This window comes from Cyprinodon tularosa, unplaced genomic scaffold, assembly GCF_016077235.1.
Source record: "Cyprinodon tularosa strain WSP-4 unplaced genomic scaffold, ASM1607723v1 ctg676, whole genome shotgun sequence".
NCBI classification, from domain to species: domain Eukaryota; kingdom Metazoa; phylum Chordata; class Actinopteri; order Cyprinodontiformes; family Cyprinodontidae; genus Cyprinodon; species Cyprinodon tularosa.
Window position 1 is genome coordinate 71,899 of NW_024039425.1, and position 72,089 is coordinate 143,987.

The 72,089-nt window shown below is 37.2% G+C and overlaps 1 protein-coding gene across 4 annotated transcripts; it reads right to left on the reverse strand.

Annotated features, from left to right (window-relative positions):
* Positions 1-5,935: 5,935 nt before the first annotated feature.
* LOC119771504 lies at positions 5,936-49,443 on the reverse strand. 4 transcript variants are annotated; one of them, XM_038267536.1, is made up of 16 exons: positions 49,190-49,443; positions 26,180-26,230; positions 21,905-22,005; positions 21,180-21,300; positions 21,017-21,066; positions 18,616-18,736; positions 18,256-18,414; positions 17,527-17,644; positions 17,153-17,217; positions 15,663-15,788; positions 15,471-15,565; positions 15,244-15,399; positions 14,969-15,159; positions 11,305-11,434; positions 7,458-7,651; positions 5,936-6,372 (listed from the first exon to the last, which is right to left on the reverse strand). In XM_038267536.1, the coding sequence occupies exons 3-16, from the start codon at positions 21,968-21,970 to the stop codon at positions 6,168-6,170; spliced, it is 1,797 nt and encodes a 598-aa protein (XP_038123464.1). In that variant the 5' UTR covers positions 21,971-22,005; positions 26,180-26,230; positions 49,190-49,443; the 3' UTR covers positions 5,936-6,167. The 4 variants fall into 4 exon arrangements, with proteins under 4 accessions (XP_038123464.1, XP_038123462.1, XP_038123463.1 ...); XM_038267534.1 differs by lacking the exon at positions 49,190-49,443 and adding an exon at positions 26,912-27,842; XM_038267535.1 differs by lacking the exon at positions 49,190-49,443 and adding an exon at positions 26,912-27,841 and having other exon boundaries at positions 17,153-17,214.
* Between the last annotated feature and the right edge of the window lie 22,646 nt (positions 49,444-72,089).

Here is a 72,089-nt window from a genome sequence, read left to right on the forward strand (position 1 = left end):
GGGCTGAAGAGTAAGAAGCTGTGGCGCATAAGACAAAAAAAGAGAAAAATCCAGCCACAGTGGATTCCGTTTTGAGCTTATCAGTGTGCACTGGATGTGGCCTTACTGAACCCGCTAAGCCAAACCAGATGCAGATTTCTCTGTGCCACTGTGTGTCAGGTACAGAGCTAGGTCAACTTGAGGTATTTTGCCGGTATGAGAAGATGCCGGTCAAACTCGCTGCAGATGTTTCCAATGAGCAAACAGAAGAGTCCTTGGTCCTCTGTGGCTCATCCTCCTTTACTTACAGTAGTGGTTCCCAAATCGTTCAGCTTCTGAACCACAAAATAACTGTGGAAGGGATTCATGCTGCTGACTATCTATTGAGGATACAAGTATTTTCACAAAACAGAGCTATACTGCTAACAGTATAAGCAGCCAGTATAAGGTGTATGTGAGTGCAGTTTTGGTTTACATATATATATATATAAATATATATATATATATATATATATATATATATATATATATATATATATATATATATATATATATATATATATATATATATATATATATATATATATATATATATATATATATATTTTTTTTTTTTTTTTTTTTTTTTTTTTCCAGCATTTAATATTGTATACTTTGTATAAACTAAGATGTTTTTTATATGCTTAATTTTTAGATCTGGTTTTAGTAAAAAGAGATCATTGTTGACACAGCACCTCCCCTTCAAATTACCATGTAAATTGTTGCCACTTTCTAAGTATGTACTAATGCAAATGTATGGACACAAAGGTTAATAAAATGTAATGACGACTGAAGTCTACTTTGCTCTTTGTTCCTCTCAAACACTTGTTAGCTTTTAACTCTGGGTGCAAAGAGAAATACTGACACATTTCTAAATAATGTTTTATTAGTGGGTTACAGGCCAGTCATTTCTTTCCTAGATTAGCTCCTAGATTAGATTGGCTCTCTTGGAGTGTTCCTTTAGTGCAGAGCTCTTTAAACCTGGTCCTCAGGACCCATTGTCTTGCATGTTCCAGACAGTCTCTTGTCCTACACACCTGAGTCAAATATATGTATTCCCTCCTTATAGCAGTCTTTAAGGGCCGAGCCCTGTTACAGGTATCACATAGTGATCTAAGTCAGGTGATAGGGACTAACTTAAAATATGCAGGGGATTGGGTCCTTAGAACCAAAGTTGAAGAACCCCTGCTTTAGTCCAGACATGCATGCCCAAAGTTGGTCCTCGAGGGCCACTGTCCTGCAGGTTTTAGACGTTTACCACCTCAGTACAGCTGATTTCTATTGATAACGCTGATTGTCTTTGGCTGAACTGCAATGGTCAGAATCAGCTGAGCTGAAGTAGGAAACTCTCTAAAAACTTGCAGGACGACTTTGGGCAGTCCTGGTCCAGATTAACTGTTTCTGAGGCCTAACGCTATCTGCTATTTCAATCTGAAAAACTCACATGAAGAGAAAAGACAGTTAGAAGAACTTTATTGATACAATTACTTTGTCTCTGGCGCTCAGTCCTCGGCAGGAAACATAGCGCTGAATTTTGATAGATATGCATGAACAGGAGTAAAGAATAAGGCTGTTTCCCCCCCAGGCCTGAAACTGGTGGTGGGTTGGAGATAGATTGGGTTAGTCAGTCTATAGACTGCTGGTTAGCGAGACGGTATGCTGAGCTTTATGGGGAGATCCAGTGGACTGCGTGAGCTGATAGTGAGCTTCACTGAGGGACCTGGAAGATGGAAGTCCAGCTTAGATAACACAGGATGAGAGTACCTGTCCAGGATGAGCAAACATGAAGTGAGAGTGGAGAGGAAAAACTCCCTGTTTGGAAGAAACCTATGGCAGAACCAGGCTCAACATGGCGGTCTTCTGCCAGAGCGGTTGAAATGAGATGCGGAATGCAGTAAGAGTCCAGAAATAATGACACTCTGATGAAGTTTTAGCTACGATGGTGGAGGAGGGGCTGGAGCTGGATTGAAACGGGGTAATCTCTGCGCACTAGGAGCAGACAAGACGAGGATCGGAGGCATTTTAAGATGAACTTTGGATGCCGATTGGCTTTCATGGAGGTGTGATTCAAAGCTGATTGGCTGTGTCATAGGTGGATATAGGAGAGCAATCAGTTTCTTCAGTTGAACTTCAGCCTTGGCTCCATTCTAAAAGCAGCTTAAACCAAATTGGGCTTATACTGTGTTAAAACAACTACAACCCCTAAAGCTATGGTTTACATAGAAACAAGTTCCCTAAGCTTTATGACATTGTCTAGCTTGAGTTGGGTTCATGTTTATGCAGAAGTTTCTACTCTGAGTAAAGCCAACTAACAGAAACAAATCCAAGACAGTAACATACAATTAAAAGAAAAATAATCATAATTTGATGTTTTACATGTAAACCGGTACCAAAATCCTGATGAAGATTCTCAGTCATCCAGGTCATAGTCGTTCCAAAAAAGTTGAAAAACAATCCTGTAATACAGGCTAACAAAGAAACAAAACGACCCCCATTCTGTCATGGTCTTGTTTCTGTTGTGTTTCACATTGCTCCTTGTTTTCTAGATTTATTGGTTTAATTCCTATTTTGTTGTAGTTTCTAGATTTATTTTCTCAGGTTTTTCTGTTGTTTTCCTTTGTTGCCCTCTTGTGTGTGTTCCTTTCCCCTTGGCTCCCTCGTTGTCTCCTCTCACACCTGCTCCTTGTCAGCTCGTTAACCCTGCCTTTGTCTCAGTCAGCATTTATACCCTCCCTCTGCTGTCACTCCTTGTTGGTTCCTTGTCTTTGCTGTGCTCCCATGCTGTTGTCCACCTACCTCGTCTCTCCCAGGCTCCTCGTGTTTGGTTTCCCCAGATGTCTCCATAGTTCTTGTTTGCTTTTCATTATTAGTTGGATTTTTGCATTCCTTTCTTTGTTTACTGTTTGCCTCATTAAACTACAAGAAATCTCCTCAGCCTCTCTGCCTCTGCATTTGGGTCCTCAAACCACAACCAAACCTTGACACATTCATCAGGTTTAATTTGCATGTTTCTAAGTCAAAACAATGATTTGCTTTGGTCCATTCTATAAAGACTTGAACTCAACGCTATTTCTGATATTTTTAATTGAAAAAGCTGCCTGGATGGAAAGAAAAACATATTCAAATTTGGAAACAAAGACCAGTGGATTGTTTTTTTTTACTTTTTTGGAACCTGTACCAAAACTTTGCATCAAGACTTGATAACTGTGGAATAAACCTTGATATATTTTATTGTAGAATTTATGTCCTTTAAAGGTTTTGTAAAACCTTTATGGGTTTGACAGCAAGTAAAATTTTAGATCATCAGATCTGCAACCCCTCCACCTGATTTTTATAAATTTGACAGCACCTCTAATAAACTGGATTTTAAAAATTCTGACCCCAAACCCCCACCCCAACCATTGTAAAGCAGTCCTTGCTCAGTTTTACCACCAATTTCTTCACGGTTTCAGACTGAAACACATTGTAGACCTCTGATATTGTTTTGTTGAGTAGACTGTTTTGTTGAGTATTATCCTGTTTTATTTATGCGTGAAGTGGTTTCTCTATGCATCCGTATGTGTTCAGTATGTGTTTCACACAATAAAATTATATTGCTGCAGTTCAGACCTTCATTTCCCACATTAACAGTTATTGTCCTCTCAGTTAATAACCACTTAATATCACAATGGTTTAGAGTAAATAAAAAATATGTGAGTGTAATATTAATAAAGAGAATATAATTATGAAGTTTAAAATACAATGGTAGAAGTCTACTTTTGACTTGGCCTCTACTGTCCAAGCTTTAGCTTTAGTCCCTTCGACCAAATAATCTAAATCTACAAAAAAAGAAGATGCGAGGGGAATTATCTAATGCTGATAAGCAATTAAATGCTTTTTTCTGACCCTCATATTTAAAGATACTGTGCTATTTCTTTACGGACTTGAATGAAATGTTGTGTTTCATTGTCTTTTTTTAATCTCTCACCAGATGGATTTCTTGTGCCTGTTGGATTGACAGCATGCAAAGGTTTTATAGCTGGAATATCAAAGTGAGTGAGCGTTTGTTCAGAGGGCTGCGTTGGTCACAGGGAGTCCCTTCATCTCTTTCTACTCTCGCCAGAATGAGTGTTTATAGGATTTTCATCTCATTTTCTCCAGTGTTAATTTGTTTCCATGAAGGCAGCCATGACACATTCTCTCCTTCTCCTCAGCCTTCTTGTGGCTTTGTTTTACAGATCTGTGAATTTCTTTCTATGTCTTTTGAAATGAGTAGAAGACCAGACTAACTGCTGCTTTCACACAGCTATTTGGACTCTGAGGATGATCATCAGTAATTTCTCTCCATTGTTTCCCTTCCCACAGCATCTTGTATCCAACCCCTGCTATTGCGCACAACTTTAATATACTTCTCACCGTATTGTTAGATTTTTTGAGTTATAGTATTATGGTTTATTTGAACGAGAGGATAGAAGCAGTGTGGAGGAACTCAATTTCTCATGCCTCTAAAGAAGTCTCACGTTTCCAGTTTTGCCAGCGTTGTACTCCTCCCTCCCTGTGGCTCTCTTTGGCAAGCAGAAAATGCCACCTCTGTCATCATCAGGATTATATAGAGCTCATTTGGCTTTGATTAGAAAACCATTAAAACACAAACGTGTTGGTGACTGACCTGTGACCTTTCTCATCATGGGACAGGCAAAACCGGTCCCTCACTTTTCCTCTCAGGCTCTTTGGACCCCTCGGGGTCTGGGTCAGGGTTTGGTAGTGTTTGTGCTGTCTTTCTGTCAGACATGCATGATCCACTGCCACTTAGCAAGAGCAGGAAGAAAGGGGGCTGATAAATAGGCTACTTCCGGGCCCAAGGGTTTATTCATGCAATGCAGTGGATTACGTTACGGCTTGCAAACAAAGACCCTACCTCCTTTTATTTAAGAAACATTTGTTGGGGTTAGTATTCAAGGGAACTTTAAGTGTCAATTTCCAGAATGAAAGTTTGCAAAAAGCCTTTTGGGTGTCCTGACCATGTCAGACTATCACTGTACTTTGCTTGGAAATAATTACCCAGAATGCAAAAAGAGAATTTTTTTGAGTCAATATTTACTTTTAGTTTCCACCCACTGATGAGGATCATATTAAGGAACAAATTATACTTTTATTACTATTAATTAACAGGTATTTCTTTCTGGTTTACATACATTTAAAAGCAAAATGCTACATTCTAAGACATACAAGTTAAACAAGTTATTCTTTTACTTTCTTAGTCAAAACCAAACCTAGTGTTTGACATGAATTGTCCTGCTCTTACAGTGATAAAAAAAAAAGGTATAATACTAGTGTTGCACCATCATCAGCATCAAGAGTGTTGCCATTTTCTGGCCCCCGATACCAATACCCAATACCTGGCTGTGCAATACCTGGCCGATACCGATACCATACTGATACCATCTGTTTAAATCGATGTGTGTGTGTGTATATATGAAGAACTGCATACTACTTGGATGTAAAATTTACCGTCATGGCTTTGTCAATCTCCTGCATACCTTTATGAATCAGGAGAAAGACTAATACATAGTGAATCCAGTTTAACTTTTTATTGCCTACCTGGAATGGGTGACAATAGTTGAATAAACGTTTGGCTCTCAAACTGGTATCTGTGCCCTATTTGTTGGTACTTTATGCTGCAAGTTGTTGGGGGGTTAGTCCCTACCAGATTTGCATATTTACCTGTTTGACTGATATTCTGCAGCTATAGTTGGTGTCTTCTCCAAGATTCTCATGTAATTCCCAACAAACCTGCTGTAACAGGAGTACCCGGAGCATGAATATACTAACAACATTTTTTGCCATTATGATGGAGGATTCCTTTAAATATGGAGTGGTTGTTCTTGCCACACAATATTAAGCAGATTAAGATGCTGGCTGATTAATACAACTACTGTAGTTGCACAGGATTTTATTTTTCAGCATCAAAGTAAATACATGCCACACTTACCAAATTTTTCGTTCATCTTTCTTCCATTTGACAATTAAATCCAATTAATTATAATCAATACACAGAGGTTTGTGATTCTAAGGTTACAAAATTTGGAATAACTCAACGGACATCACTACATTTGCAATTCCCCACTGTATGTCCCATGTATTGCCTCCTTCTTCTTTTTTATTTGAAGTTAGATGGCCACCACCTTTCTTTGTGGGGGAGTTCCTGTGAATTCTCCATCTGGACTGACCACAGCATTTTTGAAGCAAGTAGAGACCAGAGCAGGTGGAGGTTGGCGCAGAATGACAATCTGAATACAAGGTCCTACATGTAGCAGATCATTTAGCTCTTCAAGGGTAGCGTTGACCACAGACACCCCATTCACCTCCATCAGTCTGAGGGAAAAAAATTGATATAAGTTAAAGCTCTAACCTACATCTACAAGCTAAACTTTGATTTTCTTCTATTCAACTGTATTAATTTTTTCAAAAAATCCATTCTCTTCATTTTGTAGAATTTCTCTTGGTTGTGCTGCTTCCATTACATTTATGTGGTTGCTATATTTGTGTATCAAGGAGAGGATGGCTGGGGACCATGTATTATGAGATTTTGGGGAACAACCTCCTTCAGTTAGAGCATTGAAGGTGGCTCAAGGCTGGGTCTTCCAACATGACAATGACCCAAAGCACACAGCCAGGATAACCAAGGAGTGGCTCTGTAAAAAGCATATCAAGATTCTGGCGTGGCCTTGCTAGTCTCCAGACCTAAACTCAATAGAGGATCTTTGGGCGGAGCTCAAACTCGTGTTTCTCAGGAGGGACCGCCCAGAAATCCTGAACGATCTAGAGAAGATCTGTGTGAAGGAGTAGGCCAAAATCACTCCTGCAGTGTGTGCAAACCTGGTAAAAAAATGTTTGACCTCTGTAATTGCAAACAAAGGCAACTGTACCAACTATTGACATTGATTTTTCTCACATGTTCAAATACTAAATGCAGCTGTATAATGCAAATAAATAGTTAAAAAAAATCATACATTGTGATCTCTAGAATTTTTCTCTCACAGTAGACATGCACCTACGATGACACTTTCAGACCCCCCTGATTTCTAAGAGTGAGAAGTGAGAACTTGCAAAATACTTTTTTCCCTATATATATATATATATATATATATATATATATATATATATATATATATATATATATATATATTTTTTTTTTTTTTTCATAATCATAATTTTGATCTTTTGATTTTCACTCTTTCACATCCAAGTTTAAAATTACTATGCTGCATGTTTTGGGGCTATTACTTAATGGGTCTCCATGGCTACTTAGTGTAAAACAAAACACAGATGAAAGAAATGGGTGAGATGAGTAAAACGTGCTTTCACTTGCCAAAATGAATCTATAAAGACACTTTACTCAATAATCTTGGATTATTAGCTCAATACAGTTTTGTTATTTTTGATTGTTACTTCATTACCTGTCCTCCACACAGAGGTGAGAGTTGTCTGCCTTGACCACCACCAGGCCACTGCCATCTCTATGGCAACACTTAAAGCCATAATGTCCGTCAGGAAGCTGCTTCTCCTGCACCACCATTAGCATGGCTGGAGACTGAGGGGTCACAAGCTGACCCAAACTGCTAAAGTCTGAAGTCTTTTTTTGAGCTTTCTCCTGAAAGGACATGAAGCAAAAAATGCTATATCTGCAGATTTGCACAAATGCATGCAATAGAAACATACAATCATGTCCACACCTATATTTTAAGAACATACAGATCTGATTAGTAGATTCTTACCGCCTGTTTCAATACTTTGTAGTGTCACCTGCTAATTATCCTGCAAGTATTTTAGATTATGTCTCAACCAGTTCTGCACATAGTTTTTGGTTATCCTTTTATAACTTAAGCTCAGTTCAACTGGATGCAACTAAATTGCTCTATATTTAGTGTTGTTGTCCTGACAGAAAGTAAACCTTTTAATCAGTTATAATTGTTTTGTAGCTGGGTGTACCTCTCATAAATACTTTATATTTAACTTTATCCAGTTTTCCCTTTAACCCTTACACTTCTTTGTTCCTGCTGGAGAAAAGCATCCTGGCAGCATGATGCTGCCACTACCATATTTTGTGTTGATGCAGGTGTTCTCATTATCTGTCTAAGAAAGTTTCTAGATGCACCTAAAAGTGCTGCATGATTTATTATAAGCTTTTTTTTTTTACTTCCTGGAGAAAAATCTTTGCACACACACAAACAAAAAATGTCACTGAGCTTGGGGAATTCCATCACAAAGCTGATAACTATTAATGTCAGTTTAGCTCTCAGAACAAATCTCTATTTATGTGGTGACAGAGGCACTCTGACTCTTATTGTTGTATAAACTGTCAGTTAGACCTGTTACATACTACTGAGTTATGAAAATAATCCAGCTATCACCTCCTTAAGTTAAACACACCACTACAGTACAAGAAAGTTCCCAAGAGATAAATACTGTGCCTGCGTCAAAGTCAGTCGACCACCAAGATATAATGATTAGCTCTAAAAGAGATCATGCCACAAGTAGCTTGCAGGAATCAGAAATAACTTGTGAGTCTGACCACTGAATTCCAACGGGCCCTTTATCCAGCCTCTTGGCATACTCCTCTCTTCCCCCACATGGCGTGTGAATGCCTTGCAGCAATAGCTGCCGCCTTGCAAGGGTCAGGGGTCAAAGCTAAAGCTTCTGTCTCTGTAGACAAGTGGGCCAGACAGGATATATCAACGGAAACGCAGCCAAAGCCCCTCGACAAAACTCTAATATGCATCTTTTTTCATCCAGCTTGTTCAGTTTTGGTCATACTCCAAGAACCTGAGGACTTTTCTTTTCATATTCTTCTTGTTTGTGCAGGTTTTAATAAAATCCCTGCCTACCTGAGGCAAAACAATGGCACATTTCCACAAATCCAATCCAAAGGCAGTAAAAACATCAGGAATTATTCTGCAAAGATAATGAAAGGGAGAAAGATAACCTAGCAGGGGTGCAGTTAATTTAAAACTTAAGATGCCCTAAATCCCTCCATCTAGAAAAAGGACTTACTAAAGGATAAACCCATAATTTTTCAGATTTCCTCTCTACTACTGTCCATCAAAAGTTTTTAAACCATCAAAGCTAAACGGCTTATTTAAAGTCATTTCCCATTTGATGTTCTCACCCTTCACCCCTGAGTCTCTCTGTTTTTCTCTGAGCCCCCACTGCCCACCCCCCCTTCCCCTCTCAGCTGCTTTATTGATGCTCTCCAGTTGCAGGCGATCCTGGTGATTAGACTACAGATGATGAAATATTTCCTTATTGTTTGAAATTCAGGGCAGCCTACAAGGACTAAACACTGGGCGGTCTGTTCCTTATTTGAACAGCAGCTCTATCTAGTTCCCAGACTGCTCCTTGGCTCTGACCTGTGTGTTAACTCTGATTAGGTCATATGATAAACATTAGTGCTGCTGCTTTTCCCACAAACTCAGCACCTAAAAAAGTGTGGCCCGGGGGCGGCAATGTGACACGGGGCACCTTTCAAAGCCAAAGCCGCGTGTGTCCTTTCATGGCATCTCGTTAGGGCTTCACCGACGAGATAAAAGAGCCACGTTAAAAAAGAAGGGGAGCTCCACTGGGGGATAGATGCAGATAGTTTTACACATACTGGCCCATTTCTCAATTTCACTCTCCCAGTAGCCTTTGTCACATGCATTCCATTGTTGGTATGGTCACAGGCTCTCAAATGTCAGTGCTAAACATCCTTTTCTCAGTAAACACTGCATGTTCATCTAAATGATTGCTCTGTCTGCTTGTTCTTATAAAAGGAAAGGCTTTATGCTTTTGCTCAGATATATCATCCATCCATTCTTGCAACTCACAGTTGTTAGTTTTATAGAAAAATTGAAAAGAAAGTAGAGAAAAATTTAAGTAAAACAATTAAGCACAAGGTACCTTGGACACCAAAAGTCTCTAAGGAGTAACAGCTTAGTGCACAACACTAAACTCAGACTTTAGTGCATTCATTACACAATAAGATAAGAATTGTGATAGAAAGTGTCCATTTATTGATGATTGAGTAAGGACTGAAATGGAGTAGGCCAGAAGAGACAGCGTCTAAACACAGTATCTTGGAGTCTCACCACACCGGTTCCCGGTTGTATGTTTTATCTGCACATTATACATTTTTACTGCTCCATTTCTGACAGGCATTCTTACTCTGATGCCAACCTACAATATTTGTCATGAAATCTGTTATCATGCAGATTGTGCAGGACATTTGTCTCAATATACACAAGTCTAGGTTTTAAAATGAGCTTAGAGCAACTTATATACATGCAAAATTTGCAAGGGGAGCTAAATATCTAGAGTTTTAATAGAATTTGTTTAGATGTTCTTTCCTCAGTTTAGCTCACACACTGAGAAACTTTGATGTTGCTACAGCTAATAATTTTTCCTGCTAAACTTCATGCTAACAAACAAAACCTATGGTTGCTCCAACAGTCTTTAGACCCACTTCTGTGGCTATACAGTATGTTGTAGAAAAAGAGTAATGTTTCACAATGCAGTTCAGAATATCAAGCATTTTAAATCAGTGGGAAAACAAGGGTTTCCTGGAAAGATGATCATTTACCTCTTTTACGTGTTAACTATATACAGCCCATGCAGAGTAAAAGACTTTTAGACTGCCATTTTGGTCCTGGTGCTGTCACATAATTCCAGTGTTTTCTGGTTTCTTGCTTTAAAATTTTATGATGTATGATCTTTGATACAATACTGAGCCTTTTTGTCAATTCAACAACAGTTTTGATTCATGGCCTCCCTTCTAAAATAGCCATGACCACCTTGTTTTACTCTGCTAACTTGCTTAAGATTTAAACATCCAAGTATACAAAGAAACCTTCACATTGCCTCGCAAATTGATTTATGCACCAGATCAGGAATGTCTGAGAAGAAATAAGGCTAGTTATGCAAGTTTCTCTAAAACAGTTAAGAATAGCTCAAAAGCAATTTTTTGCAAAAGCACCAAATTTGACTGTTCTTGTGCTGAAATGGTCTTATTATTCCATTCCAGACATGCCTCTCCCAGTATCTGCACTTGTTTTGGTGCACATACAGTATCAGTTTCTCAGTGTTTATTTTTGGAAATGAAAACATTCTCCGTCTCAGACGATAGAACTTTCCCACATATTGGTGCCACTGTCATTCGTATGCTGTTGATTAAACTCAACTGACTGAGCCCAAGGCCCTTTCTAAATGTGTGAATTAAACTCTACAATGATACAAGCATTCGATAAAAGGCACTAATTGTACCTTCAGTACCTTCATGCAGCTTCCTTGCCAGGCATTCAGGAGATTAGCAGCTTGACGATTAAGATGTACAATTATAATTTCCTCCTTAAACACTTGGCAGTTTAACTTCATCTTTTCCAGCAAACGAACCTCCAGTTGTCTAAATGGAAGGAGAGCACATTTAATTGACTGTGACAGACGTATATTCATATGGTCACATAAAATTTGCTAAATTATCAGATACAGATAAACATTTTCTACTATGGTTAGAGTCTATTTTAATTTAACATGAGTTAAAGAAGTATAACACACTTTCAATCACAATAATAATAAAAAAAAAGATGCACACATCACTGGGCCCACCAAGGGAATACTCTTAACTTTTATACAATCAAAACAATGTTGGTGTTCTGATAATCCAAGCAGCTGGTGCACGGAGGAGATAGAGATAACAAGACAAGTACATACAAAAGTTTTAGAAAAAAATATAATGGCTAAAAAGATATAACAGATATAAACTTTCTCCTGGAAAAAAATAATATAAAAGGTGTGGGAAATATATGGCAATCTATTAAACAGCTCTAAATTAATAAAAGCTTAATTTACATTTGTGCCATTATGTAAATGAAAATAAGTAGCAGAAATACCTGAACATGAAGACTTGCTTTGGCTAAGATGAGAGTAGATTTAGTATGTGAATAAATCTAAGGGGTTTAGTAATCCTTTTAAATTTCTTCATTGTTTTTTTACTTAAGAAAATAATAAAATCCATGGACAACCTGAAAAGGATTACAGACAATAAAACTTAAGACATGCTTTGAGAAATAGTGGAAATCATTGTGAGGAGAACTATAAAAACTCTACACAAACACACAGTTTTGTATTGTATTTTATGGGAAAACTGAAAAATCTGCACATTGATAACTGACCAGTTTATATAATTCAGTATTGCAAAATTGATGAAAGGCTCATCCTAACAGGAGATTTAAGGGAATGCTCATGCAAGTTTTATTCAAGAAGAACCGTGTTCAACAATATTTTTCATACTGTGATTTAAAAACTGGCAGGGAGTAAAATAAATAAATCTGGAAAGACATGTGTCATGATCTTGTTACTGATGACTGGCTTTATTGCTCATTTCATTCACATGTCCAATTCTGCCTGGTTTTCTCATCACTGCTCATTTGATCTAAGTGCTCCTGCTTCTGTTGCTTGCTCCCAGTTGTCAGTGCCAGATTATTCTTGAGCCTTAGGGAAGAGTTATTCTAGCATTAATTATTATGTTCTGATTTGACTTATCCTAACCTGTTTCTCTCTTCGGACGTTTGAGCCTACCTGCACCTGTTCTGATCTGTTTGCCTGACCTGTCCTTCATCTGTTCGGATCTGTCAGTTCTATGTCCTTAAAGGCTTGGCCTTTTGGAGCTCTCTGTGCAGCAACCACTGTGTCTGGTCAGCTGACCGGCTGACATCCATCTCGTTCTTTGGGCTCTAAAACAGGTTAGTGACTCACAAGTTCAGATTGTCCTTTTTGTGGTCACTAACCTGTGTTTCCCCATTATAGAGTTACCTTCCTTAAGACACCCTAGCTGCTGAGGATACGCAGACTGTGTGGTTTTTAAATAAATGCTTTTGAAGTTATTCCAATGCTTGTCTTGCCTGAATACTGGGTTACTCTTCTGAGTCGTAACAAGATGTAGGTCCAGTAATCCCCTTAAAAAAAAATATTAAAAGATCCCCAACAGAGAAAAACAGAGGCTAACTAGATAAAAGGAATGTGCTTTATTTTTATTTATAAGCTGTTACTCTTTATCTTCCATGGGAAATGTGGTAATATTTTGATATTTATCTGCTAGCAAATTCTAAAAAGCCTATTGATACAGTACTTAAATGTAAACACACATGTTGTGTCACACTTGTGTGGACTTTCCATAGACTTCCATTCATTTATCACTCATTTCTATGCCCTGACCCTAACCCTGACCCTAACCATTACCAACATATGCCGAAACCCAAACCTAACCTAAACTCAATTCATACCTCAGTCCTTAACCTCATCCCCATCCCTCGAAGAGAACATTTCCTCATGGGAAACAGTCATTGTTCCCCGCAACTACCTATACATTCCCAATATGTAGCCTATTCCTGGGAAATTGTCTCCAATATTTAACAGACACATGGCCACACACACTGCTGTTAAAGAAATCTATGCTATCACTAATAAATGTCAAAACAGCTTTATGGATCTAGCTACTTCCTTTTTCGAATTTTCAAACAAATATCAGCACAAAACAAAATCTCACTAAATAAAAAAAATAAAAAAACTCAAAAAAACTTTAATTCAATTTAATGAAAGAATTTATCAAAATGGAAATAATACAAATTCAAAGTATCTCTATAGGACAAATTAATGGTCTATTATTATTATATAAAAGGTTCTTATGTGACACCTTGTGTCATAATCTCTCATCAAGTTTAAAAGTGTTAAAGTGTTATAGTTAATCTTTGAACAACTGTTTGATATCAGCCACAATGGAGGGTTTTCGAATATTAACTGATTATTTTAACCCTTTCATGCCTGGACTATCCTTTCTACATTAAATCATGTTTTACCTCATGATCCAAGTGAGGTAGAGATTATATAAACTGACAGGCAACCCCTGTCGTTTAGGATATCTGCTGGAGAACAGAATTCCTGGTTATTCCCGGCCAGGCCTAAATCAGCCACGCAGCCTCAGATCGTCACGCTGTCACCAGATTATATAAATTGCCGTTCTCAATTTTACACCAGATGTAACAAGGCACAAACCTAAAAAGTTGATTTTATACATCAGATGGGATCTGTTTAATTGTTTTGAGCAACACAGGTTTGCCAGTTATATAGTCTGGGTGTGCCTTGGTAAATTGAATAAAAATATCTAGTCAATCGTTGTTTCATAATTCTAGAAGAAGAGTGATTATACTTTTTACAGGGACTGAATAGTTTGGTTACATTTTTTTCTCTGAATGAATGAATTCATCATTTGAAAATAGCTTTTTATATCTTGCTCTGCAGCAGGCAGCACTGCTGCCTTGCAGCAAAAAGGTTGTGGGTTCGATTCCCGGCCCTGGGTCTTTCTGCATTGAGTTTGCATGTTCTCCTTGAGCATGTGTGGGCTCTCTCTGGGTACTCTGGCTTCCTCCCAAAAACATGACTGTTAGGTTAATTGGCTTCTCTAGATTCTCCTTAGGTGTGAGTGTGTGCGTGAATGGTTGTATATGCTGTTTGTCTCTGTGTTGCCCTGGCAACCTGTCCAGTGTGTAACCCGCCTCTCGCCCGTAGACAGCTGGAGATAGGCACCAGCACCCCTCGCGACCCCAATGGGGACAAGCATGTCAGATAATGGATGGATGGATTTTAGCATGATATAAAGACAGAAAGAAAATAAATCTAATAAAAGGGAAGGTTCTTTTTGTACTCTCTTCAATATTGTAAAAGAAAATGATTTCATTATTTCTGTTTTTTTTTTGTTAATGACATGATTATCTCTCATATCAATTAAAAAATTAGTTTTGATGTTTCAAATAATCAAGTAAAATGCTTTATTTCTTGACTGTAAAAATGTAAAGCACACAGAGGTGTCTCTTAAAGAGGAGAGTTTCTTGTATGATTGTATTCTGAGGTCAGAGCACCTTTACAAAGATATTTCACCTACCTGCTTTTATGAGCGGCTGAGTTGTTGTCCCTGAGGATCTGCAGCCTCTGCCTTTTCTCCTCCAACTGGCTGTTAACCATCTCAAGCCTCTGTTTCAGCTCAGCAGAACCCAGCTTGTCCAGGTTAGCATTTGGATCCATGTTCTTTATCTCTGCGCAAAATGCTACCAGGTCGTGGTGAAGCTCCTGGACCTTCAGGAGTGAAATGTGCCACTTAACTATAGTCCTTACTATTAATGAAAAGCTGTATTTGCATTTTAAAATGGAGATTCAGACCTGCAGGATGACATTCTGCAGAGAGTCCACTTGTTGGTTTAGCTCCTGGATTCTCTCTTCTTTTCCTGGCTGGTTCACCTGGGTGTTTTTGTTGATGTTGCCTTTTTCACTATCAATTTCTGGACTTGGTTGTGATATAGAAATCAATTGCTTGTCCTGTAATTTAAGAGGGAGTTCAATGTTTTGCATGCTGTAAAAAGTGTAAATGCAATGTCAAATTTCAGGACCTTTTTACACAGATGCAGCTCCAGCTGTGTGTTCTCTAAAGGTGTTTTCAGTAAGACTCCTATTTGCTGGTCCAGGGAGAGCTCATCAATGGAATCTGTAATGAAAACACTCAATTATATCAAGACTCTTGTTCCGTTATTAAACTGTATGCCTTTTAAAAATACATGGAATGTGCCTGGTTAGTTTTGCACCTTGCTTTTCTTTTAGTGTGAATAGGGTCTTATCACCATCCGGTCCAAGCATTTTCATACACGAGTCCATGATTTTTCCCACTGTTGTTTCCTTTGGAGTTCTGAGATGAACAATACGCTCTGATGCTGCAAGATATACATGACTCTTGAGTTATTTAAGATATTTAAAATTAAACAATAATTCATCAAGAAAGCTCAAAACTGCTGAGCAGACATTAGAATTATGTTGCTTCTAGGGCCTTGCAAAAGGATTCATACCCATCGTGCCTTTTTTTACATTACAACCCCACATTTAATGTCAATTACTTTAAAATTACGAGATTGACTACAATATTTGAAAAGTACAGTTTTCAATTTCATCCAGCCACAATGAAGTAAAGAACCAATTTTACAGTGGCGAGCCTTCTAGATACAGTATGTCTCCACTAACCTTCCAGATGCAGAAACTCTTTTTTTTTCTTGTTTTACAAAATTGCTAAGCTTTAGGCAGGTGGGATGGAATGTCTGTAAACATCCTCTTTTTAAAATATACTTGCTACATATCAGTTTGATTTGGATCTGGAGTTGTGACTAGGCTATTCCTTCTTCTCCGGCTGAATGTTTGGATTTTTTTGTCTGAGGGGTCAAATTTATCTTCCTATTAATTCTGGACCCCCCCAATGCATGTGATATATGTGATGAAGGGCTTGTACTGAAACTGAAATGTCAATTGCAACGCAAATTTTAGTTGACAATAAAGATTAATTGAGTGATTGATTGAGTCATTTATATCTCCCCCCACAGCATCAAGCATCAGGAAGTTCATATTTTGAACTAGGCCATCATTTCAGCTGACAAGACGGCCTGTCTGCATGGTTGTATTCGCATACATGGCAATGAATGGACAAAATGCAAATGAGACGACATATGGTTTCCATAAAAAAAAAAAAAAATGTTTTTCTTCCTGCTTTTTCAAAAATGCCACAATTGGTTAGAAAATTTTAATTGAATTAAATTTTTATTTAAGACATAGATTGTAATACACACAAAAAAATGTCTTTCAACAGATTCCCCCACCTAAGCTAGTGATCTATGCTTTCTCTGTCCTTGCTGTTTTTTAGTTATTTTTTAGTTATTTCATGCTCTTTTTAGGTGATGGGTTGAACAGTAATCTAAGAGATATTCACAGTTTTGAAAGGTTCTAAAAAACTTTATCCCTGACCTTGCAGGTGCCGCTTGGAGTTCATGATGTTGTTTGTTTACTAGATTTCTTTAACAGAAATTATACTGAAACCATATTACTTTCAGATGGAGTTTAATTACTGATGGTTGGGGGCAGTTAGTAGCTTCTTTTTTCTATTAAATACAATTTCAATAAATCATAAAAGTTGGCAATATGGAAAACTGTGTACAAGTGAAAGGTGTGAAAATACTTATGTGTCTCTTTGTCATTTATGTTCCTGTTAATAAGATATTCAGTATTTAGGTCTAGAACAACTTTGTTGACTTACCATTAATTGTGATCTCTATCATCTGTGAACTCCTTGATGTCGTAAGGTTTTGACTGTTGTTTCTGCTGTCAAACAAGACCACGAGATTAAAATCAACACTTTGTTTTGTAATATTGTGGTGTGGTTTTGGGAAGTATTTCAGTTAACAGTACCAGCAGGTATTAAATAATATATCTAAAAAAACAGTGTTAAATAATATTAGCTGGTTTCTTTTTCATTTTGTTTGGTTGTTTTCTTTGTAGAAAATAACATAAAAAGTTTTAGTTTGTATTTAAATAACCTATGTCTTCAAAAAAATATAAAAAGAGAGGCAACAGAGATGCTGTACCTTTGTTTGGTTTTGTGAAAATGTTCATTGAGTGTATTAACTTTACCTGAGCTTAAAAGAGCGTTGATTCATACTCAAACAGCTTACATGGGGAGAGGATGTGGACCTGCTCATGGATCCCAAAGCTGCAGTGAATGTCTCTACATTACTTGGTCCTAAAGACTCTGGGTAAAAAAGAAACATCAGGCAACACTGATTTATAGTCTAGATTTTTTCTATGTTAAAGGTTTGATATCCCAGTCAAGGCATTTTTAAATGACCGAGTTCATTACCAAACTGAACTCCCAGTTGTTGGAGTTCTGCCTGTAATTTTGTTAGCCACAACCGTAATGTTAGCCAAAGGGTTGGAACCAATGCATATTTTACAACCAAATTGCATAGTTTGTAAAATTAATAAAAGGCCATGAACATAGTTATTATGACCAAAGACAATACTTTTTTCTAACAATCCTAAATGGTGTTCACAATTAAAGAGTGACTCTCTTGGATGCAGTGTCATGTGAACTGCTCTGTGCAATCTTCAAAAGGAACTTAAAACAACTGCCATCAACGTTTAAGATGTTTAAAGGAAAACTAAGTTTATAAGGCAGCAAAATAATTTTGAATTTGTTCAAAATTAATTGGAAACATGAGCCTTGCATTACATTGAATCTTACGACTCTTTTTGAAGGAAAAAATGTGTTTTTAAAAGGAAACATATGGCACTGATTGTAATTGGTATTTGAAAAAAAAAATTTGATTGGGATATCAACAGTTAATGAGGTGATATATATACCAAGCAAAGAGTCAATTGTCTGAGTGATGGTGCTGGGGGGGTGGAGCTCCTTATAAATAGCTGACAGTAATCGCTCCTTGTCCTCCAGTGAGCTGATATGGAGGATGTCCAGAGTGCTGACATCAACTGAAGCTATGTCCGATCCACACAGTTTAGCCTCTAAGAGAGAAGAAAGTAAGCATTGTAAACAAACATACATGAAGAAGTTCTTGATGTTTTCCAACCAACTATCTTTTTGCTATATGACAAAGAAAACAGTCCTAACAATGACAGATTTGTATAAAAGGAAATCATGTTATGATTCATTACAAAGCATTATTTTTGCAATGCACAGTTTATGAGAGTCAAAATATGTGTTACCTCTGATGAAAGGGAGACATTTTTCCAGTCCAATACTGGTAAACCACTGGCAGACCTCCTCTGTGCTCAGCTCACTCAAGGATTTGGCCTTTTGCTTGTATAAATCCTGGAGAGAGAAATCCTGCATACAGGAAATATCTTTTAAGAATCACTGCACTGCAAAACACCATCTACATAATCATCCCTCTAAGCAAATAGGTTATCTATACCATCATCTGTAAATAATAAGAATTACTATGACAGTACATTAGTCACTAATCTAAAATGTTATCCATTTATCCATGGCCTTATGTTTATATATGGTTTGCTGAACTACAGGGATAAGATGTTTTGTAAAGCTGGAACAATTCTAATGCAAATACACATTTTTAACCAGAATAAACATGTAAGTTCTCTAATATAATAGAATTACATGACTTTCACAATTTTACTAATTTCTTACTCTATAGGAGTTAATGGGGTGTTTCCCCTGACAAAGAAAAATGCAGGATATGATTCTTTCACTTTTGCTACTTGACTGAAGCAACACTTCAAGATAAAGCAGGAAAATTCCAGAGCTGTCATTGACTGCGACACCGCCTTATTGGAAATGTGTATGACTGTGCTGTATAAGCAAGCTAAGACATGTTATACCTAGTTAAAATATTTGCCATGCAATAAAAACACAAACAGCCTTGAGTACTAAAGCAACCTTGTTGAGAAGTGTTTTCTTGGTTTCGTAGGATCATCATCTCTCCCTCTGATGAGGGATTATTACAGTTCTACTAATACGAATTAGTATTTTAATGATTTATGTGAATATTTCCTTTACCAGGGTTGAAAGATTTAATACAAGACAGGAATGTGAATTTTGGAGGGATTTTTTTCTAATCCTCTTTGGGACAAATATATTTAATAAATTGCTACCAGCATTTGAATAAAATTCCTTAAGTTACATAAAACCAAATATAATTTAGTTGATATTCATCAATATACTTTGTTAAAATTGACTGGATGTTCGATCGAATGCTTCGAAAATAAGTTGATTTCCTGAAATAGATCCCCATTATGCATAGCCCATCTATTTACTATTGGATTAAGGTTGGGGTAACTTAGAAATGTAGCAGTAACTTGTTTTATTCATTCCAGCACCGTTCTTTACGCGTATCAGATCTGTGTCCTGTTTCTAAGGGTTCTACCTTCTGTTTGGGTTTATTCTTAGTTTCTTTGATTTTGTAGTTGTTTTCTGTCAGTGTTTAGTTCTTGAGTTACCCTCTGTTGCCCCCTTGTGATTGCTTCCTTGGCTTCCCTCTAGTTGGTTCCACTCACACCTGCTCCCAATCTGCTGATTAGCCTGTTTTGGTTCAGTCTCTCTATATATAAACCATCTCTGCAGTCACTCAGTGCTTATTTGTTTCTGTTTAGTAACCTCCCCATCTCTGGTTCCCCATGTGAGTTTTCCCTGACATATCCTATTTTTTGGTTCTCAGTATTTTGTATTTTGGATATCTGCCTCAAGTGTTCTGATAAAATCTACAAGACTAACCCTAGCCTCCTGATCTCTGCATTTGGGTCTTCAAAAACCTCCTATCAACCGAGACACTGTTGAGGCTTCCAGTTTTTAAAAAAAGAACCTGACACAAACTATTAACCTCAAAAGAAAGGGACTTTGTTGCCCTGTACAAAAACAATAAATGAGCCATCCAGCCTGGAATTCATCCTGTATGGGAAGGTGCAGAGACATCAGAATGAATATCCACAGTTAATTGGTTTAAAATGAACACAAACTGTTGCAACATGAAGGAAGCAGGACACTTTTAGGCTTGTCTGAAATGCGTAGCTTTCCCAGTCAACAAAATTCCTACAAAATTCAAAGGGTCTATTTGTGGATGTAGTAGTTTATATTCTACTGTTTTCAAACAGATGAACATCTGAAATTTTTTGAATGCAAAACATCTGTCTTCGTTAGAAGTTTTAGAGACAAAGGTTTTGTAGTCAAAACATGTCAGGTGTGTTTTAGACAAACAGTTGTGTCTCAAACCAGAAGATCAATAAAGACCACAACATAACCACGTTCCATGGTCAAATGCTACATATTCGACTGTTTAATCACAGAGACATGATAAATGTTTAGAGGAGTAGAGGTGAAGTCTTTAAACTGAAGTATAATGGAATTGTTGGAAATTACAGGGATAGCAGCATCATGCGACTCGGGCCCTTAGAAAGATTAAGTAATTTTGTTTTAATAAAAGAAAAATGTTACTTAGAAACTTAATATGCAAAGGCTTGATGCTAAAATACTAAGACTTCATTGTCGTTGTTAATAACTGGAGCGTTTGGGAGAGTGAAATTGACCATACGGGGCAAGCAACATCTATTGTTAGTGTGATTATGCTAGCCGTTAGGTCCAACTTTGGATTACCTTTTCAGCGAAGTTTCCATTCTGATCCAACGAGTGAGGCTCATGAGAAGCTGGACAGAACACATACAGCAGCAACAATGTTAGTGAGGCAGATTTGAATCACCTATTTCTATAGAAAGAGAGTTATATATGTTATTTATGCATGGTTTGAATGTAGACTCACCAATGGTTATACGCCTTTTTTGAGGCGATCCATTTCTTTGATCTGTAGTTTGCGTTGATGTATGGAAAGCAAAGGTCTGAGATGTTGTTTCACCAAGACTGCAGGAGCGCATTAATGGTCGCTGTAATAAAAGTTCCTGATTACATTCTGATAAAAAAAAAAAGATTTACTCAAATACACACAACAAAAATAAAAATGCAAAACTTTTGGTTTTTCTCCCTTTTTTAATGAGATTAACTTAAAGATGTAAAACTTTTTCCGCATACAAAATAAAACTTTCCATCAAATATTGTTCACAAACCAGTCTAAATCTGTAAAAGTGAATAATTCTCCTATGCTGAGATAATCCATCCCACCTCACAAGTGTGCCACATCAAGATGCTGGTTAGACAACATGTTTAGTGCACAGTTGTGCTTAGACTGCCCACATTAAAGGGCCACTCTGAAAGGTGCAGGAATTGTGCTATTGTGTATGTGGAAAAAGTTTTAGGGCTTGGAGTTCACCTCATAAAAAACCATAGGAACCATAGGAGACCTTATATTTATATTGGCTTGTAGTTGAGGGATAATTTTATATCAAACTTTTCCCCTAAAGCACAATTGAACATTTCAAATGACTGATCTTTAGATGTACTAAAGCTTTAACATACTATGATTCACCTGCAGAGTGAGTATCTGAAAGGCAACATGAAGAATGAGGAGAGGAGCTTTGATTGAAGTCATACCTTACGGAAGGTAAACGCATCCATGAGGGCTGTGGCAGGGAGCTGGTCAAGTTCTGTCTTCAGCATGTTGGAAGAGATTTGATCTTTGGCGCTCAAGTCATCTAAACAGAGGTACATAATCGACATTTTTAATGAAACAGATGTTTTACATATAGTTGTTATAATTTTAGGACAGTTGAATGCTATACCCTGTTACATTGCGCCACATATGTGTTCATGCCTACTGAAATAATTTGCATTCTGTCATGTCAATAACTGTAATTGAAGGGGAATTTAATGGGATGTTATTTTATAAAGCTAAGAAAGAAAAAAAATCAAGATTAGAATATTATCATGAAGAGAAAAGAATTAAAATAAATATTTACAAACAATAAAATGAAGAGTCAGAATCTGATATCTGCCTTGATGAAAAGCTTTTAGACGTTAGCAAGCTTAAAATATGGTAATTAGCATTGGACAATTACCCCTCAGCAGGTTTTATTTTTGATGGTGCATGCTTCTTGGTAAAGTAAGTGTACCTTACTGCATTGTTTAAAAACTGTATGTAATTTCTTCAGACTTTAAAATTTAGAGCTGTAGCTCATGTTTTTGGTCTTTTGTAGCACCAAATTCACAACATGTCATCTTCAGAAACAATTCAGTGAAACTGTTTGGATTAACATGTTTATCTTTGAATAATCAAAAGGTTTTTTTTATCAATTATGTCAAAATGCACTATTTATCACTTGCCTGATATGGTAATAGGTCTTTGGCCTGGTAAAATTGGCAGCTCTGGGTCAACTTTTTAATGAACAGGTACTGGGCATCCTCTCTAATGTAATGTTCAGATCATATTTTCTTTTAATTTTTTCCATTCTTTGCTTCAGGATATCAATATTAGCTACCTGCAATGAATAACAACAGGTAACCAATCGCTTTAGTATTTGGTGTTGCTTTTGTTATGCGTAATAACATAAAACCAAAACATCCATGGCTTACATTACAGCACACTGTATTTTTCTGTGGTGGCATAAATTTTTATCTAGCCCTCCCTGCTTTTGTACCCGTATATAAAATCTCACCAGCAGAATAGCTGTTTTCGATGGCCTTAGAGGTTTGTTAGAGAACACCATTGAAAAAAAATATCATTGAAGGCAGCAGATAGGTCCCAAAGTCACACTCTATATTATACGGATTACAGCCTTTCAGCAGTGAAACATGCTGGTACCGTCATGCTCTGAGAATTATTTCCCTCTAGCAAGGAAGGAGAAGTTGCAACTCATGGGGAGGAGTATGGAGCTAAATTAAGGGAAATACTGAAATAAGGATTAGTTGGGTTTATGTAAGTGCAGAACAACCTGAAACTGACAGAAAAACCCAGGGGTCAGCAACCTTTACCTTAACGCCTTTTGCCTTTGGATCCAGCTAAAGAACAAAAAAGCAGGATTGTTTTCTAAAACAAACAGCTAATTTTATAATATTTACCATAGTAAAAATTGTAAATAATTTTATAAGAAAGAAAAATTATTCTACTTTTTATTTGGTTTAAAAAACTAATTAAACAAAGCTGAGAATGAATAGTGTTTTTAATGGGGGGTTCAAATTTTATAGGAAATTAAGATATAAAGAAAACCATTTGCACTTGTTTAAACTAGCCCTTATTATTAGATTAAAGTATCAAAACTTTGCTTGATTCTTTATCATTTTTGGTCAAAGGTACTAAGAACCACTTGTAGTGTCGGAGCTGCAGGTTGCAGACTCACATCCAACAACAAAACCAAAAAAGCAGAAGTAAAAAGTAAAAACGCTGCTTAGTTTTCCTTCATCACTTTCCCAAATGATTAGCCTCCACTTTATATTGTTATATTGAGGCTAAAAATGCAAATGGAACTAATCTGTAGTCAGACTTTTTTTCTTTCTGGACCTGGATTATCCAATTTAGCCAAAAACAAAAGCTGCAAATCAATTAAAGAAGATACTACATTGAATGGATTCATTGGGGCCAAATATAGAAAAAAGAGATTACTTGTAAATGAAATATGACTGTCCTGTAAACCCATGGTTCAATATTCTTTACACTTCTGTGTGCTTTGTGTTATTCTATCCTATTAATCCCTGTAAAATCCTCCATGTTTGCGGATGTTTCAGAGAAAAATGTTAATCAGTTTAAAGGGTATAAATATATTTTTTTTACAAGGCACTGTAGATGAAGTTGCTGAGCAACCAACCAAACAGAAGCCTGTCTGTCTGGTGGATGACATGCTTCTCTCACAGCCCAAATTCTTTCCCACAGGCAGTGCTTTTTCTTACATTGCCCAAAATTCACTTGGTCATTTATTTTCTCCAATCATAACAAGCAAGACGAATGAGGCTGGAAACATGACATCAAGCTAAGCCCCGACTTTTCATGCCACACATGGCAGACGTACTGATGTGACTTCAGCAAACTAAACTTCAATAAATTTAAAGGTGGAAGGATTAGGATGAAAAAAGCAGTTGTCTTTTTGAATACGCTAGCCAAGAAAAACATCATCACACGTTGGTACATTTTAGCACTCTCATTTCAGCTTGCTGTTGCTATTAAGCTAGTTTGACATGTATAGGGGATGAGATGGAGGCAGAGTCAGATAAGATGGTGTAATTGGTTTATGTGTGTCAGCACTGGAATCTTGTCTGGGTCCTGGAGCGGCAGAGGAGCAGAAAAGGAGGGGCAGTTGACTAACAGTCTCTTCATCACCAGGCACAAAGAGTACATGGCCTGCAGCAAAGCAGAGTCAGAATCTAGTGCATGCCAAGCTACTGTCTTATCGAGGCCAGGCTAAAGGGAATGAGTGTTGGCTACATCTAAAGACACATGGGAGTACCTTCACATAGCTGACCTCAGACATTACACAGTGCCTTTGAAATACTGAGAAAATAATTTTGTCTTACCCTATGACCTCTGTTAGCTTTATAAAGTCCTAAATTATGCAAATGGCTTTATACCTGTCACAGAGATTAGAAGGGCATTATTTCAATTATTTATTTATCATATTGGATTAAAAAATATATTTTCAGCCATCCTTGGATCAGATTTTCTTCAGACTAAATGGAGAGCATCTATAAATGACAATTTTTCCAAGTCTTGGCACAGCTTCTCAGTTAGATTAAGGATAATCATAACAATAATAATAATAATAATAATAATAATAATAATAATAATAATAATAATAATAACTGAACTTTATTGGTCTCACACTGCAGAAAATTCAGGTCTGGGGGGGGCTGGGTTCAAAATAAAACATCACCCAAACTTTGATCGTCGATAAATTATATATATATATATATATATATATGTTGGGGACCGCTGCTCTAATGGGCATTCTTTAAGGATTGTCCTCCATTTAGCTCCTTTTAGGTTCTGATCAAGTTATTTTTCAGACTCCTATCAGGTTTGCTTCAATGATTTTCTGGCATTAAGCTTCATCAACCGTCTTCCTATCTTCTCTGACACGCTTCCCTGGCCCTGATGAAGCAAAGCAGCCCCAGAGCATGACATTATCATGTTCTACCACGGTGGTATTTTTACAATGACTTCCAATTTAATCGTAAATGCCTTATACAGTACATTGATGTGCATGTAAACCATGAGTTCATATAAACACTTTTCTGTGATTCTATATGATTTATTGTGATAAATATAATAAAAATAAAGGAAAAATTAGACCTCTTAAAGTGCAAATATTAGCAATATTTAATCATTCACAAGTCCGAGTTGCATGTACTTCCATAACAGCAGAAACAAGGGACATCGTATTGTTCATGTTGTTCATGACGCATTTTGACTCACAGACAGACACAAGATTAACAAAGTGAAGCTTTAGAGTCATGACATTTCAGCACGTTTGTGTGATGAATAGGGAAAAGCGATGCTTATCATAGGTTTGAAAAGAGAGTAAGCTCTTTGAGAGAAGATGGAGGGAGGGGAGCATGCTGAGTCACAGCAACCCAAAACCTGGGAACAGGCTGAATAACTACACTTGGGGAATAAGCATACAATAGCTAAAAGGAGACTCCAACAAAGGGGAACTTCTGCAACTCCCAAGTGAGGCGTTCTAGGTACTGTAGCCATGTCACATAATGACAGCAATTTTAGTTGAATGGGGAACAAAGATCAAAACAGAAAGGAAACACATGAGTCTGAACATCTGGAAGAAGAAACATATGGTGTGGATCTGGGTGACATTTACTTCTCAATCCGACTATTCCTGAATGGGAACAAAAATAAAGAAATATAAGAACCACTGAAATACTCACCCACGTTATGCTCAGTTGATGACAAAAAGCTTATTGCTGTTCTGTTACCCCCTGCGAAAAAGAAGACAAACAATGGAAAACAATTATTTTGATTTAAAAGAACTCAGCCATTTAAGGAAAACTAAATTATTTGTAAAGTAAAAACAAAAATTAGTAGGTTAAGTACTATACAGTGTAAGATTCCTGCCCTAGTTTTTTTTTCTGCTCATGTTTGTTTCAGAAAACTAACATTATCTATCCAAACTAGCTGTGAATGCTAATTTTGACCTTGACATTAGCTGTTTTAAACAGCTGCTTGACCATTCCCAAAAATCAATTAGCAAGAAAAAGAATACACAGTGGAGATGGATGTGATCTACATCAGGGGTGAAAAACCTTGATGCACAGGGTAAACATGTCCCTTTCCAACTTATTTTTAAGACAAAAAAGACAATTCCAAACTTCTTTAAATATTCTATTGGTGATAAGAAAAGATAAAGATAAGACAAGATAAGATAGGACCTAAGAAAATTAATTATATGAAAAGAACACAATTTAGCACAAAGTTAAGCTTTACAGCAGAAGAGAAAAGAAACATTATATATTATAAAGGATAGATAATAAAAATAAAGGATAAAAAAGGATAAATAATGTGCATTTGTTATTATTAAGAATAAAATCATGGATCACCTAATCAGCAAGCTATTATAATTACTCCAAAATCTCTCCTTTATATGAACATTTTAGACTCACATTTCTTTGATAACTTAGGAAGTGGAGGGACTTTAAAAGCATTTGATAAGAATCCGGGTCTTGATCTCTCTTTATCCAGATTTCTAGGAACAACAGACTCCTTTCTGTCTTCCAACTCATCACTGTTAAGGTTGCTCTCAGCATTTTCAGCCAGTGTAAATCCTTTCTCTGATTCTTCTGTTTCCTCGCTACAACTTGTATCCTGGTCTCCAGCAGGAGATCTTCTGTCACTGCCAGATGAATGAGACACACATTCATCTAAATTGCTGTCAAAGAACCGGCCGTTATCAACAATATTAGAGGGAGTTGGTGGGATCAGATTGATTATGGGTGTTGTCAGGAGGCCTCCAGAACCAGATGTTCCATCAGGATAATTTTTAGACACTGGCTGAAATTGTTCCCCTGCTTCATTGCCCTGTTTGTAGCCAATGGCTGCTGATGGTTCAGCCTGGGGCTTTAAAACAAGTGTGGACAGAGCTGTTGGTCCTTTCTTTTTCAGAGCTCTTGAACAGGCTGATGCAGAGCTGAACGAGTGGGCCATGCTGTTCCTCAGGGTCAGGGGGTCCTCATCCCTTAGGCTGAAGCTGCTGTTATCTATTCCCAGATCCTCCACTGTAATATGGACCACATTCTTCTCACCTGATCCCTGTTCATCCAGGTGTGAATGCAGGCGACCGTCATTAATCTTCATTTGCTTCTCCTTCTTACCACATAGACATGAGCAGAAGAACAGTCTGCATGAAAAGTGTTCACTATTTCTCCAGGTTTTCCTATGCGGACGTTGTTGCTCAGCTTTTCCAGTCGCCATAAGGTGAATTGACTCTTCATTCAGCAAGATAAAAACAATTTATCCACATCGAAAGAAGAGTAAAACCTCGGTCCACTCCTCTAGGATACTGAAACTGCACACAGAAAGCAGTCAGCAGCAACGTGTTGCTTAGGAAAACCATGGAGGAAAAAAAGCTCCAATTCATGCTCTTGAGGTCAGGTGAACACTTGAAATGAATGCTAGCCTCAACGAGTATCCTTTGATATGATAAACAGCATCATTGCAAGCACTTTGGTTTATGCAGACAGATAAGACAGCTGTATCATGATAAATGTATAGATTAACTCACAGCTAGAAAAACAAATCTCTCACACTTAAAGCAGTCATAAATCTGTTTGCACTGATATTCTATTGTTTATATTTATTTGAGAAATCCGTATTTCGCTTTTGTGAGGGTGGTTTGCAGGGGATCTTGTGAGAATAGGGGCAGCGGATGTGTAGCTCACACAACCCGTATGGCATCAGATGACATTTCCCTCATTCCACAGGAGTTGTCCTGTTTTCTGATACTTGATGAATCATTCAGCATCAGCTTAAAACTGGTTTACTGTACCACCCACACCGAAGGCTTTTATGAAAAGATAATATCCATGCTTTTTTTTTTGTTTGTTTCTCACGCCCATGACGTGACAGCAGAGTGATAGGAATAAATACTTCACCAGTATGCATGTCCTGCCTTGGAGGCTTTCTCTGGAGAGAAATTAAGCTGTTTGGCTTCTGAGATTTGGTATTTCTATCCTGTTTCCTGTTTCTTCACAAATAATGATTAATTTGTTATGCCAAACACCAGGTCAGAAGCAAAACTGTTTATCTTTCTACTGTAGGGTTTAAAAATGTACTTTGCTACAAAGAAAGCTATAAAACACTTTTAAAGAATTACCTCATGCTGCAATTAGAGCTGCAAATATTTTGGGTTTGTCTCAGCTTTGCACATCTAGGGACTGGAAACTTTTCCTTGCAAAATCGCTCAAACTCGTTTGGATTTGATGAACTGAACCCTGCCACAGATTTTCAATTGGATATATGCCTGTACTTTAAATTCAATTTGTCTTAAATATAAATTGTTTATTTGGTAAACCAACTCCTCCGGCTCCATGTTCAATCTGTAAAAGTTTATAGGCCAGGATTTCCTTATACTTAACGGTATCCATCTTCCTTTTCACCATGATCAGATTCCCTGTCCCTGTTCAAAAACAAATTATCCTCCCTGACATTAGGTTGCTGACCTAACCATATCTAATTTTTGAGATGGTGAGTTAAACTGTATGTGTAGCGTAAGTTAGTTAGTATCACTGTGTTTTCCATGCAAGCCAAAAATAGCAAATACTGTGTCCATTGTATGGCCTACTGTTTTATTTTAGCAATGTTTGTATATTTCACAGAGCCCAGATTTAAGGGTGACAAAAAGTGATACTGCTAAGATATTCTCCCTCCTGAGTTGTGCATCTCTGCAGCTCCTCCAAAGTTCCTATAAATGTCTTGGCTGCTTCTCTTATGATAGTTGACCTTGTCTTCTCTTTTAGTTTGTTAATATGTTAATAGGAATATACTGGCAGTGGTTTCAAAAGTACACACATTTGTTACTTAAGTAGAAGTTTAATAACAAAAGTTGAAGTATCAACTTGACTTCTTACTCAATTAAAAGTGAAAAAGTATTTGCTCCAAAAACTACTTAAAGTATAAAAGTATAAAGTTAGGGTGACCAAACGTCCGTATTTCCCGGGACATATCCGTATTTCACGTCCTGTCCCGGGCGTCCCGGGTTTTTTTTAGAAAGTGAGGAAATGTCCTGATTTCACTGCGCACGACGCTCCGTGTGACGTAATCCCTGAGCCGCGTCAGTGCGGGTAGCCCTGTTCTTAATCAGAGGCTCTGGTCGAAATCCTGGGCTGCATCCTCCAAGGACGCGGTCTACCTAGACTAGATCCTTCGAAGTCCTTGACAATAAGGAGGCCGGAAGAGTTTTGGCTGTAAATTCGAACAGGTCCTCCCTTCGGCGGGTTTTACCGCCGTATGCTCTGTTGCTTAGCAACCGTGAAAGTTGACACACAAAGCAGGAAAAGAATGAATACCGAGGTTTCCAAAACTGTTTGTTTATTTATTTATTTTTTTTAAAGTTAAAGTGAACAAAGACTACACTCACAAGAATCCAGAGAGGAATAAAGATTCCAACCACCGGGAGCAGGAACAAATAAAATCAAATGTAATGATAGAAAAATTTTAGTCATTTAAATAACCTGCTGCTGTCATTCTGCACATCTCTGATGTTGCTGCTATTTTCAAATATCCATTACTGTAAAAATGTCCATAGCTGCATATTGGTTATTTATTCTCCAGTTTTATATTGTTAAAACACTTAACAGAATTTTATTTTTTATATTTTAACTCTTCCCTATAATGTTATTTTTATACATTTTTCTAAGGTCCTCATTTGTGTGACCATTTTCAATAATCTTTCTGCTGCTGTAAATTTGGGGGATTTTCTATTCTATTCTATAAAAGGGGTAGAAATATATAAGTAAATCTAAACAATGTATGTATAAAAAAATATCTGCAAAATCTCTAATATTCAACTACAAAAAATACTTAGTTAAGCATATTGTGCAAAACAACAATAAAAAAATTAAACTCCTATCAGATTTATAGTTCCCACTCTGCAGATCTATTAGAATCTGTCCTTAAATTACAGCCAAACTCAACATTACCGCCAAATATCTGACTCAATAACCATTCAAACAACTATTTTCATTCATTTCAGACGGAACTATTCACAGACTTGTATTATATTAAACTGAACTTCCAATTTTCACCACTGTTCTGCGCCAAGTAACATTTCCTTTGATCACGGAGCAAATCCCGATGATGAGACATTTGTTCTTTCGATCAAGCCCGACCAATGATCTGCTTTGGATGGCGCACATGACGTGAAATTGATATTTATAAACATTAAACCGTAATGTTTTGTTTTTTTTAAATGTAAGGAATACAAAGTACAGATAATTGTGTGAAAATGCAATGAGTAGCAGTCAGAAGTAGGAAGAAAAATATGTAATGGAGTAAAATATAGATACCTAAAAAGTGTACTTAAGTACAGTAACGTAGTATTTGTACTTTGTCACTTGACACATTAGTTTGGTGGAGAGTGGTGGCCTACTGGTTAGGGCATAGAGCTTGGAATCCTAAGGTTCTGAGTTTGAGCCCCACTCCCGCAGTCTGGCATTCTGGGTTTCTGAACAAGACCATTAACCCCCGATTGCTCCCTAGGCGACCCATGATGGCAGCCCCCTGCTCCCCAAGGGGATGGGTTAAATGCATAGGTAAATTTCTCCAATGTGAGATCAATAAAGTTCAATTTCTTTCTTTCAATTTTTTTTTTTTTTTGTCATCACTGTAAAATCTGAGTTTTTTTGTGTTAAAACGTGTGTGCTGGTGTTGGGCTTTAGGTAAGTCCTACTAGAAAATTTGATGTAAAAGTGCTTTGCTTTTTTAATTTTCTTTTTTTGTTCTTTATTCAAATCAGAATGTTGCAAAACAGCCCACTCTAGACAGGGTGCCATTTTCGTTCTTCCCCTGTATTGACATAATTTGTGGAAGGGTCCTAGCATTCGTCTGCATTGTTTTTAACATCAAGCTGATCTTAACTTAACTTAACCAAAAGGGGTGATTCCAACGATCAGAGACTCAGCTGCAGACATTCCTTTGCATAGCTTTGTGAGACATAAAGGGGGGGTATAAAAAGAATGTGTGGGTTTAGAACATGCTATTTTTTTTTGTTAAAAAAATATTATACATGAAGTTGAAGACAATTCCAGAAGTATTCTTTAAGTAAAATGCAATGTTTTAACTCCTATAAGTTATGTTTAAGAATATTTTGTAACACTTGATTTTTAGGGGTATAATCGTAAAGGAGTCAAAATACGAGTAACCCATTTTTTTTTGTAGTTTTCAAAAAAAAAAAATTAATTTTATTATCCTTCAATTAATTACTCCTGCTCTACTTACTGTAATGTTGGTTTATACCTTGAAACTACATTGTGATCTTGGCATGGCAAAATGTGGATGGGTTCTAAAGGTGTTAATAATTTTGCAAGGGGTTGTGATCCTGACTAAATTATAAAAGGGTTGATTTAATATGTTTTGGCTTTGGATTTAAGGAAAAAATTATAATTCTTACTAGGGCTGGGTAAAAAAATCGATTTAATCGATTTTGAATCGATTCCTTTACATTTTTGCAAAATCAATGTCTAGGGAATAAGATCGATTAGTACATGACGTTCACAATCAAATGAGCAGGAAAGATGCTCTCAAGATTACTTCAAGCCAGACAGATGCAAATATAGCAAATAGGTTGACTGAAGACATTAACAAATGGGGGCTGACCAGATAATGAAGATAATGCAGCTTATGCATGTGTGAGTGAGTGAGGCTTCACTTTTTCACTTTTCACAAACAAGTTTGCACTTATGAGACTGTTTTGTTCACATCTCAAGTTTAAACTATCTGATTTACAAGTTTGCACTTTGTGTTTAATATGACAGGAAAAAATAAAATACATGAGTATTTTGAAACACAGTTGAACCACTTCCATTATTGCAAAAACAGATCGAATCGAAATGAATTGATTTAGAACTTTATTATTCAAAATCAAATTGAGTCAGGACTTTGACAAAAATACCCAGCCCTAATTCTAAAACATGAATGTTTTCCAGCTTAGGAAGTGCCAAAGCCTTTGTTGCTTGGCATTATTTACAGCACAGAGTACTGATTTTAGCTGGCAGCCAGCCAACTGTTGACAGTCTTAGCGAAAGACTACTAAAGTCAGGTGAAAAAACCTTTTATTACTCTGTCATGCAGAGACCCACATGATGGTATCTACTTCTCCAGATAATCTTAAGAGAACATCCTGACCTCAGGTTTAATGGGAGAGACTGAAATTATGTGGGTTCAGGGTGTTTCGGGTTTGAGTTAGCAGGCATTGATGCAGGTTGGAAGATGGATTGATCAAATAAAAGGCAGACAATACCACTTTAAAATCAAATTTCTGGTTGTTTATGTAATAATGTCCATAATAAGGTTCTTTGACTTGATCCAGTTCAGTGCTGCCTGGCCAACAAAGGGAGGCAGCAGAGAGCAGATACTCAAAACTGTCTGGACATAAAACAGACCCCACCACTTCTTAGAGGGACCTCCACTGGTATTTGCACGTCTGGATAAAGTTAAACCACACAAGAGCTTTTTATTTGTAGTCCTTGGAAACCTGGCTTTCATGATATCTTGATCTGGTGTTTGCAAGCATATCAGGTTTAATCATCTTCCATACTGTACATGCCATTTGTATATACATAGACAGTAGAGGAATGACAACATATATGCAGGATTAATGTTCTATCTTATTTACTGAGGTTGTGTTTGAATGACCTGCAGCCTTCCATGCAGATGTGTAAAAAATGAGGCTTATGATGCATGTTAGAGACACTGTAAGTGACAAAACAGACAAAGATGAATGCTTCACAGCTGCTTTAGCCTGAGGCAGTACTCACCATTCTTCACTCCAATGCCACATAATGTTGATCTGGAACTACTCAAGTTATTTTTCTTTCACTTATAGTGTCTTATAAAAAAGTATTCACACCCGCTCAACAAACATTATAACCACCAACTGTTGTTTTGTTATGGGGAGCTCTTGTAATTGAAGTAACAGATAAATAATAAATATTTATATTTTCTAAAGGTTTTTACACAGAAAATAACTGAACAGTGTGGCAACCATTTGTGTCCAGTCCCCTTTACTATTTTCCTTTGTAAAACCCAGGTATTTTTCCAAGTTATCTTAGTAGTAAACAGTGTCAGAGGTTTGTTTGGAAACAGTAGTGCACAAACGACATTGTGAGAACCAATGAACACACTTAGCAGGCAGGTGATAAAGCTGTCAGGGGAAGAGGTACCTGCTACAGAGATCTACAGATCAAGAGGGACAATCAGTTCACACAATTGTTGTGCACTACAAAGATCTTGCCATTATGTAAAAGTAGCAAAAAGCAATCACTCTTCAAAGAAATCCACAATAAGTATACTTTACAGTTTAACACAAGCAAGGTGAACACCAAAGTTCTGATCAGATAAGGTGAAATAAAACTGTTAAGATGAAAAAAACACACAAAAAAAAAACACAATTTCTACGGTAGCATGATTATGCAATGGAGGTTGTTATCTTAAGCAGACACAGGGGAAGTTAATTCAAGTTGATTAAAAGAAGGATTAAACTAATGAGAGTTTTCCTGCAAAAAAACATATATGCAGCTAGAGCTACATTGGGAGAGTTTAAATGAAAAAACAATCATGGATTACAATGATCCAGTCTGAGTTTAGGCCTAAATTAAATTAAGAGGCTGTGGAAAGACTTAAGAATGTAGTTTGGTCTTTAGATTTTTAATGCATATCCCAAAAGACCTGCAGTAGCAATTTTGCAATGTTGACTCACTGGAACATAAATACAAATTAACACATTATTTTCTTATTAATTAAACTAGAATCATGTCATCATCTGCCGTGTTTGCACTAGTTTTTTGTAGGTACAAGTTTGGGAAAGTTCAAAAGGTATGAAAGCTTTTGCAATTAAAAAAGTAGCCCTTTGGAGTTTTTTTTTTCTTCAGTTGCATTCAATGTTACATCAGCAGGCCTTAGTCTACATGTCCAGGCATAGGTCTCAGTGTATCTGAGCATGCTCAGTTGTGTTTATAATGGTCTCACAAGCGGAGAACAGTAAACTCTGGACAGCCCAGAGAGGGTGGTGCGGCCAACATCAACAATAAGCCCCCCTACTCTGAGAAGGTTCCATTTCTGCAACACCCTCACCTCCCTCTCTCTCAGCTGCAGTACGGCAAAGCATGTTGAACATTTCCTGTGACAGTCATATTTCCACATGCATCAAGACTGTGTCTGTACTCAGCAGCAGTGGGTTCTGTGGTGAACATGACCCTGTTTGGTCATACGGAGAACTCACACAGGCAAGCACACCCCGTCAGACAAAAACATTTTTTTTTTCTGATTTCATAGAAGAGGAGAATGTTTTAACCAGCCTATAATTGCATTTTCTAAACAAGACAGGAGTATGAGTCACTTTCCAGGGGAAAGGAATGTCACCTCTTCCTGTGAAATTAGAGGGAGAGGGCTGGAGGGAGTTACTGCTTCAGAAAAACATTTACTGGACACTTTATATTGTCAAGGATGTCTAGCACCCACTAGGGATCAAACAACATGGTGGCACTCAAATAACGAGGTGGGGGGGGCAACAAAAATAAGCATCTTTAACCAACGCTGTTGACTTCTTGAATCAACACATCATGAATCAAATGTTTCCATCATTTCCCTAAAGGGGTTGCATCCATTTTTCGCTTCCATGGACCTTCCTGTTTGTGTTCCAAAACTCTTAGAAAGTGTGCCAAATACTTGGCTGATACCTAATAGCCTGAGAAAAGGAGTTCAGGGGGAGAAGAAAAGGCCACTGACCTCTGGAACTTTTGGGTTGAACTTTCCCCTCCATACCTCCCACCCCCCCCTCAACAGCTAGTTGCCCCCCCCCCCCCTCTCTCTCTAATCAATTACTGTTGGCAGTCAGGGGACCACCAATGATTAGTAGCGGCAAGGCAGACGTTGCTCAGGGGGGAGTGTTGGGTGAAGGAGGCTGGGAGGGTGGCAGAGGTGGGGGTAGAGGAAAGGAAATAACCTTTGATCAAAACGCTGCCTCAAAAAAAAAAAAAAAAAGAGAGAGCGTAATGCCCCCATCCCCCCAATTTAAATGACCCTTGAAGAGGTTTATTTATCTATGAGAATGAAAGATGGCATCCTTTTGTGTTTTTCCTCTCTGGGTAGACAGCAGTTTCTGCCAAATATTGTTTACACATACACAAGCTCAGTAGAGACCATTTGAGACCGAGGGAGCTCAAAGACAATAAGGAACATAAACACAAACTTTTTTCTTCTTCTTAAAGTCTTTGAAGCAGGAGGGAAATAATTTACTGGCTCTTAGTTTTTTTTTTCTTTTTTTGGAGAATCTGTGCTGTTCCCACGCCCAGTGTGGCACGAAAGCTTACCAAAACCATTTGTCATAGATTGGCTGATTGGCTTGCTGGAATCTTAGCATTTCCTTAATAGAATGGGAAGTTTAATTTGATAGAAGGAAATGACTCTCTATGCCCACCAGACTCTGCCCTGCTCACACTTGTCCCTTGTTTTCCATATCATTTTAAATTTGATTGGCAAGAACGTTTCTCCCCTAAGTATTAAGGTTATCTATTGACATAGAATGTAAAGAGAAAAAATTATGTTGTTTACTTCTTTCTGTTTTGGGGAAATTATTGGGTGAAATCAATGTTAACGTCAGTGCCGGGAAAAGATAGTCTTACCCACTGAATAATTTTTAACTGTACAGTATGTTCAACAATATCCATGCTAAAAGATGATGGTGCATCATGCCTTTGCGATGCTTTCTGTGGTAGTAGGGAAAGGGTAGGTGGGTGGTACAGTTTAATGTAAAGGAAAACTTTGAAAACTAATTTTACCATCTAGCACAACAACAACCCCAAACAAGCAGCTAGTACTCAAGTGGAATGGTTTAGATTAATGCAGATTCAAGTGTTTAAGCTGCCAATCCAGTGTCTTGACCTAATCCAGTTGAAAAGATATCAAATACCTAAGAAAAATGTACTACTTCTGTTGCCAGTGTGAATATTTTTAGAAAAAAATCCTACAATTTTAGACTCAGCAATTCCGATTTGAGACTAAAGTTTCTACAAAGCTTCCTTACCAACTGTGGTTTTCTCTAGAGCTCTCTGTGGCTAACTCTTTCTGCGCACAATTAATGGCGTTATGAGCACCACTGGAGAGCTCAACAAAAACTGTTGTCTCTGTGCTTTTCCCATGGGAACACCACAATGTGTTCAAGACAAACTCTCTGAAGTGATACAGTTATCTCTCTTCACTCATGTTCTTCCTGGAACCAGTGTAAAGCCAGCTAAGTTAAATCAAATTAGAATTTATCTGTCATTTTAGAGCCACCAAGGATAACCACAATGTATTACTGATAGAAACAAGCTGCATTCTATAAAACTGTTTAGGAATCTAATCTGTATTATTGCTGATTTTTCCCTTATGATAAGATGTTTTTCACATTCCCAGACCTAGAAGTATTGTACTATAATATGTAAAGCTAGAGCAACTGAGCCTCATCAGACAGGCATTTCAAATCTGCTGTCATGGCTGTTTAAAAAGAGGCTGACGGAAGACAAAAGCAACTTGTCCAGTTGTAGCCCCTTTGAGGTTCTCTAACGATTCCTGGGCCCTCTTAGACATCAGTGCAAATTAAAGTTAACACTTGGTGAAAGGGAAGATTAGCACCGAGAGGATGGCACAAAGGGTGTTAAATATGGCGAGAAGTATGGTGGACCACAGGCCAGGCCTGGGACACATAACCTACAGCTGTCTACATTGACCTATTTCCAGTAAACTAACCTAAAGATATTTAGCATCCACCATTGTGTAAAAGGCCTTTTGAAGGGACACTACTAAAGTCTGATCTGCATGGCCCACTTTGGGCATGCTGTCCTTTCATGGCCCTAATAAAAGCGATGGTGAAGGTTTTAATTTAATGTGGCAGGTGATTATATGGTACATATTTATCTGAAGGGTTAGGGCAGATGTCACAAGAGAAGATCACAGAAAAAATAGGTGTGTAAAGAATACAAAAGCCATTTAATTAATCACCATATATAAGATGCACACAATAAAAAGACAATCCTTACACTTAAACAATAAAAGGTATATTAGCAATGCCAATGAATATCTCTTCTTTGGGAAATGTTTAAAATGAAAATTCTACTGGGTGTTAAATATGTATGGAAAGCCAAAGAGGCCAAAATTCAAGAAATTGACAAAACCTTTGTCATTTATTAAATGTGTCACTGATGAATTGAAAACAGATATAATTTAGAAAAGAGTAAGTGTTCAATAATGTAGTAAAGTCATGTATAAAATCCACCCAACAGTTTTTTTCTGCATTTAACTATTCTTGCAGCAGGGTAAAAAAAAAGTTTCTGTCTCTCAAGTTTGCCTATCAATGTCCCTGTCAACTATATACACTAGTGATTCAATTTATCCATGCATGTTTTACTATTTCACGTTGGGGTCTTTTTCATGGAGTACTTTCCACAGGGCCCATTAAGATAAGATAAGATAAGATAAGATAAGATAAGATAAGATAAGATAAGATAAGATAAGATAAGATAAGATAAGATAAGATAAGATAAGATAAGATAAGATAATCCTTTATTTGTCCCACAGTGGGGAAATTGCAGCGTTGCATCAACAGTGCAGTAGGAAAAAAAGAAGAATACAAAGTATACAAAATATTTAAAAATATATAAAAAATATACATTAAGTATATACAGACAAGGCAACACTGGTATAAAGTGACAACAGTTAAATAATAGCAGTAATTAAAACACTAAATTATTAACCTTAATTATTCATATAAAACATATTCCAAGGGTTTGTGACAATTTTTTTTTCTACAAGTAAATATCTGGGAATTGTGGCCTTTGGTCACAGACAACAGCTACAAAACAGCTTAATTTCTTATTTATGTATCTTTATTCTACTTCATGGCCATCATGATAAAATGTTACCTCAATCTGTTTGAATTTTGCCTAGTAAATATTTGGTGCTCATACTGGTATTGTTGAAAAAGTACTTACTTAGTTTAGTTAGGCACCTTAGGTAATTGTATTGTGTAATTTCAAATAAGTCAGCATGTTTAGAAAATATATGTCACACACTAAACACACTATCTTTTATTGAAAGAAGGTTCTGATGTCTCTTAAATTTTCAGGAACATAACTCATTGGTTGGCTTCTGTGATTATTGCACTTCTGACATCAAACATAAATGACTGAAGACCCATTACAATCATATGCTGGGTATTCTTGGCTATAAACTTTTTAAGTACATATTTCATATAGCAATAAAAATCCAACCATTTTATAGTTGAATAAGAAAAAGACACCTGAATAGCTAGCTATTTTGGTTTTAACAACCCTTTTAATAAGATACCTAGCTGGTGTATCTAACTGCCATGATGAGAGTTTACTTCACACCACATACTTTTCCTGTTTGGGATTTATGATGTCCTATTTGTAGAAATGTCATTCTGTCATGCTGCTTATAAAATGGCATACTACTGTAGGTGAAGTTCATGAGATAGTCGATTTAGTCATAAACAAATCTTAGCTCATCCAGGATACTTTTATAAGTCAGACAACCTGTTCATAAACTATTCGGGGAATCTGTTATGGATCCTGTGATACACTTTGTGTTTTAATGTCTGAACAATGTGTAAGCCATAAAGCACATGCTATTGTTTTGCTTCCACTAACCCCCCCTTCATGCTGCTTGATTGTTAGAGGGGGGGTATTTGCATTGCTTTCCTTCTCTACTGAAGATCCTTTCAGGAGGCCATTAATGCAAAATGTCTAGTCATGCTAGACAGCATTAGGCTGCTCTAAGACTCTGGTTGCTCAGGGTCGCACTCTAACTTTGACCTCAATGAAACAGGAGAACCTATTTTCTTCCCCCACTTCTTCAGATCACTGCATCAGTGTTTACACCAGCAGTGAATTCAATGCATTTCTATTGTGCCTGTGTTTTTTTTTTTTTTTTGTGGGGACAAAAAGTTATGTCAGTTTTGGACAAATGCAAGTTTTATTTTCTATAGTTACATGTCAAGCCAATGGAGTGTAAGCCCCGTCATATATCATATACAACATGAGCAATGTTATCTTCCGAATACAAGATAACACGACATTGAAAGTGGTATCTGATTTGAAGCTTTTTGTAAATTGCAAGTTCCTTTAAATCATTTCAGAAACTCTTGAATTTCTTCTGTATTTCTACATAAAGGGCTTATACACTTACCAACCACTTTATTAGGAACACCTTGCTAGTACCAGGTTGGATCCTCTTTTGTCTTCAGGACTGCCTTAATCCTTTGTGGCATAGGTTCAACACAGTAATAAAAATGTTTCTCAGAGTTTTTGGGCCATATTGACATCATAGCATCACGCAGATACTGCAGATTGTCTGCTGCACATCCATGATGCGAATCCCACAGCATTCTAAGGTGCTCTCTTATATATATCTGGTGCCAGTGGTGGATATGTGAGGACCGTGAAATTGCTGTCATGTTGAAGAAGCCAGTTTGACAAGAGTCATGCTTTATGACATGGCTCGCTAACTTGTTGGAAGCATTCATCAGAAGATGGGTACATGGATGACATGGTCAGCAACAATAGGCTATGATGTTGACACGAAGCTCAAATTTTAATAAGGGTCCCATAATATGCCAAGAAAACATCCCCTACACCATTACACTGCTACTATAGTACCAACTGTTGTTACAAGGTAAGATGGATCAACAGAATTCGAGACTCATCAGACCAGGCAATTTTTTTTCCCAATCTTCTATTGTCAGGTTTTGCTGGCTGAGCTTCAGTTTTCCAAAGTTTCCTGCTCTTGACTGATGAAAGTGGTACCTGGTGTGGTCGTCTGCTGCCGTAGCCCATTTGCCTCAACGTTTGACATGTAGTGTGTTCAGAAATGCTCTTCTGTGTACCTGTTCCAAATCCTGGCCATGTGTAAATATCCTACTAGATCAGCAGTTTCTGAAAAACTTAGACCAGCCCATCTGACAACAATAACCATGCCTTATTCAAAGTCACCTAAATCACCTTTCTTCCCTTTCTGTTTTTTGGTTTGAACTGCTGTAGATCTTCTTGACTATGTCTATATGCCTAAATGCATTGAGTTGCTGCCATGTGATTAGCTGATTATAAATTTGCATTAACTAGCAGTTGGACAGGTGTACCTTATAAAGTGGCTGGGGAGTGTATAACTGTTTCTAAAAACTCTGTCCATCCATCTATCTAGAAGTCATCTGTCCAGGTCACAGGGTGCTGGTGCCTATCTACAACATTCTTTGCTGAAAGATCTATATAGATCGCAAGTTCTTTGCACGTTAACACAGATGTACAGCTAGGCATGAACACATACAAGGGCAGTTTAGAGACATCAATGAATTTGATGGTCATGTACCCAGAGAGAACTTATGCAATGCAAGATGAGAACATGCATAATCCATATACAGTAGAAAAATCCCAGGCTAGGAGTCCTTTTTAAATATTATCATGCCTATAGCTCACAATAGTTGAAATAAGGTCAGATATGTCATTTAAAGCATATTTAAAAAAACATAAAAAGGAATGTCTGTATTAAAGTATTGAGCATTACAGCTTAATAAAAAAAATACCCCAAAAACAAATCTAGCAATAGCAATTTCTACAGGCCAAATCTAAGATCATTAAAGTGTAGACATATATCCAGTGGAGCTGCCTGACAGGAGAAGTGTTAAGACCAAAAAGCCCGGCACAAGAGGGATTTGAAGTTGCTCAGTTAGTCTGCCCATAATTTACCACATTGGCGTATGACCAACATTGGCAAAAGCTGGAACCTAAAACTTTCAAATAAAGCCAGGATTCAGTTTACATGTTTTCATTTCTGGTCTGGTTTTGAACAGCATTGTCACTCTAGGATGCACAAGTATTGGTCACCACAATGGCCTTATTTATTTCATTAAGCGAATCAGTGGTTATCCAGCTCTCACTTTTCTCAAAACAATGCAGTACCTGTTTTATTCATAAGGATTTAATTTTTTAACTTACTTAATACACTAATATAAAATCAGACTGAACCAGCAGTCAAACTGTTGCTCTCATTAATCTGGCTCTGACACTGACAAAAATGTTTTAGCCAAAGCTTATTATTCTGGCCACACATACAGGAGGATAGGTTGCAATTAGTGGATATAGATTTAACATGATCTGCAGAAATCAACAGACATTTTACACTGACTCAACTCATGATGAATATAAAGTAAAATATGTTGAATTTACTTTGATGGTAAACTTTAAGCTCAGAATCAACACCTTTTTCCTCTCTTTATTGTTCTGATTGTGTACTGCTTACTTGGGCTAGCAGGCCTAGCTACTGCATGAACTCAGTTGTGTCCATTCATGTCAGGTTTGGACACTCTTTTCCTTATATCCAATGCTGTGTTTTGTAACCCTGAGGTCAACAGAGAAACTTAATTGGATGTTGTATACAAATAAAACACATCCTTTTTGCCTGCTTACTTCTATTAAACACAATAGGATTTCTAGCATTTACTATTTTTTTAGAAAAACAAAAAAATAGAGTTTACAGGAATTCTAAATCTGGGTCATTATAATTAGATTTGTTAAGCCTGAGGAATAACATAAACACAGCCTCTACATCTCTAGCAGACAGTTCAACAGACAAAGATTTAGTTTGGAGGTTAGAAGAAGGGTAATCGGTCCATGTTATCTGACTGTTTAGGACTCATAGTCTCTCAGTAAACCATGTCCCCACCAGCCCCCTCGCCTTATCCAAGGCCTGGGTGGAAAGCTGCAAATTCTGATGGCAGACAGGAAGCCCTTATTGTACTGGGGCAGAGATCCCAGAGCCAGACAGCATACAGCAGCGATGTCATCCCTGGCAAGGCCAGGCATATCTTTGTGCTTGCTCACCATGTAACAAAGACGTAAATAAACACTGTTACCCCCACTGGTCTTCAACTGTCATTTCAATTAGGAAGAGTAGTGATTGAAAGCCATGGTCTGTGTTTTTCCCAGCCATGCAGTTACCTCTGACCCCGATGGCTCGTGCCTGAGGTGATTTTCTTTATTGGTCCATAGGGTCAGTGTTTAGCCCCACAGCCACCAGTAGCAGGTTTAAATCTGCAGAGTCAACATTCTGTTTTCCTGGCTGTTAGCTGCATTAGCACACTGAAGTTGCACAGCCCTTCCACACCCACTCCGTAAACATCCTCCCTCAGGCCAGATAACATCTCTGCCCCGTCCATTCATTCACCGGACTATAGCTCATATGCCTCTGGACTGAACTACAAGTAATGCTAGTGGTGATATATAGAGAAGCTTTGCTTTGAAAAAATAAACCTAGTCAAGCATTAGACCAACAACAGAAAATGAGTTGTCAAAATGAGAAAATATTTTCTTACTTGTATTTTGTCATATAACAACTGCAAACATTAATGTACTTTGATTGAGATTCAAAGATCACCTCTGTAAAGTGTATAATATAATACAAAGCAACACAAAGCTTTTGAATTTTTATTATTATTTCCTTTTTTATAAAACTTGAATTTTGGCCCTGTGAGTAAATACTTTATAGTGCACTCTTTTGAAGAACAGCACCTGCAAGTCCTTATTAGTATATTATATCATGCTTCATATCTAGAGACTCAGTTTATCCCCATTCTTTTTTGCAGATTAGCTCAAGCTTTGTTAAACTAAATGGGGAGAGTGCATGGAAATACATTTAAAACTAATACCATTTTAAAAAAGTGGTCATAGTTCTGGAATTTGGCTTTAGTACTTTAATCAATGAATACTAATACGTATATCTGAACCAATCAAATGTAGCTTTGGCTAGTTCAGGGTGTTATCCTGCAGGATTGTTTCGCTTCATTTATACTCTGATTTGTTTTCCTCTCTCGGGAGAAACAGGAACTATTCCTCACCTGTCTGCTGCATTCCCTGGCCTATGCTGTGCTTTTTGATTGTTCATTGATGCTCTCTGACAAACTTCTGAGCTCTTCACAGAACAGCTCTTCCCTTTTTTCTATTAAAAAATGACTAATTTTAAAGGACATTAGTTACACTAGAATGTTGTTACCAAAGTAAAGGTATGTGAGGGAAATGTACCAGGCTATTTTTGCTTGTCTGATTTTTTGCATCATCTTCCTTCATTTTGGTCTATCAAATAAAATTTTAACAAAACAAATTAAAGCTTTTAGTTTTCATTTTATAATAGTTGGAAATGCATATCAACACTATTGCAAGTCATTGGCCTTGTCAATTGCTAGTTAAATTGCTACTGGATAATAAATGTTATTACAGAAATTACCAAAGCCACATAGTGTTTTAGCTTTTTACTAATTTGCTCCCAGTATAACTGAAACTGTAGAAAAACGTTTATGGAAAAGTGACCAAATGCAATATCTTCCAGGAAGCAGAGCATTTGGAAAAGTCTCAGTAAAAAATGTTGTTACTGACAATAAATCATCACATTGTTAAATTAGCATCCTCAACATTTTATTTCATTGTGGTTTCCCTCTAACATGTTTCTCTCTTGGGTTTTTATTCACATACCTCTGATGATCTTCCTCCCATTATTTTTTCCTGCGTAAGAGGTACAGACTAACAACTACTGATTTTCTGGTGGGAAAATAAAACAAGCTGTTGGTGTAATCCTCCACATGGGATTTGCAAATAAATAATCAGTGCTTATCTGTCTTAATATCTTCATTACAGATTTCTTATTATCCGGTTACCCTGTTTACTTCTTTAATGTGGATAATTACAACCTCCAATGTAGATAAAGCCCAGTATTTAGCATTTAAACAAGTACATTCTTATCTAAGTGTTCTCTGTTCTCACAGAAACAGCCCAAAACAATGGTGAGATTCCTGATCCTCCCACTCGCTTTTAACCCCAGGTTTCACCTGAACCTAATCTTTTGAGGCATCTTAGTCATACAAAACCCTGCAAACCTGAGTAAGTTGATGCCATGTTGGTGGTGGTCTCCAAAGACCAAAGGGAACAATGGATCAAATGCAACCTAAAATACAAAGAGGCTTTGAACTATTGTTGTTGGTCTCATGCCCACCACAACCCCCTGGTCCTCCTCAGCTCCTCATATCTTGTGTGTTATCTGACCCAGTGAAAGTGCCACATTTAAGAGGAGATGGAGGAAGAGTCTGATTTGCCTATCGATATCTCATCTTACCCAGATTACCTGTACAGTAGATCCACCAGCATTCCCTCTAACTGTTTTGAAAACTTCCATCACATTCTGCAAGGAATCCCCCTCCATCCATTAGACGATAGAGTCATAAATTAAATGTGGCTTGAAGGTCATGAGTGTCTTTCTTGGTAGATGATTGTGATCGTAAAATAAGGAGGGCTATGAGAATAAGGTTGTACATGTAGGGACATACTTGCTTTTCAGATTATGTTTTTCTGTTGCAATTAAAACAAATTCCTTACATTACAGCAAATTTTATTCCTTTCCAAAACTCACTTTATTAATATTGTTTTTCATATAATTTACAATACAAAAACTCTTCATATTACTTGATAAGGATATTAAACATCCAGATGCTTTTTACTTTATTAAGTTTAATACAAGGGTGCTCCCATGTCTACTTTTAATTATTAACAAATATTTTTCTGAAACATTTTTTCTGTTTTGTTTTTTTCACTCTAGTATCCATCAACATCAACCACTACCATTCTAAACTTGTAGCATCCTTTATTTGGGACTGCTTCCCCAGTTTGGACACTTCTTAATGGGTATCCAAAGCCTTAAGAGTAAGATACAGAATGATAATGTGTGGAAAAAAGAAACTTTTGAGTCAGGGCTGTAGTACAAGAGACAGCTTGCGATCCATGGTCAAGTGCACTATGGACCAGTGACAGAAAACTACTAGAACAAAAGAAAAAAAGTGAGATTTTCAGCCGCTGCCATTCACTGCTGCTGGGGTGTTTCTGGACAGAACTGGAGCGAATTTGAAGTTGTTTAAACAATAACTTTTGCTAGAAGTGCTATAACAAACTATAAGACTGTCCAAAATAGAAAAGAAAAAAGTACCGTAGAAAGATTTAAGATGCATCAAATATGAAATTTAAAGCAAGTTTTCCACAAGCTGTGTTTTGAAAGGAATTGCTGACTCACTGATGCTTATAACACGATCTGGAAAATCAGGACCTTATTTGTGTTTGTAAACTGTAGATTGATGCCAACTTCCCAAGTAAAAGCAGAAACACTAAAACATGATAGAACCTCTATTTTTCTTGTCTTTTTTTTTCATGTGGAACTTTGTTGTGTGATATAAATCCCAAGGAATCTGATCCTATAGCATCAATCTCTGTCTGGATGATAAAGACACTGATGACAGAAGAGTTGATCTCGAGCCTAGGGTGGGGTCCTCGCATATTTGTCTGTAGTTCTACTGTAAATGCAAACGTCTCCACCCAAATTCAAACCACTCCACAGACTTGTCTCCATTCCCTAACTGTCTGTAGACATCAAGTTAAACATGTTACATGCACAGTGTTTACCTTCATTCCATCATACATTTCCACAAGACGGGACCATGAGGAGTCTTGCCTAATGAGAAAACAGTATGTATCTAATCAGCTTGAGAGATTAGGGAGAAACTGTGCAAACCACAGTAAAGCTATCATTGGCAACGGCTGCTTATGATACAAGCTTCTCAGTTTCTGCCAGCTGGCACACACAGCCAGGGGTAAACCGCGCCTGCCGGTTAATGGATCATAAAGGTCTCTCGTAGCCTATTCACAGCTCCACATTATTTAGCAATTTAATACAAATCCATTAGTTTTCTGTGTAAGCAAGCATGATATTTAGACTCCATGCACCACGCAGGCTCCATGAATCAAAACAAAGACGCAAGGCACTCATAAATCATCATGCATGGGCAACTCGCATTCTAAGACATTTATACTTTTCTTCAAAAGCTTATCACATAATCACAACACAAAATTCTGGCAGGCCCAAGGCAATTATTCTCAATTGCATTGCATTATTGCACGAGCATTTTTCTAACCAGTTTGACCACAAAAAACAATCCATTCAAGTCCAAATTATACCAGTGTTTGTAACCCATCATAAGATGTGTACTGCCTCCCACCCTCTTTAGAAAAGGGGTTGCTTTGTTTCTTTGTTTTGTTTTCATGACACTAAGAAGTCCTTTGAAAGCAAATGCATTGATGCAAATATTAAATAATTGTATATATATTGTATAGATTCACATTTTTTTCTTTGGGAATTGAATTTTTAAAGTCTTAAAGTTCAGAACAGCGTGGTTAATATTTAGAAGGCAAACAAGGCAAAGCGAAAACCTAGTGTCAAATATTAGAAACAAATATGGGGAACAATTATGATATATATATATACATATATATATATATATATATATATATATATATATATATATATATATATATATATATATATATATATATATTAGTGCTGTCAAAATTATCGCGTTATTATCGCGTTAACGCGAGGCCATTTTAACGGCGATAATTTTTTTAACGTGAGATTAACGCTATGTGGTTTTATGGTACAATTTTCCAAGTACATCCCGCTGCAGCCTGCGGGGAGGCGGGGCTATTTTCCCCCAGTCTATGCATTTCTCATAGGCTTCGAGAGCGGAGCTCCTCAAGGAAAAAAGACGCTCATACACTGGGGTAGCGCTAGTGCCTTTTCTTTAAGCCCCACCACCAACAAACAAGTTGAGTGTCTGGTAACTAGTAGCAACCTCAAATACGCTGAGAAAACAGATTACTGAGGTGAAATGGACTCTGCTACGACACTCTTGCTGTCACAGGTCGGTATCGTGTGTGTGTGTGGGTGGGTGTGTCTGTGTGTGGGTGGGTGGGTGTGTGTGTGTTCTCATTTTTGTTAAGAGGCTGAAAAGTAACTTTCATAGACTACCTCCATCTAGTGATGTCGGTCTATTGATTTTGATGTATTGATTGAAAATTGTTCATTATTATCTTGGTTAATTAACATCTAATGTTAACTGTACTACATTTTATAGCAGTAGGGTAAAATGCTTGTCTTTGTTCAAAAGACTGTATTAACTGTAAAGACTGTCTTTTACATCAGCCTGTTTTCAGGGCCTTTTTTTTGGCTACATATTTGTTATTTTTTGCTACATGCCATCTTCTTGCCATATGTTTCTATGGCATAATCAGTATCTGTGACCTGTTCTCATTTAAAAAAAAGAACATTGGCACAAACCTAGCCTGTATGTATTTTTTGTATGTCATCGAGAGTATTTAAAGGATTTTCAATCAGAAAAAAAATTTGCGATTAAAATGCGATTAATCGCGAGTTAACTCAGGCATTGATGCGATTAATCGCGATTAAAAAAATTTAATCGATTGACAGCACTAATATATATATAAACATTGATAAACATATTTGAAAGTTAATGAGTCCTTTTAATTGGGTTGGGCCAGGCACATATAAGAAACTAACACTTTGTTGGGTGTTTGATATGTGTCTCCAAACATTGTAAAGATTCTTGGTAGTTTGAAGATTCCTGGTCATCACAAATGACTAGTCATCCATTAAAAAGATAAGTTTTACTGTAACTATGGCAACAGATTACCAGAGAGGATGAATTAGATGTGGACTTCTTAAATTGCATCTGAGAGAGAGCTTGTACAAAGCACAGTATTAACTATAAACCTAGTCAAACTGAAGTTGTTTTCTTTTAGTATAAGAAACCATACTGTAATAGCTTTAAAGGGACATTTATAGGATTTATGACATATGAATTATTTATTTAAGTATTGAAAAAATTCTGTGTTTCAGCTACACGTTGTAGTAACATTGCTGCATAAAGAATAGGAAACATCAAAATATAATTAGCTGATGTAACTACAACACCCGTATTGGTTCTTCTAGATATCAAGAAGCTCTGGTCAGCCAAATTTTGATTTTCTTTGTTTTATTTTATTTTCTTTCCCAATTACAGTTGTTAAGCATTCAATGGTTTCTGGCATTTGGCTCTCACCAGTGCATGTTTCCCAACAGGTGTTAATATTATTATATTACCCACTGTCCTTGATGGTATTGTTATTATGACCACTACTAACATCAGATTGTGAATATATTGCACACAAAATCTTTCAAACAAAGCATCTGTGGGTACCGAACAGTCATTTTTTTTGACTCTCCTCTTCATTTATCAACCCATCTGCCTTGGTTAAATTGTCTTTTCATCCTTTTCTCTGCTATTACTTTTAATAATGAAATAAAACTGGTCAGATGACTAATTCAAATCTAGATTAACGTCCAAGGGGTTCTTTGCATTGACCATTTATGGTTAAAGTTGGGCTTGTAGAGGACAGATCAAGAGGTGGGAACTTGTATGCAGACATCAAGGTGCAGTTATGATCTGTTAAGAAGTCCTAATGAGAGAATGTATGGATTTAAAAACCTGATTTTTGGAATAGAATGGAAGGCTTTATTCACGTACTGTTGTTTTACTAAACATACAATATAAAACATGGCCCTTTCTTTAAAGTCATACATTATTTTACACAATGGGTAACTGCTTCGTTGCAGAAAAATCCCCAATCCCCAAAATGTATTTTCTTTTACAGTGCAAGCAAACTCCAATTTTACACATTTATCAACTGCAAATATTACAGATTTGTCCATTTGAGTGTTAATAAAAGCAAAGGGAAAGTTTTTCTTACCTTAGTGAAACAATGCTATTCTTGCAGTTGTATGCCTTAAGAATATGTGGAGGATATTGCCAGATGCACTTGTTCTGTTTGAACACAAGTGAATCCCAGTTGATAGAGTGCTGGCATGACAAGATATGCAAGCTACCGGAAAGGGATTAAAAAGCATTAAGCGTGTCCAGCTGCACAGCCACACACACACATATATTCAAATTTATATTCTGACATACTGACACATTAAATGATAAGAACTGCAGAAAATCCTTTTATTGTCTCATCACTTATTCTATTAGTCATCTCAGAAGTACCAGATTAATGTTTGCACAAAGAATTGGCACGGGTTAAAAATGAAGGTATAATGTGAAATGCTGTTTCCAACAGTTGAACTTTTGTTTATGCACACCCTCTTGTATCTTCATCTGTATAGCTCTGTTGTCTAAAGCTGATTATTGAAGGCCAGATGGGCCCCACTGGCCACGCCTTGTCTGTCTGTTCTTCCAGTTATCGTCCAATGAATGGCATGCATCTGTATGAGTGGATGACCAACACAGGCAAACTGGGTCACAGATTTATTTGAAGATAATGCAGTATGGAGTGCAAAATATTTTTTCCCCCCCGATATATTTTATGCCATGAAAGTGTAAATACAGTAAAACAGAACACCCCACACAAAGTCACCCACAAAATTTTATGATTTTCCCATATGAACAATTTAGGGATAATTTATCTATAAAATACAGACATCCTTTGGGGTTATTGAAGGAACACAGGGAGTTTGTGTGCCAGCAGTATGCTTTCAAGGGCCAGAAATTCCCCCACTGCAGCTCTGAGGCTAGCCTTGCTCCCTGGACAGCCTCCTCTGAAAATCTCCTGTGACCCTTCTGACTTTCCATAAATCTGCTGAGTGATTGTGGTGCTCAATTAACACTCCACGAATTGCTCCCAGCGGAGAGAATGGTCACATCCGAAACAGCAAGAAACCGAAGCCGCAGGTTCACTCTAAGTTCTGCAGTAATAACACAGTGGACCTGGTACAATAAAAGAGGGCTTGAAGGTCCGAAGCTATAATAGCGGCCATTGTGCTGGTGGTCACACAATCACTCAAGTGCAATATTCAGGAAAGCCAGTTCATTACATCCAATAGAGTCTCAATCATGTGTAAAATTTGCAGTTTGAATAGGCTTGCTATCATATCAGTCATCAGCGACTGTACTGAAGCTAATGGAGTCCCTTTACTCCTGCTTACCCTTTGTGTCTTTTGTTTCCACTGGCAGTATCAGAGTAAAGCTTATTTTAGACTTTTTTTAATCTTGACAGGACTCTGACTCACTATTGTAAAACAGATTTAGGTTGCTCGCACCAATATGTTTCCTCCAGATTAGGACAAAATAGAACAGACTTTGCAAGAGGAAAGAAATCAGTCAAGGTCCAGCACATGTTTAATGTTGAATAAAGAACAGTAGAGGACCTGTTAACAATTATATATAGGCAACAACAAGAGTAAAAGCAATAATAACTGAAAAAACTAATATTTACATGTAGTATTAGATTAAGTATAAACAATACACTTTAAAAGCACTTTTCTTATCACATTACATCCACCACCTTTCAATATCTTTGGGACTGCATGTGACTGAGCAACACAAAGTAGCACATAACTGTGAAGTGGGGGTAAAAGAATGCGTGTTGAAAAATGTAGTAGTAATTTTTACTCTTATATTCAAAGTAACATTTTTTCCAGCCCATTGCTTTCAGAGTTTTCTTATACCCTATGTAAAAAGTAGCATCATGCTATGGAGATACTTTTCCCTCCCAGAGAATAAAGGAGGTTGTTTTGATAAGACGGGGGTAGGGCAATGCTAAGACAAAATCTATTGCAGAGAATCACATTCCAACAGCAAATTATCCTACAGTACATACTCACCAAGAGCTACGAGACGAAAGAGTTTAGATCAAAGCATGTTTATATGTTAGGATAGCAATGACAAACTCATTACCTGAATCTAATTGAAAGTTTTGTTTTCAAAACTAGTATAAATATCCTTAAATCTTTCAGGTTTAATGAAGCAAAAGATAAACGCATATGTGTATATGAATGTATATCTCAAGTTAAACAAATTAATGGTACCCTGGTAAAATTATAACTGCAAAAGCTTTAAAAGCCATTTTTCATTGTGCTTCCAGTTTACATTTATTGACTCGTTCATGTTGGTTTTTCACTGAAAACCTTAAAAAACACCTGTAAGGCTGGCATTGATACAAAGTTGAATGTCACTTTTTTTACACATTGCAATTTTACAATAAATATTTCAAAATACATATATTAAAGCTACAGTGTGTAATTTTCAGCGATATCTAGCGGTCAGACTGCAGACTGCAGCAACATGAACGTCTCTCCCCCACCGCTTCTCCCCCCCAACAGTACGGCGAGCGTTACGGGACAAAATGTCTTCCACGACGTCGGAATCACCTACCTTCTCAAGTGATGAGGTTTGTTTACATAGATAATTTTACAGATAGTATTTCATTAGTCTGTGTGGGGTATAGATTTCATGTAGACCTTAGATAATAAATATACCCGTTATTTTTTCTACGTCGTTGTGACGTTTTGGTGAGCTGCTTTGCATGGTGATATAAACAGACGAAGTAATTGTAGTCATTAGTTTAACAGCGAGATTGTGTTCGCTGGAAGAATATATATTCCCCGTTTAAATTTCTGACTTTATATCCCTGTAATTATTACACGCTGTAGCTTTAAAGAAAAAGTGTCACATATTACTTAACCATGCTATTGATTGCTGTTATTAAATGTTAATAAATGGGTGTTGAATTTGGAAAGTCAGGCAGAGTTAAATTTGTGTTTTAATCTTTGTAGTTGGACAAAACAAGATAATTATCCATAAATGTATTAATTGTACTGGGATTCAATCATGTAGAATAAGTGTCAAGAACCAAATAACTTTATGAATGCAGTATAAAGATATTTAAATGGCTGATGTCTGTAAGATCAGAACCAATACTAGATGAAACTGAAGAGGCTAGAGAAAGAGAAGCGATGCACAACAAAGTGATGACTCAGCACAGTCATAAATAAACATTATGATTAACTGTAAATCTGGCTAGTGTTGATGTAAACTGATGTTAATGAATATAAAAAAGCATGACACACAACGTCTTGTAACTTCACATGTAATCAAATTTGCCGTTAAGGAATAACTGGCTGTTTTATTACAAATCCGACAATGTTTTCTTTATTGGGCCAGAAATGCATTTTGAGAGAAATAAAAGTTTTAATAGAAACCAATTATAAGCAATGCCATTTTTTTAATTGAATGAAGTGTGTGATTCCCAGCTTTAACTGTTCATTACCCTGCACTGACATCATTTGTGGGCAAAACATTTGGGTGTGAAGATAGCAGAATATAGTGACTTTGTTTACAGATGTTGTGACTTGGAGTGTGGAAAATAGGTGGTCAGCACCCCCACAAACCCTGTAATTTGCACTTTGTTGGTCTTGTTTTTTTATTATGCTGCAAACAATTATGTATACAAGGAACATCTCATAAAAGAAGCCTATATACATTCTTTATGACAGCAGACAATCTTTTCCCCAGTGAAAAGACATGAGGGGAAGTAAACATATGACTTCATCAGCTATATTTTATCTCTGAAGTTTAGATAAATACCCTGCAAGGTGCTTGGCAGAAGATCAAATCTAAACTCCTGGGCCCAACATGCTGTAGAGTGTTTTCTTAAAGGCCCATGTCTGGTCCATCTTTCTAGAACTGAGTTGCGGCTTTTGGTTTGTATTAAAATGTTTTATGTCTAGACGTTTCACCAAAAAAGAATCACTGAATGGAATTAGCTGAGTGTTAACCCACATGATGAGTGCACTTTCTCATGAGTAAAAAAACTCTCTCAAAGCAAGACATATAAGCTGGAATATAACTACAAAAGTATTGCTCTAACAGCACAGAACAGGTTAAAGTGGCTGGAAATGCTGTTTTGTTTGTCTGTATGATGCCACTCTTTCAGCTAAAGTATACTGCAGCATGTCTGAGTCTTGAATGTTTGTGACTAGTTCATTATCTGACAGGCCAAAGAGGTTATTTGAGATGGTTCAACTGTGAGGGAAAGCATTAAGGTTGGTGTCATAACTAACAGACAAGATAAAAAAAAACATCAACCTCTTTGTGTTATCAGTATCTAATTTCCAATTAAAATGAGTCAAAGCAATTTTAGTTTGCAGAACCACAGCTTTTTTTCTGATTTTTTGAGCTAAAGATCCATCCATCCATCCATCCAACCATCTCCCCAATCAAGCTTTGGGGACAAGAAGGGTAGAAAATGTAATGGAAAAGCGTGTAAGTTTAATCAAAGGTAGTATGTTTCTGATTCAAACTGCAGAGTGTTGGAGCTGAAGAAAGAGGCAGCAGATGGCAGGTGTTGGACCAGGTTGTTAATTTTTTCATTCGGGTAGAGGTTTTGATCATTTAAAGATACCAAATTTAATCAAATTAACACTGAATATTTTTGATCTGAAACTCTTGCAGATGTAGATTAGGGTAATATTCATTCAGTCAAGAAGTAGGTGGGAAATAGAGCAAATATCTGTCAAAATATATTCATAATAAGTAAAAAACATACAAAAAAGGGTTGCTTTTTCTGCCAAATGTACACTCCAGATTTAAGAGAAAAAAAGTTCAATTAGCAATTTCTAACTGTTTATGATAAATGCCCTTGCATGTGTGGCACTACTGTAAGCTGGCAGATCAAATTTATCAATTTAGGCTGCACTTTTGATCAATAATGCACACAGGATTTATCACAGGCTTCCTGCATAGTCCTAGATATTTATCGAAACTGCAATTAGATTCCAAAATTTGAACTATCTGGAAGAACCTGAATAGATTTTGGGATTAATGACCTATGGATATGTACAGTTTAATACTATAGGGTTTGCAGTAAATATTTAGATTTCAAAAACACTGATTTCATAATTCATTTTTAACCCACCAGCATGTTGTTAGTGCTCACTTTGCTTTATATAATCAATAACTATATGAGCTTGTAGATCTTGTAGAAAAAACAAAGCTGAGAGCAGAAATGGGATAACAAATCTGTGTTGCTTCTAAATGTGATAAAAACCAGAAAGAACACTCGTTTGATAGATTACCAAAAATTATTGGTCCTCCAGCAGTCCATTATTTTTAACCACTGACACATTGTTAACCCAGAATTGCCTCTGGGTTTTTGTTTTCTGCCCTAACGTTGAAGAGAATATTAAATCTTTTAAATGGCCTTGCAATTTACTTCTCCAGTTGAGTGTTTCTTGCTTAGTTTTATTTGAAAAACTTGCCAAAAGAGGGTATGAGTAAGGATTTAGGAATGCCTTTGTCACTGCTAATGCACAATGACACACAGCTAGGGTGAATCAGGATTTCCAAACATTTTCTACACTTTTTATTGAACAATCAATCTATTAAGCCATCTAGTTCTAAAACAATAGTGCCAAGGCTTTTAAGAGCAGTGCAAGTCACTGTCAGTGTGTGCTGCTTACTGTAAGAGTTGATAAGGATTGATGGGCTGATGATGCTGGGTTACAACTAACCCCACTCACTGGTTTTAAAGTGATGCCTGCAAGCTGCTTACAGATTCTCTCTTTTATTTGTGTGTGTCCTTTTTTGCCAATGTAGCTCTGGGAATAGATATCCCAGATGTAAATGATAGTCCAACTGAATTGCTTTCACATTATGGCTGTTGCCATAAGGTTCTGCTTGGTACTTTTATATCAAACTTTATTGAAAAATATTTTGGGAGTAAAACCAAACACAACAGACATGGAGATGGAAAGGGGGTTGAGGAAAAAGGTTCAGGGTAGGCAGACCCACACCAAAAGCTGAGGTACATCAGGGTTGTATCTTACCTGCCGTATAGCCACACCAGCCCTGCCAGCTCCCCCGCATGGATGGGGTGAAACCCTCCAATGTCCCAGACCTTCATCCAATGCCAGGAACCAATATCCCCCATCCCAGCGGACGGACCAGACATTGAAGCCATAGGAGAAGAATCAAAGGCTGGAGAGCCCAAGAAGAGTCAGAAATCCCAGTCAAGCCTTGACCAACCCCAAGGACCCAGCCCCATCACTTGGCAGAGAGGAGAGAACAGAGATGTTAAAGACCCCATGCCAGCTTCGCTCCTGCTCGGATATAGTGTTGTTACCTGTTGGACTACAGTGTATTTAAACCAGTGGATGGGTATGTGTCAAAGTGCTTTACATGAATTAGATAATAAGATAAAATAAAAATAAAAGAAGAATTGAAGCAAATAAAGATAAAAAAAAAAACAATTGGACCACAACCTTATAATAATACCCCAGTTAACATTTTTACTTCAACACCTACAGTAAAGGCAACTCTAAAGAAATGGGTTTGACTTAGAAGAACTCAGGCTTTCAGCAATTTTTATAGTCTTCTGGGAGTTTGTTCCAGATAAGTGGAGCATAGGACCTAAATGCTACTTCTCCATGTTTGGTTGTAGTTCTGGGTGTACAGAGTAGGTTTGAAATATAAGACCTTTTTTTTTTTTTTTTTTTTTTTTTTTTTATATAAAAAATATTATAAATATATAAAAATATATAATAAAAAAATAAAACAAGAAATAAAAAAAAAATATATATATATATGAGCGGTATGGGAGGTTGATACACTGACAACAAATCTCTTATGTATTGAGTGGCTGGTCCATTCAGTGACTTACAGACTAGTAGAAGGATTTTTAAAGTCTATTCTCTGAGCTACAGGGAGGCAGTGTAAGGACTTCAGAACCAAGCTGATATGTTCTACTCTCTTATTTATTGTGAGAACACAGTCAGCAGAGATTTGGATCAGCTGCAATTGTCTGATGTACCCTTTAGGCAAATCTATGAAGACAATGTTGCAGTAATCAATTTTACTAAAGATAAATGCATGAATGAAATTTTCTAGATACTGCTCTGACATTAGTCCTTTCATTTGGGAGATGTTCTTCGGGTAATAAAAGGCTAACCTGTTAACTGCCTTGATGTGTCTCTGAAGGTGCAGGTCTGAGCCCATCATGACACCAAGATTTCGGCCATAATCAGTGGATTCCAACTTTAGTAGTTGAAGCTTTGAGCTAACTCTGGATCTCTCCCCTGTTGGTCTGAAGATTATTACCTCAGTTTTTTTTTTTTTTTTTTTCAGTTGTAGAAAATTATGGTGCATTCACATATCGATCAGTTCTAAGCATCTAGCCAATGCTCTGATGGGTTTATAATCACCTGGTGGCATTGTGATGTACAGCTGTGTGTTGTTTGCATAGTTATGGTAGCTTATCTTGTTGTTTGTGAGCAAAGGGGAGCATGTAGATGTTGAACAGGAGCGGCCCCAAAATGAAGCCGTGAGGAACCCCACATGTGATTTTTCTGGTCTACTGACACATAGAAATCCCTGTGCTTCATTATAACATTTTCAGTGCAGGACTAGAAAGGCCAGCCAGATACTGCACTTAGTACCAACAATACCACTACTGTGGTTCTTCCACAGTCTGAACATATATGGATGTCATTGAAAATCTTAATCAGGACAGTGTCTGTAGTCTGGCTGGAATGGAAACCTGACTGGAAGACATCAAAGCCGCTTGTCATTGTTAAGAAGCCATTTAAATGTTAAAACACAATTTTTTTCAATAATCTTACTTATGAAGGGGAGGTTTGAGATGGGTCTGTATTTCTGAAGGATTAATTTGTCTATGCTTCTGTTTACCAACAATGATTTGATAATTGTTGTTTTTAAGGATTGGTGGAAAACACCCGGCATGAGGGATGTGCTTATGATTTGATTCAAATTAGACTCTAAAACAGGCAAAACATTCTTAATAAACCTGTGGATAAAACATCAAATCTGCATATAAATTTATATTTATATTTATATGCAGATTGCTTTTCTAATACACTATTTCTTCAGTAAAACATTTTGCAAATTCATCGCAGGCATTTTTAGTTTGGATTTCATTAGCCAATGTGAGAAGAGGGTTTGTTAACCTGTCTACTTAGGCAAATAACATGTGAGCATTGTTGATGTTTTTGTTGATAATCTCAAGAAAACAAAGTTTCTCTTGCATCGTTTTTTGTAAATTATATGTACGAAGTTTCTCTTTATAGATTTCGAAGATGACTTGGAGTCCATTTTTAGCAACCTTCTCTCTGCTTTTCGGCACTCCCTCTACTCTTTCCGTACTGCTGGAGCATTTCTTCATGGAGCTTTCATCTTCCCAGAGACAACTTTCACTTTAACTGTAGCAATGGAATCACTGATGCCTGCAACTTTAGAATGGAAACTACTGAGTTACAGTGTATAGTGGAAGCAAAGGGGTTAATGTATGTATATGTATGTTAAAGGATTCTGAGCCGTGCTGGTGGAGCAGCGTGACTCCACTATTAAACAATGACGAGGACGACTTGGGACAGGAAAACGTACATAGTGGGAATGCCTTGTGGAGAATGCTCTGATCTGCCTTGTGTCAATCTGCAAGCAACAGACAGTGGTGTTCTGAGAGCAATTCACTTTAACAAATACCAGCTTTTACTATGCAGAGTCTTGTTCTGACTAATGTCTGCCTCTCATTCATTGGGGCACAACATGAAAAGTTTTCAGACATTGGGGCTTTGCCAGATCTGACATCACACCACATTTTCTCCTAAAGTTAGACAGACTGTAGCAACATGTTAGAGGGAATGACATGACACAACCGCTTCCTCCTACACTTAGTTTAGTCAAAACCCAGTGTACATGTGAGATAGTATATGCATGCTCTTACTTGTGTCAAATTGTACATGCTTATAATTATGTGTGCTCTGGTTATGCAACATGTTTACAAAACAACATTGGCCTGAAGTAAAATGAAATGAGGTAGTAGTGCTTTAGTGAGAAAAATATATATAATTTTTGGCATAATGGGTCATTAATCTGTTTATGTCTTTTTACTTTATTACAGAAATTCAACCCTAAAACATCACCATTAAAAAAAACACACTTTATCACTCTGATATATTTGGAATTATCTCTATATTTTCTACACACTATCTAGGGTGTAAGATTTTTGTCACTCTGGCCTGATATCCCTTATGACAGCTTGGCTCAAACTATTACTATTTTAAAGATGCATCTTGCTACACTCTGTGGTGTAGGGGAGTGTTGGGTGTAGGGAAGTGTTGGCCAAGTGGTTAGAGCAGTGCACTTGTGCTCCAAGAAGGTTGCAAGTACCCGGTTCTATCCCCACAGGCTGCACTCTGGGTCCCTGAGCAAGACCCTTAACCCCACACTGCTCCCTGGGCACTGCACAATGACAGCCCACTACTCCCCAAGAGGATGGGTTAAATGCAGAGGTAAATTTCTCCAATGTCAGTTCAATTTAAAATTATTATTTGGGGGGGTAATCACTTTAAAATCTGTAGCCTGATGAGCCTACAGATTTTGATGACCGACATCAGCACATTTACTTTGTTTACATCTTCTGCAGACTAGAACAATATTAAGTGTGTACTTTATAATGGAGTTAGGAAGGGAAAGACATCATGCATTAATCAATTATTTTTGAATCATAAAATAATATAACTGTTTTTTTGTTTTTTTTAAGGTCCAAAAAAATTATACATTACCTGGCCTAATGAATACTAATAATTAATTTCAGAAGCAGAGTCCACTGGTCTTTGTTTCCAAGTTTGAAGACATTTCGCTTCCCATCCAGGAAGCTTTTTTAAATCACAACATGACGGTTTTTTTTGTTGTTCTGATTTAATGTGCACTCTAAAACAGTGCAGCAGGATTGCATGGTTCAACATCAATTTGCTTTAAAGGTGCTTGTACTGTATTTGTGATTATTTTTAAAGACATATAGAAGAAACTTTTCTAACTTCAAACTGGTTACTTACTGGTTACTTACAGGTACTTGCTGGTTAGTGAAGCATACTACATACCAAGCATAATTAGTACTACAGGAATGCCAGGAATGTGGTGGATAATTCTAAATCATAGTATTTTGTGTGATCTGTGGCTTATTCATTTACCTCAAGAACTAGAAAAACATTCAGAGCACAGACCTGCACCAAATTGCTAATTTCTCCTGATATATGGTGTTTCCCCCCTTAAGTGAATACCTGTATTCAGAGAAACTTCCAAAATTCCTGGAACCAGGTGGTGATCTGAATCATCACAGAAATGTTATCATTTGTTGTCAGTCAGATTACACACCTTCTCTGGAAAGTTCTGCTATATCTGACCATTGCTTTTCAATTTTTTTTGAAAACAGTCAAACAAACAGACAAACCAATGCCGATGAAAGTATAGCCTTGGTGGAGGTAATTAAAGCCAAACCAACTCGATAACAGTCTATCAAATTTTCACATTGTGTCTGTGGAGTTGGACCTAAATAAGATACAATCATGTTGCATAAAAATGGCTTACAGCACAAAAGCAACAGGATACGAGAAGGGAGATGATGAGGAGCAAACCAGTGACACATAGATGACAGTAACAGGAATATGTGACAACAACTTGGATAACAATTAGGGGAGTGTATGTCTACAGGGAGGCAGCGATTACAAGTTAAACTACAGTTAATTTTGTCAGCTCTTTTTATTTAGTCTTAGTCTTAGTCACAATGATGAAAATCAATTTTAGTCATATTTAGTCATTGCCTTCCCAATTTAGACTTAGTCTTAGTCTAAATGACGAAAATCAATTTTAGTGTTAGTCACATTTTAATCATTTTATTCATTTTAGTCAACACTGTAAATAATAGAACTTCTCCACACACTGCTTCTCTTTTTAACATATATATCACACTGTACAGAATACAACTTTTTTCACACACTGCCTCTCTTTTTCTTTATTTTATTTATATAACACTGGGCAGAATAGAACTTCTCCACACACTGCTTCTCTTTTTAACATATATCATACTTTACACATTGAACCTTTTGTCGTCTTGTTTCATCATATTCACAAAGTCTTCATCCTTAATGGTCCTTGCAGGCAGACCAGAACGGCCAATCCACTTTGCCATTCAGTTCTCCAGGGCTTTCTGCTCTTTGGCGTCAGGTTTATATGTTGGGGGTTCTTCCAACATCTTTGCACCAGACTTCCTGTCCTTCCGCAACGTCTGATTTGGCTGTGGTGTCATCATTATCATGCAGGTTGTTTTGTTGTCCTGTGTTGTAAATGAAATGGCTCCATACATCCAGGCATTGTTTTCGCCCAGCTCCTCCAACAAACTGCACACCATTATCCGAGCCCGATGCAATGACTGCGAAGTTGAGCTAGCTACGGTTAACTACTACCAGTGACCAGTATAAACACTCTGCTACAACTGACTGAGCAGCACGAGGCACTGTGGGACAGGCGCGTTGTGGGGACAAACAGCGCAACAACGCGAAATCTTACATTAAGTTCAAGAAACACTTATATTAACAATTACAAATTAATTATAAACAATTAAATTTTTTAATGTCCATTCATCCATGGCTTGTATATTTCATCTGGCCTTAGTCTCGTTGACAAAAATAATTTGTTATTCTCTTCATATTTTTATTTTCTGGAAACAATTTTTCCAGAATAAAACAGGGGCGGACAGGTATTATGGTTGTTTCTTCTTCAAATAATGCAAACACATTCGAAGCAGTCAAAAACCTTCATAGTGTGATTTATTTTTGCCTTGAGTACAGACTCCTATAGGGTTGAAGGTTCTGGTGAAATTTTGCTGTTGTTTATTAATTTTGATGTAACATCAGCAAAGACAGCCATCCTTGCAGTTTCAGGATACTTCTACTATTCATCTTAGAGCAACATGCTGTGGTGTTGACTTAAACTAAAATCTTTCATGATACATAGCATCTGTCAACAGTTTAAACGCAGAGGTTTGCCTTGAAATGCATGAAATACTAAACAGATTAAATCACTGTTGGCCTCAGCCTCAGATTTTTCATTTTTTTTTTTTTTTTTCAAAAATTAAAAATCTGAGAGCCACTTTAATAATATTGAACTGTATTGATCTCAGATTGGATAAATTTACCTCTGCATTTAACCCATGCCCTTGGGGAAAAGTGGGCTGCCATTTTGGGGCACTTGGGGGTTAAGTTTCTTCTAAGACACCCAGAGTGCCAGTCTTCAAGAGTGGGTTTTGAACTCACAACTTCAGAATTCCAAGCTCTATGCTGTAACCACTAGGCCATAACTCCCCCAATAGTATACTGGAGGATGTTCCTTTTCAAGGTGGATCAAAATAACTGGTCCTCCTGCTTGTCAATCATTCTGGTGATATCTTTACCTAGAAGGAAGGAAGGAAGGAAGGAAGGAAGGAAGGAAGGAAGGAAGGAAGGAAGGAAGGAAGGAAGGAAGGAAGGAAGGAAGGAAGGAAGGAAGGAAGGAAGGAAGGAAGGAAGGAAGGAAGGAAGGAAGGAACATGAAAAACCTCCAACCTACACTCAGAAACAAGGATCTGCCAATGCTCTGGGCATGATTTATTGTGAAGCAGCAGTGATAACAATTGTCCCATATTGCTTGAATTAAGTGTTGAAAATGTGTATTTGCAAAAGCACACTCTGGCATTAAGCTGCATAATTTCGCTCTGATGTGTCAGTTGCTTTTTCATGCCTAACAGAGGTGCTCTTTGTTTGAGACGTACAAAGCTAGCATGAGATACAAAAAACAAACTGACAGGCACAAAAGAAAAACATCTGATTTTAAAACAGGTGTGTTTAGCCTGTGATTTCTGAGTTTGTCTTTGTTGGGGTTGTGTGAGCCTTTGTGTTCTTCTTTTTCCAGTCTGGCCGGATTGTAGTTTTCTGTTTTTAATTTTCTCACTTGTTCTGGCTGTCTTTGCCATTCTTTTTTCCCACAACTGGATCCATTGAAATATTATCTGTCTCTGTCCTTGTTTTTCTGTTTTCTTTTGTGATACACTCTATGGCACCTTCTTGGTCCTGTTTGTTTGTATATTTTCTTGACTAGACATGGGGGAGTTCCATCCAAGGCAAGAAAGATTAGATCCCTCAATTTTGTTTGTTTTTAGATGGCCTGTTGTTTTACATTTCTATTCTGTGTGTCCTTTTTGAGAATGAGAGGGTCCTTTTGACCCTCCTATGCCAGTCTGTCCTTTGCTTCCTGATAATAAACTAATCTTGATCAGAATTTTTACTTTGGGGGTTTTGTTGTGTTGGGCTCGTCTTGCTTATTTTTAAAAGAAATGTCAGTTTTATAGAGTTGATTATTTTATTTGAACCTTTTACTAATTCCTCCGTTTGCAAATTAGCCATTCTGAGTTCTGCTTTTGCAAACATATGGTATTGCATCTCAGTCCGTTAAATTACTATTCCTATTTGGTACTTTTTCCCTTATTTATTTTGTTAGTTCAAAAACCTTTGTCAGCTTTTTGTTGATTCTTTTATATTTTCTCTTTCTTTTTGTCTGGTTCACTTGACTTCCCAGTTGTCTTCCTCCAAGTTCTGCATACATTGTTTTTGTGTCATGCAACCAGTCTCCTTTACAACGAGCCGTCCGATAGTTCTGACCAGTTTCTTATATATCAGTTTATGGAAAAGTACTACACAGACAAGTACTAATAGAGAAGACCCCAGGAGTCTAATTGATTGCTGTGATCATAGCTAGTAAACATTTAGGGGAGCTGAATCTCAACTTGTGTTATTTGTCAATCCTTCTCACATTAAATCACTCAGTTTGGAAAGGGCTATGCTTGCAAGTATTTCCCCTCCATTGAGCATCTCTTCATTGCTTCTCTGGCACATTCCCTTGTCCTCACTCTGCAATCTCTAACAGAAGAGGGCTTCAAGATGAAGCTAGACAAAGTCAGACAGGGATGGGCCTGAAAGAAGCATATTGTGAGGTCACATTCTTCCTAAATGTAGACAGGAGCCAAGTCAGTAGCTGTCGGAATTACCCCCATGAATCACGCCCATTGTGGTGCCTACCCTGGATGAGAACATGGAAAGAAATTAGGTATGGCAGAGCCTTATCAGCTCTTCATTTGGAGCTGGTCAGTCACTTAGTAAAAGCAAGCCTGTGCAGCCTTTTAGTCCTGGCACATGTATAGCATCCATGAATGTAGAATTCCTCCGCTGCCATGTGTTGTTACTTAAGTATGTGCAGCAGCCAAGTTACTGTGCACTTTTCCATCCACGCCCGTCCTCCTGTCTGTGTACTTCCTTCCCTCCCATTTACCCAGAGATCTTTGTGGTAGGTCCTGGAGTTCAGGCAATATTAGGTTGCACCTCTTAAAACATTTCAGGCTTTGTGGTAAAAATTAAAGAATGGAAAAATTGTGAAATACAACATTTTTTTAAGGGTCTTTTCACATTTATACTGTTAGAGAATGAGAGAAGAAAATATGTTATAAAAAAACAAGATTTTGGTGCATTATTTAGGGATTTGATGCAATATTAAAGTACAGCTTTGTTTTGGAGTCTCTCACAAGATGCTTGTCCAATGAACCCCTTTCAGTTATCCCTTTTCTCTTTGCATGTTCCTCCACATTCATTTCCCTATGAAATGGTAAGCTAGGAATAATAATTATGACAAAGAAAGTGACTTACATGTCAGACAAAGAATGTTTGTCTGAACAAATGAAAGAGACACTGAGAGTAAAAAATCATAATAGAAAGCACTCAACACCGGATGAGAGCATAAAGAACAAACCCCTCTGGTAATATGAATGAAAGGAGTCAGCACAGGATGAATGAGTCTGATACATGGTGAACTATTTTATACTACTGTTAAATGCTACATACGGTAGCTTTAGTTACATTTTTCAAGCGTCTGAGGTATTATGTTACATGGTTAACTGAACTGAACTTTCCAAAGCTCCTATGAATGATGTAATAGCAGGGAGACAGGAAAAAAGGCTGACTCAATAAGTCTTATCCCTTTTAAAACCAATAAGAAACAACATTTTGTTTAAAGATACCAAAGAAATCTTTAAACAAAATCATAAGTGGCCATTTCATTTATATATAATTTAAGTAAGAAGTAATTTTGAAAAATACACTTTCTAGAAACAAAGAAAAACAACAACTTTGGAGTCACTTCTATTACATAAATAAACACAGTCATACTTTACTATGCCATGTTCACTGTAAATGTATTCCTTAAAGTTTGTTACTTTGGCATATTGTTTTCTAGATAAAAAAATGTTTACAAAGCAATATGATGAATGGATGTGTGGTCATTTATTGGCTACATAGAAAAGAGTTGGAGACCCTTACTTCCTAGATCATGGGTGGGTTTCCCTCATCTGCCAATCAGAAAGACTTGTGTTATGACATAATTTGAATCTTGTATTCAAAGGAATCAACAACTGAGGGAATATAATGACATAGTAAAAGCCACACCTATGATGGGCAATTCGACAGCCAGACTGTATAATGTGGGTCTAAAGGTGAGGAAATGAAGAATTTTACATGGAGAACATAGACTTATTTCTTTTGTATACAGTATGTGGGTCACTAATGGAGCAGACTTTTTTGAAACATCCAAACTGGCAACCAGGGAGTGTCTAATATGTTGCAAGGCTTTATAGTAGTGGTATTTACTGTTAGTATGGTATCAAACTATGCTATTAAACTAATAGTGGATATGCATTGGTGTGATGGGGATGTTAAAGTACCTATTAATGTTGAAGATAATAAAATGATTATATTAGTGATTTAAAAAAATAGATGACTAAATACATTGTATTTAGTTTTGCATAAAAACTAGACAGGATAACAGAAGCAAGAAGTCATCTCTTTTTTTCCCAGGTTCTTCCACCCCCCCTCCTCCAAAGCTTGGGAAGAGCGTTGCGGGTGGGGCCGTCAGGGGCCTCATACCTCATAAGGGCATGACACAAGCTCTGACTGCATGCTTCCGGGGAGTGAAGGCTTTGTCATAACACAGCTCTGTGCAAAATAAAATAAACACACAAGGTGGGGAGAGATAAGGACGGGAAGGGAGGGAAGCCAGGTAGGAGGGTAAAAATGTAGAGTTCTGCAAGACAAAGACAGGAAATTTTGGAAAATAGTGCTACAGGAATCCAAGCGACAAGCCCTCCCCTGAGCTGATTACTATTGAGTGAGCCTCAACTCCATTAGCCCAAATAACATCCAGGTGCTGCTGTAGCTATGGTGGCTTTTCTTTTTTTAACCGGGGTGTAAACGACCTGCCTCCTTTTCATGCTCCAACACGGGAGGCCGGGAAACAGGCCAGACGGGCGTCATATCTCCTTGGGCTGTTCCACTCTCCCTCTCACCTGAGTCTCATCAAGGTCCTGCTGCTCCTCAAGACATGTTCTGTTTATCTGCCACCCTGAACATCACCTTAAAACGCTGCCTCTCTCTGATCTATGTGTGTGTTAAATGTGGGTGTCTTCTCTCCCCGTGTGAGTCTTCCCTCAATTAAACATCACAGCTCCCTTCCCACAACTGAGTCAGTGGGTAGAGTGCAGGGGGGTCTTCAGCTCACACAAAACCTGTTTTCTTTTTTTAAAATGTTAATGAGAAATAGCAGAGAGAGGGGAAAAAAATGAATGGTTTTTCAAAATAGCCAAACAGGGTTTATTTTCTGAAAGTGGAGACAGATATATTTGCATGGAACCGCATTACACTCATGTTACCTCTCATTAACTCCAGATGAACAGCAACACTCCACAGCTGGCTGCTGTCTCTCAGTAATGACCACTCTCATACAAATTAGTGACTTTGTCCAAGCCTAGTCTCTCTGGCCTTTAGGTCTGGACTCTGCATCTTCTGGGTATTTTTTTTCACAGTTAGGAGCCAAACCTTAGCATTAGTTATTTCTTCACATCTGATTTAATTTCTTATTCAGACATTATGATAAAATGTATTATTTCAAATACTTACATTTGAATTGGAGAGGCTGAAATAACAGGATCCAACCTACAAATTAAAAAAGGTGAATACAATTATCAGAAATGGGCTCAGATTTTTATGTCATAATGCATCTATACCATTGTCAGCAGCACTGCCTAGAGAGATTATATATATTGACTCTATATACGGTATATATATATTTTTTAAACCAGATTAATTTCACTGTAATCTTGGAATTCTTCTAGATTAATCTAGATTACCTCCAGAATTTAAAAGAAAAGCTTTACATTTTTATGTTTGCAAAATCCCTTGTAATTTCGTCTTCTTACTTACGAATTTATCAAAGTTATAAATAATTTTTTGCTCCGTTGTTTCAGTGTTTTTGCTGCAAAAAATAGTGTCCCACTTCTAATTATAGATGTGTCACTTTAGCAATATAGTGTCTCCAAAAATACACGAAACATAAACAAAGTTTATGTTTCAGTGTTTATCAGGAAATCCTACCAATGGCTAGACAAAGCCGGACTGAAGGACAGCACAGGGGCACTCATCATGGCTGCACAAGAGCAGGCCCCTGAGCACCAGAGCAATAGAGCCCCAGATCTACAACACCAGAGAAGACCCCAGGTGCAGACTGTGCAAAGAGGCCCCTGAGACACTCCAGCACATAACTGCAGATAAAAGATGCCAGCAGGGAAATCTTACATGGAGCGCCATAACCAAGTTGCTGAAATAGTGTACAGGAACATCTGTGCAAAGTATGGGCTGGAAATCCCAAGGTCAAAGTGGTAAACACTTTCAAAGATGGTAAGGCAAGATCCTTTTGGACTTCCAGATACAGACGTACCGAATGGTAATGGCAAACCAACCGGACATTATGGCGGTGGACAAAAAGCAGAGGAAAGCCGTTGTGGTTGACATAGCAATACCAAATGAGTGCAACATCAAGAAAATGAAACATGACAAACTAAAGAAACACCAGGGGCTCAGAAAAGAGCTGGAGAAAACCTGGAAGATCAAGGCATCATTGGGGCGGGGACCCCCCAAACTTGAGGAGTGGTTACAGCAGATCCCTGGAAATACATCAGACATCTCAATCCAGAAAAGCGCAGTTCTAGGAACAGCAAAGATACTGCGCAGAACCCTCAAGCTCCCAGGCCTCTGGTAGAGGACCCAAGCTTGGTGGAAAAAGAGGGCAGACCACCCGTGGTGGGTGAGGAGAATTTTTTTTTTTTTAAGTTTAATATTCAGTGCTTGAGTTGAGGGGATATGATTGTGATGGCATCCCCCTTCTTAAAAAGATCTTAAAAATCATCCCCCTTCATAAATGACTATCTCCCCATTCGAGCTTATGAGTAGCCTGGGCAAAATAAATCAAATTAAAGAAGTGGCCTACCATGACTATGAAGCTGATCCCAGTGGGAAATCTGTCCTGTGCATTTGTCCCTAAGTATGTACGGGCAGTTATAGCCATGCCAGTCCAGGGACTGACTGCAGTTCTACTGTAAGGTGCCCTGATCAAGGTTAATAACCGGTGTACCTGATATGTAACAACCATACCATACATATTGCTTTAGGTTAAAAGACTATATTAATTAGGCTATGTATGCTTCCAAAAATATATATATAGCTGGTACCCCTGGTACAACTCATTAAATTACAGAGAAACCCAAAATGGTGGTCACCGAAAATAAATAAACCAATGTAGCATTTTCTTTCCTTGTCATAATTATGCATTACTTTTGCTGCCATGTCAAGTAAGATCTCCACAAATTACTTAATTTCTTATGATGTAAGTTTGTAAAATGTGGTTAGGTTAACTGGACAACAGTACTTTTAGTACTACTTACTTTTAGCCCCTAAGGATTCCACATACAGAGGAAAAGGCAATAAGCTAATGCTTAAAAATTAACCCCATAAGTGTGGCTTATGAAGCTTTCTAGTAAAAAATTAAAATGACTTTAGTTGACACGTGACCATTCATCTAGAGGCCCAAACCCACTGGAAATACCAATGTGGCTTAAATATAGTTTCTGCACTGTTCATCGCCAACCGCACTCACCACCCCAATTAACCATCATATGGTAAGTTTAGAGGCATGCCTTTATGCTTGAGTGAGTTAAATGCTATGTTGTTTTTATTTATTTCTATGTATGATTTTAGCAGTACTAATGACACTCATTGAGACCTAATAAATCAGCATGTGATTTTTGGCTGGCTTATGGACAAAGTCTGCCTTAGCCATTCAACATTTCAATTTGGCTTTGAGTAAATAATTTCTACTGAATGCTATCCCTATTGTTATAATCAATGAATACACGAGCAGCAGCTCAATGCACCTTCTATCTCAGGATTATCAGCTTTCAGAGAGTTTTTAAATTGCTATACCAGACACGCCTGATACCATACCTACTGTAAAGAGTCACAGATATCTCTGATAAAGGCTTTGGGTGGATGCCAAGATGATTATATGGGCTCAATCACTTTTTCTATCTGGATTGCTCACACATTTCCAGTATTTATAACACTACATGTCAAAACAGGAAGGTTAAACCTCTCAGGTAATACTTACACTGAAGCTTTTTATCCTTTACATTATTGCTTCTCTGCTTTACTTCCCCTCTGCTTCCCCTCACATATTGAGTTATTTGTCTTTAGTAGATGCTCTGTTTCTTCTTCTGCAAACTCCCTCTAATATCTGTGAAACATTCACTCAACAAGGATACAGCCTGTACAGGAGGCAGCAATGATAGCAAACCATGCAGAAAATCCAACCATCCATCCCTTAGGTTACCATTAGACTTGGTTCATTGACACATTATATCACTGGATTCTGTTGGAGATAAGGGGACCATGTTGAAAGATTACTGGGATTTCAACCATAAATTGTCATGACAACCAAACAAAGACTTGGCTATGATCTCTGTAATGACCCAGTCCCTGTCATCTATATGAAAGCTGTAATCATACATTTCTGTGATTATTGTGCTCTTGGCTGCATGTATAGGGAGAAAGTGTAATACTGAAGGGTATATTTCATGGTTGAAACATTTTTTTATTTTTACAATACTGTTTAGAAATACTGCTAATCAGAGTAATATTCATAAGGTCAAGAATTGTATTGCTAATATGACCATGGGAATAAAATCAACCTTTTCTTTTCTGTTTACGTCCAAAAATCTCCTCTACCTTAACTGCTTAGCAGGATCTCGGTATTTCTGAGCTCTACATTTAAGTGTTTTCCCAGTAATAATGTGGAAAATACAGTTTAAAAACTTGCATCTGGAGCTCGACACTGGGTAAGAAAATTGCACTTTAAAAAAAAACTTTAATACTTTAAAAAACATTGAAAAGGCCAAATAAAAAAAAAAACAATTTTGTTAATATTTCACAGAATTGTAGTTTTTCTAGCAGCAAACCATGATGAAGCTGGGGTTGGACAGCGTCTTTATCCCTGCAAGGACACAATGGGTTATCTATTTTTTTCAGCAAATTTGTCCGAACAGTGTATAGTGTGTTCAAGTCTGTGCATACCACATGTGTTTGTTAATCATTTTGGTACATGAACGTGTTTAAAGGGTCCAAGTTTGTGTAGGATTTTAGTCTTCTCATCAATGCCTTAAGGAAAAAATAAGCTTCAGCTCTAAATATTTCTAATTTATAGCTCCCTTGACAGATGTTCATTCAAAGATTCTGCTAACAGAGGCCAAAATGAAGGAGTTGGAAAAAAGACTGAGGATAAATAGCAGTTTGATAAGCCAGATGACATTAACTTTTTAAAAAATATGAATTAGGAAAATGAAAAAAAACATGAAAAAGATGCAATGAAACCTAAGGAGCAGAGAAATGTTGATAGTCAGTAGCATCCACTTTGGTTAGTTTGACTAAGAACAGTTATCCCATCTTTATCAACAACAGGCAAACACAAATTTCTCATGTTTTTACTTTTTTTTGCAACCTTTTCAGATAGGATACCTATGTAAAGTTTTATCATTATAACCTCCACTTACATTGCTTTGAACCTCATATGTCTTTTACAGCCTCACTCAGCTGCCAGTAGAACAGGCAATCTGCTCATTTTAATGGCCGAGACTGGCCCCTGTTTGCTTGTCTTAACATTTGTGTAGTAATCTTTGTAGCTTTGTAGCTCACCCAAAACTCACCCACTTATTGCACTTAAAAAGATAAATGTTCACTTTAGCACCCATAATTCTGAATCCTTGATGATCAGGCCCTGCTACCTTAAACCGAATAATATCAACTAATTCTCCAATTCCCACAAAATTACTTTAAGTGAATAACAAATTGCTTTGCTTATCTTAAAGTTTTACAAGATGCAGAAAAAAATCTTTAAGTGGAAGATATTTAAAAGAATTGCATATGTGTTTTCAATAACTAGAGTTGTGATTCACAAGACGCAAGGTTATTAGATCATTATATTTCTGGCTTTTTATGATTAATGTGATAACATTAATCATAAAAAACAGTTTCTTGCAGTTGAATTTCTTGTGTAATATTTGCTGGGAACCTACAGTAAAGATATGTTTTCACAACACACTGACTAAGCAGTACAGCAAAAACTAAATGTGTATAATGGGCATTCAGGAAAATCTTCAACAAAATCCAAATAAACTGATAATACTACATTGTGCATACATTTGCACAAGCATCAACTGTAATTATGATGTTTTACATAGCCCTCAGTGTGAGCATAACTTGGTATATTCTTCCTGTAAATCTCCATTTACCCTTTCGAAGGCCTGTCCATGCCTGCTTTACTGTGGTGAACTTGCCTTTGGTATTAAACCATGTTATTAAGCTGTACTATATTTGTTTAAAGCTGTAAAATAAATAGTTGCCAGTGTGATGCATAAGCCTCTCTGTAAAAGAAATATTTTATGAAATGAAAGCTGAGGTTCACTGGTTGTCTATAGCAATAACAGAGTCCACATTAAAAGAGTTTCACAAGAAGACAAATTTCAACAAGGAAGGATATTCCCGGTTTAGATCTATGGCTGGAATACCAACGGGAGTAATCATCCGGTGAAGAGAGGTGATCCTTAACCTCCTCCTTACATACACGCTCGTCATCTTGATTGAGAAATGTTCTCAGGTGTGCAGCAATACGGAATGGCCCAGCCTCTAGCAAAGATCCTTTCTGTGACAGAAGACTCAATCACATCAGAAAAGAAACAAACGCCCGAGACCCTAACACCCTTTTGGTGTATTTCTTTTTCTGGCCATTGTGTGATCCTTTAGGGAAGGTCATACTCAGTTTAGCCATTTAGCTAATCTTATGATAAGTTTAGCAGCTTATCTTGTGATATTAGAGACTTTTAAAGAATGTAAAAACAACATATATAGTTCTTCATCTTCTCAATGAGAAGAGGGCACTGTTGTAGGCTCTTAACACAATAATCCCAATCCTTGTGGAGCCGCACCTACCTGCAGAAAAGGAAGAAATGTTCAGCACTTTGTGACCAGAGAATACTAAAGAATTGTGTGGATTGCTGACACTCTTTTTCTGTTATGAGTTTGGAGAAACAAAACTGCAGGAATCTTTCTTTCCGGTTTAGTTTTTGGCTCATCTAAAGAAAGAAGGATGTAATTGTGACAAAGATCAAGAATCAATTAATGTCATCTCATTAGTTGTTTTAAAAATATAAAGGGTGTCTTTGCTGGCATCTTTTGGTCCCTTTTTACACAGTATTCATCTGTTAGAGTTTGTACTCCAAATGTATGAAATCGACAGCTTAGCAAATGATTAGATTATGTAATTTAATGGCTTACAGACCTGCCATACTCTACTTTTTGTAATGATAACTGAGAATCATAAGCAGCAACAGTCATGGACAAAGGATAAAGTTTTAATTGTTTATTTTCGGGAATGTTACAAGCAAAAGCATTGGTATGTATAGGATCATCTGTTGGAGTCAAGACCTGACTTCCCTGGATTAAAGTTATAACACGATAAACACAAAAACAAAGAAAAGAAAAGAAAAGAAAAGAAAAGTC

Excerpts from the sequence above, each read along its gene's own strand:
- LOC119771504 (XM_038267534.1), bottom strand. The coding sequence starts at position 27,719 with ATGGCGACTGGAAAAGCTGAGCAACAACGTCCGCATAGGAAAACCTGG. Across the intron at positions 15,789-17,152 it reads GATAGAGATCACAATTAATG|CATCAGAGCGTATTGTTCAT; the intron begins GTAAGTCAACAA and ends TATATCTTGCAG. Across the intron at positions 15,160-15,243 it reads TGCAGAATGTCATCCTGCAG|GTCCAGGAGCTTCACCACGA; the intron begins GTCTGAATCTCC and ends TCACTCCTGAAG.